The sequence below is a fragment of the Ornithorhynchus anatinus genome, chromosome 15, assembly GCF_004115215.2.
Source record: "Ornithorhynchus anatinus isolate Pmale09 chromosome 15, mOrnAna1.pri.v4, whole genome shotgun sequence".
Lineage (NCBI taxonomy): Eukaryota > Metazoa > Chordata > Mammalia > Monotremata > Ornithorhynchidae > Ornithorhynchus > Ornithorhynchus anatinus.
The window spans coordinates 2,642,206-2,713,721 of NC_041742.1; the positions used below are offsets into that span (position 1 = coordinate 2,642,206).

General features: G+C 47.6%; 2 protein-coding genes and 1 non-coding gene across 3 annotated transcripts in view; 1 reads left to right on the forward strand and 2 right to left on the reverse strand.

The window, feature by feature from the left end:
- Window positions 1-27,898: 27,898 nt before the first annotated feature.
- On the reverse strand, window positions 27,899-28,037 carry LOC114817088. Its single transcript, XR_003764938.1, has one exon. It is a non-coding gene; the product is annotated as a small nucleolar RNA SNORA7 (small nucleolar RNA).
- Window positions 28,038-34,297: 6,260 nt separating this feature from the next.
- On the reverse strand, window positions 34,298-59,190 carry C15H17orf67 (chromosome 15 C17orf67 homolog). Its single transcript, XM_039914256.1, has 5 exons — window positions 59,134-59,190; window positions 55,710-55,767; window positions 47,719-47,819; window positions 36,222-36,346; window positions 34,298-34,726 (listed from the first exon to the last, which is right to left on the reverse strand). Exons 1-4 carry the CDS (start codon window positions 59,188-59,190, stop codon window positions 36,230-36,232), a joined length of 333 nt encoding a protein of 110 aa, XP_039770190.1. The 3' UTR covers window positions 34,298-34,726; window positions 36,222-36,229.
- Window positions 59,191-59,942: 752 nt separating this feature from the next.
- Window positions 59,943-71,516, forward strand: part of DGKE (diacylglycerol kinase epsilon) — a 13,823-nt gene continuing 2,249 nt past the window's right edge. Inside the window, exons 1-8 of the mRNA XM_007663770.2 lie at window positions 59,943-60,398; window positions 65,846-66,005; window positions 67,047-67,166; window positions 67,879-68,022; window positions 69,145-69,302; window positions 69,904-69,955; window positions 70,163-70,276; window positions 71,023-71,094. Of these exons, the coding sequence (XP_007661960.1) occupies window positions 59,956-60,398; window positions 65,846-66,005; window positions 67,047-67,166; window positions 67,879-68,022; window positions 69,145-69,302; window positions 69,904-69,955; window positions 70,163-70,276; window positions 71,023-71,094 (1,263 nt within the window). The 5' untranslated portion in view covers window positions 59,943-59,955. The remainder of the gene's footprint in view (window positions 60,399-65,845; window positions 66,006-67,046; window positions 67,167-67,878; window positions 68,023-69,144; window positions 69,303-69,903; window positions 69,956-70,162; window positions 70,277-71,022; window positions 71,095-71,516) is intronic.

Sequence of the window (71,516 nt, forward strand, 5' to 3'; positions counted from 1 at the left end):
GGCACATAGTGAGCGCTTAACAAATACCAACTTTATATGCCAAGCCCTGTTCTAAACACAGGGGTAGATACAGGCTAATCAGCTTGTCTCATGTGGGGCTCACAATTTTAACCCCGATTTTACAGATAAGGTAACTGAGGCACAGAGAAGTGAAGTGACTTGCCCAAGGTCACACAGCAGACAAGTGGCGGAGCCGAGATTAGAACCCACGTCCTCTGACTCCCAAGCCCGTGCTCTTTCCACCAAGTCACGCTGCTTCACCATCAGTTAGGTCTTCCCAGCAGCAACCCATTCAAAGGCCCTCAGTGATGTCTTCAAAGATGGAAAGCTACTTTAAATGGGTATATATCGCTGCATATATAAACATGTAATTACAGATCGTTCAATTATCTATATCTATATATTCACAAGTAGATTTAGATCTACAGATAGAGATAGTTGAACGATCTGTAATTATTCATTCATTCAATAGTATTTATAGAGCGCTTACTATGTGCAGATCACTGTACTAAGCGCTTGGAATGGACAAATCGGTAAACAGATAGAGACAGTCCCTGCCCGTTGCCGGGCGCACAGTCTAATCGGGGGAGACGGACAGACAAGAACAATGGCAATAAATAGAGTCAAGGGGAAGAACATCTCATTAAAACAATAGCAAATAAATAGAATCAGGGTGATGTATATCTCATTAAACAAAATAAATAGGGTGATGAAGATATATAAATAGAATCAAGGGGATGGACATCTCATTAACAAAATAGAGTAATAAAAATACAGACAGATGAGCAGATGAGCACAGTGCTGAGGGGGAGGAACATTCATATTTATTAAGCGCTTACTATGTGCAGAGCATTCAATAGTATTTATTCATTTAATAGTATTTATTAAGCGCTTACTATGTGCAGAGCACTGTACTAAGCGCTTGGAATGGACAGTTCGGCAACAGATAGAGACACCTCCAGAGACCACCTAGTTTCCTGGCAGACACCGAGAGGATTTTCCTCTAGAAGCCAGAATCACGCAATCCATCCGGCACGGGGCAAGAGGCATCTTTGCAACACCCGTGCCCTGCGGAATTCGCCGCGTGGTTCATCTACCTGGCACCGAGACCTAAAGGACATTTCTTTGCGTTGTTAAAGAACGGCCTCTCAGGCAGATGGGAGATTCACGCCCCGCTTCCCTAGAAAGCGATGAAGTGAGCTGCTCAGGCAGACCTGGGGAGTGAAGCATAGAGTTCAAGAAACGGCAGGATATTAAATCTGACTGGATCATCCCAGCTCATACCAATTCACTCGCGGGGCCACCGGCTCGACAGCACCGTGTTCTCGCTGCATAATAACTTCTGATGCCGTGGATTACATGGATTAGGCTATTTAGGGAAAAGAGGAGAATATTAATAGACAAAATTGTTAAATGTCAAATGCAATCCCTTAATAACGTGTATGTTTAAGATGATCAGGCAGGCACTTTGAAAACAACTCAAGCACCCTCCAACATTTAAAAAATCCATTTTGCAAGTCCCAACAAATAGCCCCACACCAATTAGACGGTCCCTGGGCTATTCTGGAGGGTAATTTTCTGAAGAGTTTGTCGGGAATTAAACCACGGCTCACATTGTTGTCAGCGGCATTGGCAAGCCTAATTCGTCATACGCCCGCCTGTCTCTGAAACCCCACAGATCAGCTCATGGCTAGGAATGAAGAGTGAGCTCGGAATGAAGAGTGAGTGATTTCGCATTTTCACGCGGGCTCTCGTAGTTTCTCTCTCCCATCACCCTAGACGGAAGGCTCCATCATCGTCTTCACCGCTCATCCTAGAACGAGACAAATTTGACGACATGCCGAGGGACAGCAAGATCCCACTGTCAATCCGCTGATCCAAGCGAGGCAACCGCAGAGACCCGTCGCGTTAAATCCCCCCAGGCAAGTGTGGAGTACGGGTCTCAGCCTAAACCATCCTAAATGCCGGGGGTGAACCAGAAAAAGGGAACTTGATTGGAATGCCCACTCGGATGCCCGTTGGTTGGTTGCTTCTTTCAAGCTCAAACATGCCCCTGTCAATAAGGTCAGGACCTCTAGAATATTTTGTATGGTCTGATCTGTGGCATTTACCCAGGGCTTGCTTTCTGCCAAGCACTATGCCGAGCCCTGGGGTAGATACAGGATAATCAGATCAGACGCAGTCCCCGTCCCACCTGCGACTCACGACCGAAATGGGACGGAAAGACAGGTATTATTACCCCTATTTTCCAGATGAGGAAACTGAGGCCCAGAAGCTAGGTGATTTGACCAAGGTCACACAGTAAACCAGGCTCAGACTTAGAAGCTAGAATCCAGGTCCTCTGACTCCCAGCCCCTTGCTCTCTCCACTAGATCACACTGTCTCCTAGGGGAGCCCCAGTGAAGTCCTCTGACAGTCAACTTTAAGGAATCCATTATCTAACGTAGAGAATCCGCACGGCCCAGTAGAAAGAATACAGGACTGGATGTCAGGGGACCTGGGTTCTAATTCCAGTTCTGCCACTTGCCTGCTGTGGGGCCTTGGGCAAATCACTTCACTTCTCGGGGCCTCCATCTCTCATCTGTAAAAGGGGGATTCAAAGCCTATTCTCCCTCCAACTCAGATTGCGAACGCCATGAAGGATAGGGACTGTCTGACCTGATCGATTGTCTTGTATCTGCTCTGTGCTTAGAACGCTACTTGACCAACCCTTAACAAATACCATTATTATTATTATTATCCCTCTTTCCCTCTAATGATCCACTATCATGCTCACACCAATACACCTATTCAACTTTCTCAACCTCCTCCATCTTTCCATCTACAATCCTATCTTTCCTGCCAATAAACCATTTTGGCCTTCTCTCATTTTCAGCGGTGTTGATTAGGCACTCAATGATGTACCTTTTGGGGACAAGGAGAGGTTTTCAAGATTCAGTTCTTTTGTCCTATTGAACAGGGTTTGGGTCGGCAGGCTTAATTTCTTACCTCACGTTCGAATCCCATCCCCGTTCTAAAAGCTCTGGCTAGATCGGTTCGCTGATTCCTCTCTGGTGCATTTGACCGCCCGTGGGGACAGCGGAACCAAATAAAGAAAGGCTTTCTGACATCTGTGATTCACCTAGGAAGAGTTTCATCATCAAATGTTTCAAAAGGGAAGGAATTCATACAATTCAACCACACTGCGCTGATTTCAGAGCGGCGGCACGGTCTAGGGCCGGAACAAGGTTCTGGATGCCCGAGGACCTGGGTTCTAATCCCAGCTCTGCCACTTGCCTGGAGCGTGACCTCGGGCAAGTCACTTAACTGCCCCGTGCCTCAGTTTCCTCCACTGTAAATTGGGGATTCAATACCTGTTCCCCCTCCTCCTTGGACGGTGAGCCCCATGCGGGGACAGGGACTGTGCCCAGCTTCGTGATCTTGTATCTGCCCCAGTGCTTGATACAATGTTTGGCACATAGTAACCGAAACCACAATTACTATGACAAATATTGCTGCTATTATTAATTATAATTATCATTACATAAGCGGTGCCAGACACCCTCCCCCGACGGAGCCAGTAGCCCCCGGTCTACCCCATCACTTTCCCACAACGCTCCCCCCACTCCGCCCCAGGCCAGGAGTCCTGGTTTGCCAAATTCCCAGGAAATATTCCTTATCTGACCACGCACGATGTTAGAGCCAACGTGCCCCCTAGTGGATTTTACTTTAAGCAATAATCAATTTTCCAAATCGCCCAGGTCCCTTAACGCGCTCCCAGGCCCAAATCGCCCCATCTCTCTGCCCTCAGGTCCATGACAGAAAATGAGAGTCCCGAAATCCTAGATGGGCTGGTTCTGGAGAGATATTCTGTTCCAGGTCCGCTGCCTCCAGGCAGTGAACGTCTAATACATCCAGGTGGGGGGCTATGGTTTCTCTTTAGGTAAAAGTTTCTATGGCTGGATGGGCTACGCCTACGCCGAGTGGCCTGCTTCAGTGTTCACCTCCCTACAGGGCAGGAAAGCATACCTAGAGGCTACTCGATTTCTTTAGCCTCAACACACACCCAAGAGCAACCTAAATCTTCTTCCTCCTCATCATCAATGGTATTTATTGGATGCTGAGCATTGTACTAAGCGCTTGGGAAAGTACAATATAACAGCATTCAAAGACATGTTCCCTGCCCACAGTGAGGGTGACAGACATTAATATAAATCATGTATGGTATATATAATTTATAAATCTTCCCTGTATACGGGAGCCCCGTGGCCTAATGGAAAGAGCATAAGTTGCAAATTCAGGAGAGCCGGGTTCTAGTCTCAGCCCTGCCCCAGCCTGCCGTGTGACCTTAGACAAGTCACTTCACCCCTCTGGGCTTCAGCTTTTTCATCTGTCAAATGAAGAGAAGATAATCTGCTCCCGCTCCCTCTGAAACTATGAGCCCCATGTCGGGGCAGAGATTGGGTCCGACCTGATTATCCTGTATCCACCCCAGTGCTTAGCACAGTCCTTGGCACATAGCACACACTTAATCAATACTATAATTATTATTAGTGGGGAAGGGGGGGAAGACTGATGCTCAGTGTCCACAGAGGCAGCACACCCACACGCACGTACCCACATGTGCAAACACCCATGACCTGGCACCCAGGTACACCCAGGGTCACACCCCCACGCTGCCTCTTGCAGGGAATTATTGTGGACCTTCCCTCCCTAGCAGCAGAGGCAGAGAGCAGGGTGTTGTGCTAACGGGACCATCACTGCAGGAAGACCTTCTCAAAGCAACATAGGCGGGAGCATGATCTCCGGCAACCCAAAATAGACTCAGCCTGGAAGCCCCCCCCCACCCGCGCTCTCCTGAATCCCTTCAATCAATCTACACACCAATCAGTAGTATTCACTGCGCGTCTACTGTTTCCATCCTCTCCCTGCCTTCGAGGAGTTTACGATCTAATGGGAAAGAAAGACAGACACATATAATTTGCAAAGGCTTACAGCTGGAGGAAGAACCAAGATAAAAGATCTTACGGAAGAAATATTCCAGGATGAAATATCTGAGTGAACAAGAGCAACACAACTAGAGACAACTGTTGTGTGTCCAGTGTGGCCAGGACTGTGGATCCTGCATTGGCCTTTTCAGCCATAAACGCAACCACCGAAGAAATTCACCATCGGCGGTGCCTTCTTTGACTACAGAGGACAACTAGATATTTAATCTGAATCACTCAGATAAATTCTGAAAACTATCGTTGACAAAATACAATCAGACCATATACAATCCCCTGTCCCAGCTGGAGCTCACGGTCTAAGAGAGAGGGAGGATAGGTATTGAATCCACATTTTACAAGGGGGGGAAACTGAGATCCAGAGGAACTAAGTGACTTACCCAAGGTCACACGGAAAGCAAGTGACAGAGCCGGAATTAAAATGGAGGTCTCCTGACTCCCAGCCCCTGTTCTCTTTAATAATAATAATAATAATAATGTTGGTATTTGTTAAGCGCTTACTATGTGCAGAGCACTGTTCTAAGCGCTGGGGTAGACAGAGGGTAATCAGGTTGTCCCACGTGAGGCTCACAGTCTTAGTCCCCATTTTACAGTTGAAGTAACTGAGGCACAGAGAAGTGAAGTGACTTGCCCTCAGTCACACAGCTGACAAGTGGCAGAGCCGGAATTCGAACCCATGACTTCTGACTCCCAAGCCCGGGCTCTTTCCAGTGAGTTCACTAAGCTATTTCCCAGAGGAGATGGAAAGATCTCTGCCCCGGGGATTCTACAGCTGCACACGACAACATAAACGACGGGACAGATCAAGGCCGAAGACCATCAAGCCTACGTCTTCTAGCGGAAAGAGAGCGAGGATAGGGGTCAGGAGACCCGGGTTCTTGTCCCAGCTCTGCCACCGGCCTGCTGTGTGTCCTTGGGCAGGTTACTTAACTTGTCCAGGTCTCCATTTCTTCATCTGTAAAATGGGAATAAAGCACCTGTTCTCCCTCCTTCTTAGATCGCTGGGGCTAGCGGGCACCAGAGGGAGGGAGTGAGCCTCGTTTTGAAGGCAGGACCTAAAAGAGACATCCAAATTGGTGATGACATGACCGAGACGTGACCGGCCCCGACCTGGGCCCGCCCAGCCTTGGGCCCTCCGGGTCCCTCCAGTCGACCCCAGAGGCCAGCCCTCCGTGTCCCCCCCTCCACACTAGGCCCCGGAGTGGGCCGAGGCAGGCGGGTGACTTTTGGGAGCCGTTCAGATATCCCCAGGGAGCTCTGATCTACGAATTGTTTTGATTTCCTTCTTTGAACTCCCTCTCCACCCCGCTCCGGCCCAGGCAGAGATACTGAGCTCCGCGACAGACAAGCTGGAGACAGGGAGGACTCCCCCCTTCACCCCCTACCCGTCTCCCCCCCGCCCAAGCAGATTTTCAGACATCGGCTAACTGGGGCCCAGCTATGTGGTAATGAAGAAGTGCTGGCGTTTGTGAGATGAACCGTCCTCTGGAGTCAGAAACGACTGAAATTAACCTCCGTTCCACCGCCCCTCGCTCCCTTTACAACTGGGGCCCTTTGTTTGACCACAATCCAGAGGTGCCTTCCCCTGGCTAAAGATTTAACTAAATTATAATGAATGATCCTCACCAGCCCCGCGCCCCTAATTAGAACAAGTCACACAGACATATTGTCTCCTTGATTTCCTCTGTTACATTTCTCTCACTCTCCTTCCCTTCCCCAGACACATGGGTCCCATTAACCATTCTCCCATTTAATGTGGTTCCCTTAAATTACTTCTCAAGTTTTCAAGTTCCATTTAGAATTGGATTTTACTTTTTCGACTGTGTTTTTGATTTGGTGTTTGATTCGTTTCATAACTGCCCTTTCTCCCCACCTAGTGGAAATTGGACCATCCCCATAGATAGCGTGCACGCGCACACACACACACACCACGCTGAGTTCACAGACGAGAGAGTAGATTTGGGAAAGATTCTGGGGGGTGAACTGCCCTCCAGGAGAAGCCTCCAGGTCAAGTGAGTCTGCACCTACAGGCGAGCAAGTAAAAAGTGGATCTGACATGGAAAAAGAAGCCAACTTTGCCGATACAGTGGAATCAGTAGCCGCGTCACTGGGATTTTCTAAGCAGTCGCTGCGTGCAAAAGCGGTGAACTGGGAGCCTTCTGCCTATAGAGCACTATCTTGGGTACCTACTGGGCTCAGAGCACCGTCCTCGGAGCCTACTATGTCCGGACTACTGTCGTGGGTCCACAATGTGTTCAGAGTACAGTGTCCAACTTGATTAGCCTGTATCTACCCAGTGATTAGTATAGTGCCTAGCAGATAGTAAACCCATATCAAATACCAATGAAAAAATCATCCTTCCCCGATCCCAACCGGTTGGTTCAAGTCATTCCAGAAGACCTCCCGATTGCTCTAAAGGTTAATAGGAGGATGAAGAGGAGTAATAGAAATAGCGGGGATGGTGGAGGTAAAACTAGATGTGGGGTTACTTGTTTTTATTTAATCGTCTTTACTGAGCGCTTACTGTGTGCAGAGCACTGTACTAAGTGCTTGGAATGTACAGCTCGGCAACAGAGAGAGGCCATCCCCGCCCAACGAGGGGTTGACAGTCTAACGGGGGAGACAGAAGCAGAACTTGCAGGGGTGGGTTGAAGTTGTGGTATAATACTGGTGGGAGTAGTCAAGAGATAGTAGAGGTAACAGCCATAATAGTCCCACTACTGCTGGTAGTAATTTATTAATTAACAATGGCATTTGTGAAGCACTTACTAGGGGTAGATACAAGGAAATCAGGTTGCCCCACATGGGGCTCACAATCTTAATCCCCATTTTCCAGATGAGGTCACTGCCTGCCCCAAGTCACCCAGTTGATGAGCGGCGGGGCGGGGAATAGAACCCACGACCTCTGACTTCCAAGCCCCGGGCTCTTCCCACTGAGCCACGCTGCTTCCCGCTTCGTAGTGTTGGTAATGGTAGTGGTAGTGATAAGCCAAGGTGAACTTCCCACCAAACTAAGAGGGGGCCTAAATAACGCTGGCATTAGAATTCAGAAGTGCCGTAAGAGACAGTGGGATGACCGATCCCTCAATTTGTTCAGCTCTGTCATCTTCCAAACTACTTTCACATTCCGCAGTTCATTTTGTCCTCTCAACATCCCTGTGAGGTAGGGAGAAGCAGTTCTTATTATCCACCATTTTACAGATGGGGATACTGAAGCCAGAGGTTGCGCGGCACAAATACCAACATTATTATTATTATTATTATTATTAAAGAGCACAGGGGCTGGGAGTCAGGAGACCGCCATTTTAATTCCGGCTCTGCCACTTGCTTTCCGTGTGACCTTGGGTAAGTCACTTAGTTCCTCTGGATCTCAGTTTCCCCCCTTGTAAAATGTGGATTCAATGCCTATCCTCCCTCTCTCTTAGACCGTGAGCTCTAATAGTGGTCGTAATGGTAATTGAGGAGCAGCATGGCTTAGTGGAAAGAGCCCGGGCTTGGGAGTCAGAGGTGGTGGATTCTAATCCCGGCTCTGCCGCTTGCCAGCTGTGTGACTTTGGGCAAATCGCTTCACTTCTCTCCCCAGATTAGATTATGAGCCCATCGTTGGGCAGGGATGGTCTCTATCTGTTGCCGAATTTTGCATTCCAAGTGCTTAGTACAGTGATCTGCACATAGTGAGCGCTCAATGAATAGTACTGAATGAGTGAATGGTGTTACTGCTGGTGGTGAGGGGAAGGTCGTCACTCATTAGCACGTATCTCTGCAAGCAGGCCATCCCCCTGCCCTCAGAAGGGGGACACGGGGAGCCAAGAGGACCGGGCCCATGATGAGAACTCACTCCACCGAATAAACCAGTCTTCATCAAGAACAGCGGCTCTTTTCTGCCAAAAAACTGTAATCTGAAAACCCGAGCCCGAACCTCTGAACAGATTTTAATTGGAGATAGAGCCTTACGAATGTGTAAATAGTCTCTTGGTTTCTCTCCCAAAAGGAGAAACAGATGCCAGGACTGAGCTGAGATTGCACTGGAAAAACACCAAGGCCTCTGAGATGTCATTTAAAATGTATATAATTCATTCTTCTCTCCTGGAGGCGGGAAGGGATAAATGATCTCATGATAGCAAGATCTAATCCCCGTCAGGACAGGTGTCTGCTCTCAGAGATGGGGCCAGAAGGGCAAACCTGGGAGAGTCTAGTAGTTAGTAGACACAATCCCCGCCCTCAAGGAACTGACAGCCTTCTGGGTGCAGAGCACTAGACTAAGCACTACGGAGAGCGCAAAAGAGTTGGTGAACACGATCCCCACCCTCAAGGAGTTTACAATCAGTGAGAGAGACGGACACTAAAATGAATTACAGGTAGGGGCATGTTTAAAGATCTGAACGTACGCGCTGCGGAGAGGGTATGAGGGCCCAAGTGTTTAGGCGAATGAAGTTCTGAGAAGTGGCAACTGGGGACTCCAGCGATCAATCAGGGAAGGCCTCCTGGAGGAGATGTGATTTCAGAAGGGCCAGATAGTCCCCTGGGAGGAGGAATGCACGGGGCTCCCCCACCATCATCGTCATCATCACCATTAACACCACTGTCATCACGCTCCTCAGCGACAGGTCTGGTATGATCGCCCTAGGAAAGCCACTGGTGGGGGCCTCTGTCAGAGGCCCAGAGTCAAAGGTCCTGAGTTCTAGCCCCATCTCTGCCGTGCAACCTCTGGCCTCAGTATCCCCATCTGTAAAATGGCGGATAATAAGAACTGCTTCTCCCTACCTCACAGGGATGTTGAGAGGACAAAATGAACTGCGGAATGTGAAAGTGGTTTGGAAGATGACAGAGCTGAACAAATTGAGGGGTCGGTCATCCCACTGTCTCTTACGGCACTTCTGAATTCTAATGCCAGCGTTATTTAGGTCCCCTCTTAGTTTGGTGGGAAGTTCACTTTGGCTTAAACACCTCCATTCCTCTCTTCTTAAGCCTTTAAAGTATTTTGATAGACTTGAATAGAGCGACTAGAGTCCATTTAAGTTTAGCACAGATAATGGCAGATAGGTTTAGTATATTTAGCCTGGGTTTTGAGCAGGGACTAATGACTAAACACAGTGTCCTATTTCTCTTGTTGTACATATTTTCCTAACATTGTTTTTGTGCTTTATTGTTTCAGTCAATCAGTGGTATTTATTGAGTGCTAACTGTGTGCAGGTCACCGAACTAAGTGCTTGGGAACACAATAAAACTGAGGTTCCTGGCCCAAAAAGGGCTTACAGTCTAGAGGGGGAGGACAGACATTAATATAAATAAATATGTTATGGATATGTACATAAGTACTGTGGGACTGAGGGTGGGATGAATACCAATTATCCAAAGGGTAGAGATCCAGATTATTTCATGCTTCCTCCTACGTCTTCGGCCCATCTCCCTTCCCTTCTTGGGTTGTGTGAGTCAAAGTCTAATTTTCCTGTCTGTATTTATCGCCATTGCTAAGTACAGTGCTCTGCACAAAGTAAGCACTTAATACCACTATTACTCCTCCTACCGGGTTAGTGGAAAGAGCACAGGCCTGGAAGTCAGAGGACCTGGGTTTTATTCCCAGCTTCACCACTTCTCTGCTGTGTGATCTTGGGCAAATCACCTAACTTCTCTGTGCCTCAATTTCCTCATCTGTAAAATGGAGATTTCAATTCTACTCCCTCCTACCTAGAGTATGATCCCCGTTCAGCGCTTAGAAAAGTGCTTGGCACATAGCAAGTGCTTAATAAATACTATTATTATTATTATCATGAAGGGACAGGGACTGTGTCCAACCTGATTACCTTCTATCTACCCCCGTACTTAAATCAGTGCTTGGTACATTGTAAGTGCTTAACAAACATAATAATAATAGTAATGATACAGTGAGGAGTACGAAGAAAATGACTCTTTCCAAGAACCAATAATAATAATAATAACTGTGGTATTTAAGTACTTAATATGTGCCTACTACTCTTCTAAGAACTGTGGTAGACACAGATTGGACACAGGGGACTCATAACCTAAATCGACTTTGTTTTTCCTTGTTATCTTGCGTTGTTGATTTTGTAATGTATTGTCATTGCGTTTTCCATTATTATTATTATTATTATTATTCTACGTGTTTGTTTCTCCCCATTTGTTTATTCATTCATTCAATAGTATTTATTGAGCGCTTACTATGTGCAGAGCACTGTACTAAGCGCTCGGAATGTACACTTCGGCAACAATATTCATGTCTGTCTCGCCCACCTAGAATGAAAACTCAATGTGGGCAGGGATTGTGTCTGTTTACTGTTGTACCGTAATGACAATAATAATAATAATGATAATTATGGTACTTGTTAAGCTCTTCCTATGGGCCAAACACTATTCTAAGCGCTGGGGTAGATACAAGTTAGGCTGTACTCTCCCAACCGATCAGAACAGCGCTCTGCACAGAGTAAGGGCTCAATAAAAACGATCGAACGAATGTAAATCGGAAGCTCTAAATATCTACTGACTCTACCGTACCCTCCCAAGCACTTAGTAGAGTACTCTGCCCACAACGGACAGTAAGCTCCTTGAGGGCCTACGTCTATTTTACTCCATTTTACTTTCCCGAGTGCTTAGTACGGTGCCCGGCCCAGAGGGAACGCCCAACAGTCGCTGCCTGTCGATCGGCAGGGACCGCGTCTTCTAGCTCCACTGCGGACTCTCAAGAGCTGAGGACGCCGTCGTGCGCAGAGTAGGCGCCCAGTAGGTAACACCGGTTGAGCGATGGCCCTGGATTCTGAACTCTGGACTCAAGATGCTAGGTCCTTGGAGGTAGTTGAGAGGAGGCCGGAGAAGGGGAGAAAAGAGGAAACAGCCAGCCACCGGCTCAGACTTGGGTTTACTGGGGGCTTTTGCCCAGGAGGTGGTTTTTGCCCCTCTTTAAAGGGATGGGGAAGGCCGGGCCGAAGCCGGGCCTGCCCCTTTGCTCTCAAAAAGTTAAAAAGAGGGGCTAAAAAATTGGGGCCGGAGCGACACCTGGTGGCATCCCACCAGGCCACCCTTGGCCTTGCTATTTCTCAAATCAGGTGAGTCGAAGCAAAGGGGGACAAAGTCTCGGGCCCCCCGATGGATCACCGAAGCCGAACCCGTGGGCCGAAGGCCGGGAGGACCAACCGCTCACTCTCCCTGGGCTCCGTTTGCCATCCCGACCGTTCCCACCTCTGGATCTCCCAACCGCCGGGGACCGCGTCTGCAGTCTCTCAGGTGGAATCTGAGAACTGGAGGGATGTTCGAAAGGGGTGGGGTTCCTCCCTCCTGTTTCCTGGCAGGGCTGACTGGAAGACGTGAAGCTCCTGACCATCACCTTTTCTGTTCTGAAAGACGAGGGTCCATCCCCACCCCAGCCAGGCAGGGAGCGTCTCCTCGGCCCAGCCGGCTGCAGTCGGAGGGTAAGGAGAGAGGCATCCTGTGTGGCAAGATCAATCAACCCATCGATCGCTTAAATCCATCGGGGAAATTGACTACCAAATGTTATGCACTGCGCTCGGTGCTTGGGAGGGTACGACAGCCTAAGGACACAAACTTACCCACGCCCTACTCTTCCAACTGCTCCGCACGAAGCGCTCAGTAAGTAACGGTGATCGCCAGTTGGGTTGGACGCACGAGTGTGCACAGACACACAAACACGCAGAGACCCTTTCCTCATCGGGTAGACAGGGCGACGCTTCCCTTCAAGCTGTATCAGCGATGATTAGTTATGTCTAACCATACTCTCTTGCTTCCACTCTGGGGCTCCAAGTCCTGGAAGTGAGAGGAGAATGTCTCACTCCCGCCCGTATCATTGGTCTAAAACATCGTTCCGTGCATTTCTCCCCACTCCTCAAAATCCTCCAGTCTTCTGCTTATCCACTCTCTTCTCCCGCTACATCCCACCTTGTGCTCTTTGCGCCTCTCCAAGCCAATCTACTCACCGGGCCCCGCTTTTGTCTCTCTCTCATCACCGACCTCTGGGTCACGCCCTCCCTCCTGCCCGGAACTACGTCCCCCTTCACATCTGGCAGAAATCACATCGCGGCCCAGAGGTTTCCCCGATTCATTCCATATCTCCCTACTTCATAGCCCTCAACTTCGTCCTCAACAACTTTGTGTCACCTGCAACTGTATGCTCCACGTGTCTACCAACTCTGTTACACTGAACTCTACCTAACGCGTAATACAATGCTCTCCACACGGTAAGCGCTCAATATATGTGATTGATTGATAAATGGGCCCCATAAGGACCAGGGACTGCGTCTGATCTGATTGTTTTGTGTCTACCCCAGAGCTTAGCACAGTGCTTGGTACTTGGCCGGCACATAACAAATACCGCAATTAGTAGTGGTGTTAGTAATAATAGCCGCCGGAGCAGTTGTGGTCCACCAAACTCAAGTCTGGGGAAGCTCAGAATAACAAAGGAACACGTTCCCTGTCCACAAGGAACTCACACTCTAATGGGGAAGACAAACGCAAAAATATTTACAGCTAGAAAGGTCAAAACAAATAACCGAGGCAGACATACGGGACTTGCCCACCGCCTCTGGCGAGACTCAGTGTTGCTAGTTGGAGCGGAGTAGAGCCGAGCCACCACCAGGCTGGACTAGCTGAAGACGGTCCCCGCTCTGGGGTCAAAGCCAGGTTGAAAAATGACCTGCGGAAGTCAGCGGACCACGGGGAGCCCAGCACCTCCAGGAAGCCGGCCCAAAGCCGGCCCGCCCCAGTCTCCCCGATCCGCAAACCCGCCGCTCCGCTCCCCACCTCGACTACAAAAATACTGCTGAAACGGGGAGGGACTGCATATTTTCGACCTGGTTCTAGGAACGCGTAAAAGTTTACGAACGTCCACGACGACAGCCGGGGTACACTGAGGCACATTTATCCAGAATCTCTCCGGCATTCCTCACCCTCCCCCGCTCCTCTGGTCTGGAATCGTGTCTACGGCGCGCTGACTGGCTCTGAGACGAGATGAGGAATTTAAATTGTAAATGAATGTTCGGGCTTCTTAACTCAACGCTGGGCAGCCGTGTCTCGGGGATGATAGGAAAATCAAACATTCTTGTGCATGTGTGAAAAAAATTAATGAATTGGCCGACATTATGATGTCAGAGGGACCTGGAGCCGTAGGTTTTTGGCTGAAGGGACCTCTACAGCAAAGCTCTCCAGACTGTACAACAGTCAAGAAGCTTCTATTGCATTCAACTGTTAGTGCTGTTTACACATTGCAGGCTACCCTGACTGCCTCTTTGTGGAAAGTTGTTTACATGAATTTATTTTGGGAAAATTCCATTAGACAGGACCAAGATTTCTTCATAAATCATTGAATCTCGCTTGTGCGCTGATAAAATCTTGGTAGCAATTTGTTCTCCTGAGCACTGTTTGGGGATACGTGCCCATGTCATGCCGGGTACAAAGGCCCAGAAGAGGATGCCATCGCCTGCCATCCTCTTGGGGAGGAGGGTCTGTGGAGCTGGGCTGGAGGGGAGAGGGGAGTCCCGGCCCAAACTCGCCCCACTACGCTGAATCCTGGTTCTGGGGGAGATCAGTTCTACTCAAGATGGAGGCTCTTTCCAACTAGCTCCATGGGAAAGCCAGGTGGACAGAGAGAGAGTAGAGTAGAGCACACGGTACACGCTCAATAAATACGACTGAATGAATGGAGGAAGAGGCCCAGTGAGAGAATCCCACCCCATCCTCTCTCCCCCAGCTTCACTGGCCTGGGCAGGTATCTCTGGGCCTCGTCCCTTTGTGTTCAGGATTTGCAGATGAGCCTGGATTTTCACCCAGGAAAATCCGCTCTTCCAGCCCCGTGAACACGGATCCTCCTACTTGCTTGAGGCAGGGAGGCAGGAGCGTTTGGAGTACTGTGCCTGGACCAAGGCGTGGGGACTGGACTTTGCCCACTCTGCTGAAGCAAGTAATCAATCGATCAGTGCTGTTTACTGAACACTTACTCTGTACAGATAGCCCTGTATTAAGCGCTTAGGGAAGTACAGTACAACGGGGTAATGCTGGGAAAGCAGCATGGCCTAGAGGATAGAGGACGGGCCTGGAAGTCGAAAGGACCTGGGTTGTAATTCCCGCTCCGCCTCTTGTCTGCTGAGTGACCTTTGGAAAGTCACTTCACTTCTCTGTGCCTCAGTTCCCTCATCTGCCAAACGGGGATAAAGACTGTGACTCCCATGTGGGACATGGACTGTGTCCAACCTGATTTACCTTGTGCATAAAACAATGCCTGGTACATAGTAAGTGCTTAACAAATACCATTACAAAAAAAGAAAAACAGAGTTGGTAGGTATGTTCCCTGTCCACAGTGAGCGTGCAGTCTATAGGAGGATACAGATAGTAATATCAATATAAATAACAATTTCGGAGGGATGTGCTCCTCCTCTACACCGTAAGCACCTGGTGGGCAGGGAATGTATCTCCAAGGCACTTACTACAGAGCTCTGCACAAAGTAAGCACTCATTCATTGATTGATTGATTCATTTTCTTCCTTGGGAAGCAGTGTGGCTTAATGGATAGACCATAGGCCTGGGAGTCAGAGGACCTGGGTTCTAATCCCAGCTCTGCCCTTTGTCTGCTCTTTGGCCTTGGGCAAGAGTCAGTTAGCTTGCCTCAGTTTCCTCAACTGTATAATGGGGATTCAATACCTGTTTTCCCTCCTACATAGTCCGTAAACCCCATGTGGAACAGGGACTGTATCCGACCCGATTAATTGCATCTATTCCATCTAGTAAATGCTTCACAAATATTATTTTTATTTAAAAAAAAAGCAATTGGCTTAGTGGGGAGAGACTGTGGGCCTGGGACTCAGAGGACCAGGGTTCTGATATGCTGCTTGCCTAAGGAATCTCCCTGAGCAAGTCACTTAACTTCTCTGTACCTCAAGTTCCTCATCTGTAAAATGGGGCTACGACACCCATTCTCTCTCTCCTCCTTAGGCTGGGAGCTCCTTGTGGGAAAGAGACCGTGTCTGATCTGCTTCTGTAGTACTGACCCTAGTGTTTGGCACATAGTAAATGCTTAACAAATACCACAGTTATTATTATTATGACTTCTTTAAATGTCAAGCTTTCCAACGGAAATAGGTGTGGTCAAGTGGGTGGGGTGGGCTGTTCCTCATTATCGATCATTACTATTTTGACTAAAGACCTGCTTGTTTATTGTTCATCCTTGGAGTTCGTACCGGCTGAGCACTTAGAAAATAGCATATTTATTGTAACGACAGCACCGGTACAATAAGTGGGAGCCTGACTGCCTGTTTTAGCCATTCATTCATTCAATCGTACTTATTGAGCGCTTGCTGTGTGCAGCACACTGTACTAAGCGCTTGGGAAGTACAATTCAGCAACAAATAGAGACAATACCTGACCACAACGGGTTCACAGGTCAGGTAGGTAAAATAGGGGGGTGCTTCAGGTGGGAAAATAGCCTGCGTGTGACTGTCCAGAATGGCCAACAGTGGAATGTGAACCCCAGGTCAGTCCTTCTGGATCCTTGGGGTCGGGTTTAGGGAATCTTGGACACGGCTCCACGCTTTCATCTGTGAGAAAGGAAGCACTGCAGCCAAAAAAGAAATCGGCGTATTCATGCTTAGTAGGGTTAAGATAGAGTGTGAGCCCCACCTGTGTACAATCTGTGTATCCTACATCTGCCCCATCCCTTTGCACACGGTGTGTGCTTAATAATCAATCAGTGATGTTTATTGAGGGCTTACTGTGTGCAGAGCCCTGTACTAAGGGCTTAGAACTGTTGTCAATACTTAAGTGCCACTCCCTTTTCCCTGCCTTTCAGTCTTATATTTGAGTTCCTTGAGGCCCAGGGGCCATGTCTAATTTCCACCTAGGTGTTCATTTCCAGTACTTAGTACAGAGCCCTGCACACAGTTAAGACTTAATTCAATTACTACTATTATAACTATTACCTCTATTGAGGTGGCTCAAAGCTGCCGACTGGAAAGCTAGCGGGTGGAGAAAATCTAAGGGTTTGGAGTTATAATTGCTTTTATTTTTCCCAAATGCTGAGCTCATTCAGACCTCCCAACATCCCCGTGAAATCAAGAGGTCAGTTGCCTTACCCCCATTTATCAGGTGAGGAAACTGAGGCTGAGACCAGCCCGAGGTAACACGACAGGCCATTCGTTGGCAGAACTGGGCCTAGAACTAGTGTCTCCCAACTCCCAGGCCCCGGGCTTAGTCCGTTTGACCAGACTCCCTGGGATGTAGTAATCAACCAATAGTCCTTCTTGAGCAGAGACTTTGGATACCTCAGAAGTCAAGGTGACAGAGTCCCAAATGACCTGGTGCTTCAAAAGGTGACTGCAGTTACAAAGTGTAGTGTTTTCCCACGGACTAAACGTAGAAGGAAAAGCCGGCGTCTAGCGATGCACTTCGATGTCTACCTAAAATTCACCCCACCCTCAACCCCCCAGTCCTGACATCCACATCCGTAATTCATTGAAATGTTCATCTCCCCCTCTAGACTGTAAGATCCTTGTGGGCAGGGAATGATTTTACCAACTCTGTAGTAGTGGATTCTCCCAAGCTCTTAGTACAGTGCTCTGCATACAGTAAGTGCTCAATAGATACCAGCGATTGATTGATTCTCAAAATAGCTGGACCTAGCGGAAGGAGCACAGGAATGAGAGTCAAAAGACCTAGGTTCTAGTCCTGGCTCCACCCTGGCCTGCTCTATGACCTGGGGCACCTCGTTTAACCCCTCTGGGCCTCAGTTTCTTCCTCTGTAAAATGGAGAGAAGATCCCTTGCTTTCTGTCTGTTCACTGTTGTACTGTACTCTCCCAAGCGCGGGCTCAATAAATATAATTGAATGAATGAATGAATCTTAGACTGTGAACACCCCCATGTGGAACGGAGACTTTGGTCCAATCTGATCATCTTGCCTCACCCGGGACTTGACACCAAGTGAGCTCCTAATAAATACAGCAATAATAATCCCCCCTTCTATCTGTCTCCCTCCCCGACTGGGCAGAGACCACTGGGGAATAAGAGAGCAGGGTGATGAGGATTAAGGTTTAGGAGATAGGGGCCTGGCCTTGGATCCCCAAACTTCCCCCAGCCAGGCTGCAGGCTGACTGGTTGTCAGTCGGGGGACGGAGGAACACAGATTGTCCGAGCGGCCACTCCGTGAGCCGGCCAGCTGATGTCTCACCACTGACAGCTCGCCTGGCGCAGACAGGAGGAGCGGCAGACGTGGCCGTGTCCATCCCGGGCTCGGCCCCGAGACGTCCTCTCTGCCCTCACGCAGGCAGGACGCGCCTCTCCCTCCCTCTCTGTGGGATCACTGCCTCCTCCCGGGTTGTTTATGTAAGGAATCATAAAAATATTTGGTGGCCAAAAAGAGGATGGGAAATGCTTTGATGGTCTGATGTGACAGAAATGCTTTTATGGGCTGGATGCTCCCTTTTCATCACATAAAATGTTCAAGCCCTTTATTGCTGGAAACTGGCCACATTTCTCAAGAAATCTCCCCCCAGCCTCCTCCCCTTCCTGTAACCTTCTGCTACAGCACCCTCATTTGCCCCCAACCTCTCCTCAAGCCCCTAGGAATCCCAGTCTGAATCCCAATCTTCCCCTCCTACCACGGAGAAGGAGGTCATGCCAATCTCACAACTGCTGGACTGTAAACTCCTGAAGGACAGGGAACGTGTCAACTTTTTCCATTACCGTGAGCTCTGAATAAAATACCACTGCTTGACTGATTGATCTGGCCTTTAACTCACCCCGTGCTAACAACAGTGCTCTGCACAAAGTAAGTTCTCAATAAATACCATCGATCAATTGTTCCCTCTCTCACCTCTCTGCACACCCTGTCCACTGACCCATCCGTACCATTCGTCACTGTGCCTCGTCACGGACGACGAATTGGATGAGGTGGATGACGGCAATGAGGCTGAAGAGGATGACGGTGATGAGGAAGGAGAGGATGATACTCACGAGGAGGAGGATGGAGCTGATAATGGTGACTGACAACTAAAGACTGGTCACATGCATAAAATCCAAGCCGACCCCTGTGGGATATAGGTGTGTCTTATTGCTGAATTAGGGTGCTCTTCTATAGGGAATTGTCAGGACATTTAATTTTTCTGGAAGCCCCAGACCAAGGCACTTAGTGGAGAACATCAGTCTTTGGGTATTGGGGAACAGTTCAAAGCAGGCAGCTTCTGGGTGATGGCTCCCCTTTCCTCTGGGGCTTGGGGCAGAAACTGGTTCTTTTTCCATAGGTCCCCTGTTACCATGGATACTCTGGACCATGAGGCAGGCCGAACCCCCGGTGTGTGATGAGAATCGGTGAGCATCATCTTGCTGAGCAGCCATCACAGGTGCCCGCTCCATGGGGGTAATGCTGTGGGAACATTAGGAATCTTGCTCACCCCAGGTCCCTGACAAAAACGGAGAGTTTCTGAGGGCCAAAATGGTGGCTTTGGGGCTTGTTTGCTACTTGAAACCTGCTTCCTCCCCATTCCCAACCCCCAAAAACGTGGCCTAGTTTTCGCTCCTACACCAACAGTACAGAGTCACAAGACTGGAGAGTTTCCAAGATCCAAAATGGCACCTTTTGGGCCTGTTCACTCTTCGAAGCCTGCCCCCTCCCAGTCCTCATCTTCTCTAAAATCCCTCACTCCTTTCCACTCCTGCCCCCACAGTGCAATTTTGGCATCCCTGTGCCCCAGCACAAGGGGTCCTTATCTCTCCCACCCACCTTCCTCTTCGGGAGAGGATGGAAGGAGGAGGGGAACAGTACCACTTGGGAGGTGGAAGGGGTACAGATTTCAAAGCAGCAAAGCCTCAGTTTTTCTTGGAAAAAACAATCCCAATTTGTTGCCTTACCCTCTTTTCCCCTGAGTCCACAGACTCTCCCGACCACAAATGCGATGTTTAAAAAATAAAATAAAATGATATTTACTAGAAGATACAGTTCTCCTAAAATTAGTGTGGGGCTCACTAGAGACATTCCCTTCACGCTGTGCATGTTGAGTTACATTCTGTGTTAAAAAAAAAAAAAATTATTGTTTACCTAACTGTTCTTCTGTGAGAAATGGACGTCTGTTCCTTTAAATGGAGAGCAGTCAAGTAGACTGAGCGGCTCCACGTTTGTTTGCAGCTTGGAGGAGGGGGGGAATGGGAAGAATCCTGTTGTTGAGTAGAAAAAAAGAGAGCGAAGGAGAGAGACAGAGAGGGAAAGGGGTCAGGCCAGAGCAGAGAGGGAGGAGAAGAGGAATCATTTTTTCCCTATGGAGTTTTGTTTTTTTTTTTAAGAAATTCCACTTTTTTTTTCTTTTCTGAACTCTTCCAGCGCAGTCCAAGATAAAACAGGTTTATTGAAGACAAGGGAGCTTTCTTCAGTCTCACCCCGCTGAGAGCTGTATTTTTGCAGACTGGAAGGGTCCCTGTAGGCTCAAGATTTGGAGAGGATTGATCCGTTTTGATGATTCCGGGGTGACTCATAGCCTGGGTGGAAATGAGGGTCTAGATTTGCTGATAGAGGCTCTGCCTTAGGATGGTGAGATTCCAAAGGAAGGGAGGGCGGGAAGGGGGGGGTGACCCTCGGCACCCACCTTATGGAAGTAAATGGAGATTTGGCCCCTGTTTGTGGTCCCTTCAGATCCCAAGTCCTCGGTTCCCCAAACTGTGGAGCTAGACTATCGCTCAAGACTGACCCACGAGCAAAATCTAGATTTGGCCTCTGACACAAAAGATTCTCATCTTCCAGTTCCCACAGAAACAAAAAGATTTCTCAGTGGGAAAAAGACAATAAAAGAAGCTGAGTTGGCCTAGTCAACTGTAAGCTCCTTTGGGGCAGAGATCATGCCTATCGACTGCACTGTGCTCTCCCCAGAGCTGAATACAGTGCTTGGCAAATGGTGAACGCTGAACCAATATATTTTTACACAGGGTAGTCAGATCGTACGGACAGTCCCTATCCCCCGGCAAAGCTCACAATCTAAAAGGGTGAAAGAACGGGGGATCCTCTCCTCGTTTTACAGATACGGGAACTGAGGCCCAAATAGCTTAAGTGACTTGCCCAAGATCACTGAACAGGCTACGGGCCAACCTCAATCTAGAACTGAGAATCCTGACAACCAGCCCTGCACTCTTTCCTCTAAGCCTCATTGCCTTAAGCGAATAAGCTGCATGCTGACACCAGTCCGTCCTTGCCTGAGGTATCCACTGCCCCGTCTCTGTAGCCTCACCATAGGTAACCCAAACGTGGGTTTCCCCAGAGGGAGTCAATCCGTCAATCATATTTTTATTGAGCACTTACTGTGTGAGGAGCACTGTACTAAACTCTTGGGAGAGTACTATATAACTACGTAACGGACACATTCCTCGCCCACAACGAGTTTACAGTCTAGAGGGGATCTCCCAACCTCTCAGGCCTGAGAACTCTGGGGGTCCTGGATCTACTTCTGTTTTGAGGGGCGGTGGTCCTCTGGATGGGGAGTTTGGAGGGAATGTGCCAGAAGTGAGGTGGGTGGGGTCCGGGAGGTGGGAAATGGGTGGAGCTGTCATTTAAAGAGCCCTGGCTCAGATGGCCCAATTCTGCACGTCACAGATCCCCTTCTGCTGGCCCCCAGGAACTACAGCAGCTCCAGCACTGGGACTAGAGAAATCCAGCATTTTCTCCTTCCCCTTCATCTCCCTGAGTCCCCCTTCCCCCACACTATCCCCTCGTGGGGGGTGGACAGTCACCTGCAGCCCTCTAAGCCCCCGGAGGGCCCTTCCCCCTGCATGAGGCCCGCCCCTCCCCCCCAATCCTTCCAAGCTGAGCGGAGGAGCCGGAGGGGAGAAAGCAGACTCGAGTATAATGCTCAGTCCGGGATCCCGTCCAAGATTGGGCGGCCTCTGGGATCCAACCCTCCCATCTGCCCCGGTGCTGTGCACTGCCAGGTCAGGAGACACCTGCCAAGACTACCAGGCTCGCCCCAGGTGGCAACCTGCTCTACTCCCATTCATGGCCTCCCATTCTCCGGGGGCAGAGCCACCCTCCTCCTGACAAATCCGGAGCAGTGCCCGCAGAGGGCAAAGGAGAAGAGCAAAGCATACGGTTCTTCCATCCGGGGACCACTCCTGCTCAAAAAGGCGGGAAAAGAGAGAGGTGAAGCATCAGTGAGATCCAAAACCCCCCATACACCCACCCACCCTCCACGGAGGAGTAGCCAAACACTGAAGAAGAGCAGTCTTGGGTCCAAAGAAGAATAATAGTAATAAAAATCATAATCGTCGAATTTGTTAAATGCTTACTATATGTCAAGCACCGTATTAAGGACTAGGGCAAATAGAAGATAACCGGATTGGACACAGTCCCTGACCCTCATGGGAAGCAGCCTAGTGGAAAGAGCACATCCTTGTGGGTCAAAGGACCTGGGTTTTAATCCCAGCTCCTCCACTCGCTTGCAGTGTGATCTCGTGCAAGTCACTTAACTTCGCTGTGTTTTAGTCACCTCAACTGTAAAATGGGGATTCAGTGACGGTTCTCCCACCTACTCAGACTGTGAGGTCCAGGTGGGATAGGGACTGTGTCCAACCTGGTGAACCTGAATCTACTCCAGTGCTTAGACCAGTGCTTGACACATAGTATGCTTTAAACAGATACCATAATTATTCATTACTGTGGGACTCACAGTCCAGATAGGAGAGAATAAGTAATGAATCCCCTTTTTACAGATGAGAAACCGAGGCACAGAAAAGTTAAGTGACTTATCCAAGGTCACACAGCAGGCAAATGGCAGAACAGAGATTAGGACCCAGATCCTCAGATTCCCAGACCTGCTCTCTTTCTATGGGACACGGTGCTTCTCAATATCTCCGTTGCCCAGGACATAGCTCTGAGCACTTGGGAGTGGAGTCAACTGATTGATTGATCTATCAGTTAATCAGTGATATTTATTGAGCCCCTACTGAGAGCACTGTATTAAGTGCTTGGTAGAGTGCAAAAGAGCTAGCTTTTCAGAGACAATCCCTTCCCTCGAAGATCTAGCAGTATATGCCGAATGCCTCCTCTGTGCAGAGCACCGTGCTGAGCACGAGGCGGGTAATCGGAACCGACTCAATCCCTGAAATACACATGGCACACCATCTAAGAGGTAGGGAGAGCGGACATCTTGTTTCCATTTTAGGGCTGAGGAAATCGAGGCCCAGAGCAGTTAGGAGACTTGCTCCAGGTCACACGGCGGGTCATTGCTGGATTCCGTCTCCCGACTCTTGGTCCTGTCCTCTTTCCATTTGGCCACACTGCCTCCCAGGCTACCTAGATCCACTGGGATCTGCCTGGAGGGACCAAGGCGAGACTCCTGCAGGCAAGACTTGGGCTGCAGCCTCACTCAAGGAAGACCGTAAGGTCAATAGCCAGTGGGCCCATATCCGGGGCCGGGATTGTCTGGTGGTACCCGGGGTTCAGCCGAGTGGCCGGAACCATTTTCTAAATCCCTTGAATTCAGCGACTCCTAAAACGCCCTTCGGCCCAACCTCCCTCTTCCCTTCTTTTGAAAACCGTGCGGATTTCGAGGAAAACTGAATCCCCGAGGTACTGACTCGCTCACATCAACCCCTGCAAAGGCTGCTGGGTGAGAGGGAGCGAGTGTCCAAGCTGGCCCAGAGCTGCCTGACACAGGGCCTTGTTTTGAATCAGGAAGTTACCTCCTGCCAGGACTTTATGTTCAAGTTCAGTATTAATGTCAGAACCCGCGAAATGTGAGTGGGTTCTAAATTTGGAAAAACATGCTCTCCCGTCCCTCCCAGAAGCATTCCTTCGGCTATTGACTTTGGATCCCGAGCCTCTATAACATTAGACCGTTTGATGTTTGGTCTTGGTGACACCCTGATACCTCACCCATGCACGGGGTCCTTAACAGATCAATAAATCACCATCTCCACCGTCTCTCCGGGAATAATTCTGCAGCCAGAGTCCAGCTTGGACCTGGGAATCTTTCTCCTCATTGGCGCAGAGCGATGTACGGAGTCTGGCTATGTATAGATCTGCCCTTACTTAAACTTTTACCAGCTGCCCATGTGCTTTCCTGGATGGTTGGCCTGGAGAACATAGAGCTTAAAAAGATTTTCCTTTTTTTTTCTCTAAGTTAGCAGCGTTTCATTTTTAGAAGAGCGAGAGAGAGACAGGCGGCATATCCTCCCCTCTCAGTAGCCTTCTTTGATGGCTTATGATACTGCATGAATGGTAAATATGCCCTCAGACGCAGAGTAAATAGTCAGCGGCATGTAACGTAGGTATAAAAGTGGAAATTTTACACAAGTTGCCCACAGACGCCTTATTTCCCAGTAAATTAGAGGGTCTTCAACGGACCCTGTAAATTTATCACACCAGTAATCTTCCATGGCTAGAGAAACAGATGGACCCTGTTTTGATAGTGTTTTTCAGACTCCTCGATAACAAGAACTCCATGCTCTTTTGGGGGTGGGGGGTGGGGTGTATGTGTGTGTGTGTGAGTGATCACCCCTATAAATTGAGAGCCTCCCCTTCCTGTCTCACTCCCCGACTGCCCGTTTAGCAATAAGATGCTTTGCTGACAGTGCGTCTTTCAGAAGCAGAAGAGAAGGAAGGTGATGAAAACAACAATGCTTGGGCAGAAGGGAATGCCACACTCCAAGTCTGTGGTCTGAGGACCGGAAAGGACCTTGAGAGGTCAACTGGTGCATCTCCCTGCCTCCGGGACAGATCATCCATCAACCAGTCCAGAGAGCTCTTGAAATGTGGGAAGGAACTTCCACGCCTGCCCACGGCAACCTTCGGAGTCTGGACGTTGCGGCTGCTATCTCAGCTCGGTTTCCCCCGCCTCGGCTTGCCCCGGAGAGATGGAGAGCCCCTTCCCTAACATCTTGCACGCGTTAACCGATCGAAACCATTATGGTACTGGCTGAGCGCCTCGTCTGTGTGACTAACCCTCTTTTGAACACCTGGGAGAGTATGACAGAGTTAGTAGATCCAATCCATGCCCTCAAGGAGCTTACCGTCTGGGGAGAGACAGAGACTAAAATAATTGACAGTGAGGAGGAAGGAAGAGAGGATGTGTACACGAGTTATTGCTTAAGTAAGAATTTTCACCTTGGGACTTCCTGACTTTCCTTGTGGCTTTTTAAGCCATCTCAAGTACTTCATCTTCATATACTCGAAAGCAGTTGACAAATTCTCACCTCCCTCCTCCCCTGACCATCTACGTCCCTCAGGCTAGTTTACTCCAAGCTGAATCATTTTAGCCTGCGTCCCTTCCCTTCGAATCGATAGTATTGACTGATCGCTTACTTCAATGGTAAAAATAGTAATGATGATAATCGTGGTATTTGTTGAGCGCTTACGAAGTGCCAAGCACAGGGCCATATAGCAACCTTTCCTGGGAGGTTTTAGAGATGAGGAAGCCAAAGTTCAGGGAGCTGAAGTGACCTATCCAAGGTCACACATCAGGCCAGGGGCAGAGTTGAGATTAGAACCCAAGTCTCCTAGCTCCCCGTCCCCACGCTCTCTACCCCAGTTCATGTCTTTGAAATCTATTTCATTTCTGATTGAAACCCTTAGGTTTTCCCTTATTCCTTACACTGAGATGCAGCGTGGCTTAGTGGAAAGAGCCCAGGCCTGGAAGTCAGAGGATCCAAGTTCTAATCCCAGCTCCACCGCTTGCCTGCTGTATGACCTTGGGCAGCTCCCTTAATTTCTCTGTGCCTCAGTTTCCTTATCTGTAAAGTAGGGATTTGATGCCTGTTCTCTCTTCGTTAGACTGTCACCCCAATATGGGACAGAGATTGTGTCCAACTTGATTAACTATATTCTCCCCAGTGCTTAGTTGCTAAGCACATATCAAGCATTTAGCAAATAATAATAATAAAATTCCTAGATAATTTAGTCCTTGAAAAGGAATGGGGTAAATCAAGAAGGCCTAAACTCTTTGTAGGATGAATAGAGGTGACTGCGTGATCTTTGTGGGCGTTATCTTTAGGTACAGAAGGCCTTGCTATCGCGGGGTTTTCCTTTGGTCTCTTTTCTATATTTATTGATATCCAACCAGAGAACCATTAATTGTGCGTGTATGCCCATGCATAGGGCAGATAAATGGAATTGCTATCATTATTATTGTTATTATAATTATTGTATTTAAGCGCTATGTTCATTCATTCAATCGTATTTTTTGAGCGCTTACTGTGTGCAGAGCACTGTACTAAGCGCTTGGAAAGTACAATTCAGCAATAGAGTGACAATCCCTGCCCACATTGGGTTTACAGTCTAGAAGGAGGGGGACAGATATCAAAACAAGTAAACAGGCATCAGTATAAACAAATAGAATTATAGATGTGTCAAGCACTGTTTTACGCACTGGGGTACATATAAGTTAATCAGGTCAGGCTATGTCCTGTCACAAATGGGGGTCACAGTCTAAGAGGGAGGGACAAGAAGCACTGAATCCTAAATAACACAACAGCCAACTGGCAGAGCCAGGATTAGAACCCAGATCCTCCGACTCCCAGGCCCGTGCTCTTTCCACTAAGCCAAGCCGCTCCGGGAATGTATCAAATACCTACCCTTATATGGGGATGCACTCTTGATTTATATGTTGTTAATCACTTACATAGAGTGGGGGATTGTTGTGGTATTCTAAATGTTTATCTTCCCCTGTCATTTCACAGGCTCTTGCATTTTAAATGAGGCAAATATTAAAGAATAGAAAGCGGAAGAGACTTGGGGTCGCAGGGATCCTGGGTGGCCTCAGCTGGGATAATGACATCTCTATTTTATATTGTTTTAGGTTTTTATGGTTTCTGATGTGTCCATCACCAGTTCCCCTCCTCTTCCACTTCATTCTTAAACTGTGAACCTCTTTGGTGGCCAGGAGCCAAGTCTAAATTTCACCCAAGTATTTTTTCCCAGCTCTTAGTACAGTCCTCTGCCCATAGTCAGTGCTTAAGGGATTCTATTATTACTAGAATGCTAGTATTCTATTAGATCTCTCCTAGAATCCTTAAAAACCAACTAGAACTCTACTAGAATTCTACTACTCAGCTCTGAGTCTGCTAAAACTCTACTACTCTAGTAGAACTCCCCTAGAACTCTTAGAAGACTACGATAAGTCTTCTAGACAACGACTCTTACTACAAGCCTTCTAAAACTCTCCTTCTGCTGGAACCCTCAGTCTCTTAGGACTCAATCAGTGGTATTTCCTGAGCACTTATTACGCGCAGAGCAGAGAGTACAACAGATTTAGTAGACACACTCCTTGCTCGTATTGGAATTTACTGTCTAGAGTGGGAGACAGACATTAATACAAATAAAACGACTAGAAGATTGGAATCATTTTAATTAAATTGAGACTTTAGAGTAGCAGTCCCTTTAAATCTCTACTAGAATTTCACTAGAACCCGTATAAGTCCACTAAAACTCTGCTAGAAATCTACAAGAGGTCTCCTAGTCTACTTGAAATTTACTAGAACTCTTAAAACTGTACTAGAACTTGATTCGGACTCTACCAGTGCATTCCACCACTATAAATCTACTATAATTCTCTACTGGACCTCTACTAGAACTCTTCGACATCTTCTAGAACGCTACTAGAATTCTACTACTTAGAGGAGAACTGCAGGAAGTCCCCGTGGCCCCAAGGGTGTACTTGGAAGGAGTCTCTGAAAGAAATCAGGCGACTAGCAAGTGAGTCTTCTTGTCTTATGTTGTCAAGTCACCTCTGACCCGTAGCGACTCCATGGACACTTCTCTCACAGGACACCCTGCCTCCATCTGCAATCCTTCTGGTAGTGTATCCCTAGAGTTTTCCTGCTAAAAATATGGAAGCGGTTCACCACTGCCTTCTTCTGTGCAGTAAACTCGAGTCTCGGCCCTCGACTCTCTCCCATTCCTCTGCTGCCCAGCACAGGGGAGCTTTGACTTGTAGCAGATTTGCCTTCCACTCACTTGCCGCTGCCCAAGCTAGGAATGGAATGTGTAAGTCTCCGCTTGACTCTCCCTCTCATATCCAAGACTGGTAGAGTACTGGAAACTCTCCAGGTGTGATCCTGAGAGGAGAAAGTGAGTCTTCAGAAAAATTACAAGATCCCAATCCCTGATCTCCTTCTGATTCAGGTTATCAGTTCTCAAAGCCATCAGATAGATCAACTCAGCCCCGTTCATCAGAGAAGAACTGGGGACAATCAATCATATTTATTAAGCACTTACTTTGTGCAGAGCACCGTACTAAGCGCTTGGGAGAAAACAAGATCATAAAGGCCATAGTGAAATTCCATGGCTCGTCACTTTCACCACCTTCTTCACTTAGACCTTCTTCTCTCACAAATTAAAGGCAATTTGAATGTTTCCATACTCTATAACCTCCTCCTTCCTGCTATTTATTTTAATACCTGTCTTCCCCTCTAGATGATCATTCATGTATTTATTAATAATGATGATGGTATTTGTTAAGCGCTTACTACGTCAGGCATTGTGTTAAGTGCCCAGCGCTTAGTACGGTGCCTAGCACATAGTAAGCACTTCATAAATACCATTATTATTATACAAGCCAATTGAGTTGGACACAGTCCTTGTCCCACATAGGGCTCACAGTCTCAATCCCCGTTTTACAGGTGAGGTAACTGAGGCACAGAGAAGTGAGTGCTTATTTTGTGCAGAGTATATACTAAGCACTCAGAAGAGTAGAGTACAACAGAGTTGGTAGATTTGTTTCCCGGCTGCAAGGAGTTTAAAGTCTAGATTATAAATTCCTTGAGAGTAGGGAGCATGTCTACTAATTCTACTGTCTTCTCCCAATTACTTAGTACAGTGCTCTGCACACAGTAGATGCTTGGTACTTATTATCGAGTGATTTAGTACTATAAATTTTGCCAACACACTGTTCTGAGGTGGAGAGGTTTTCGATTCATATCACTGATTAATTTTCCCTCTAGACCGTAAGCAGGGAATGTGCCTACGAACTCTGTTATATATTGTACTCTCCCACGCTCTTAGTCCAGGGGCTCTGAATTAATCCATCAATCAATGGTATTTATTGAGTGGTTACTATATAGAGAGCACTGTACTAAGTGCTTGGGAGAGTATAATACAACAGAATCAGCAGACCTGCTCCCTGGACTTAACAAGCTTTCAGTCTAGAGGGGGAGACGGATATTAATAAGAATAAATAAGTAATTTGTAATATATACTTTAAAGATAGGATATAAGTGCTGTGGGGTTGCGGGGGGTGAATATCAAATGTACAAAAGTCACAGATCCAAGTGCATAGACAATAGAGAAGGGAGAGCGGGCCAGGGAAAAGAGGTTTTAAAGGGGATAGGCCTCTTGGAGAAGATGTGACCTCAGTGGTGCTTTGAAGGTGGAGAGAGTGATGGTTTGGAATAGATAGAAGGGGAGTTCCAGGCTAGTGGGAGGGTAGAGGAAAAGGGTCGGTGGCAAGCTAGATGAGATCAGGGCACAGTGATCTGGGGCAAGAGGAGCAGAGTGTGCGGGCCGGGCTTAATAAGAGATCAGTGAGGTGAAATAGGATGGGGCACTTTAGTAGACACTATCGCTTCCCTCAAAGCGCTTACAGTCTATAAGTGTTGAAGAGTAGCAAGGCGTAGCAGAAAAAACTTAATCCTGATAGTCAAGAAACTGCATTCGAGTCTAGTCACACTGTTCTGTGACTGGTTTGTTGTGTGACCTAGGGCAACTCACCCTTTCCCTCTATGCTTCAATTTTCTCATCTGTCAAATGGGGATAAGATCCCTGAATTCTCCATTCTCAGATTGTGAACCGGGGACTATGCCAGGCTGATCACAAAACATCTTCTCCATCACTTAGCACATGTATCAAGCATTGAATTCCACTCGGATGCCCTGACCCGCTGCCCTACCTCCCAAGGCAGAAAATAAAAAATAATTCCAGAGACTGGTGTGTTTTTTTTTCAGGGCACCCTTGGTGACACCACGATAACCAGAGGAGAAACCACAACGGAATCCTTATTCCCTCAGTCCAGGAATGCAGAGGATGGGAGAAGCCTAGCCGCCCTTTTTTGCACAGAAAGTCCGCTTGTTATTGATTCAGTTGTCTGGGCTCCCTTCTCTGGAAAAGGGAGATACATTCATTATTTTTTTCTTTTTTACGAAATAAGCCGGGGGTTTCAGCAAATGCCGAAATGTCAGGGTCGCTGCAGCGTGCGCAAACAGCGCCATCTAGTGGTTGCCCCCTCCCCCCACCCCCCACCCCCCCCCCAGGAAGGGACACTGAGGAATTAGGTCGGGCCGTGGTTTTCCCAGGACTGAATATCTGGACTGGTGGGTTGTTGTTTTTTGAAACCCCCAAAATTCTGCCCCCCAATCGATTTTAAAAAATGCGTCAAAGCCAAATCCTGACCTCAACAACGACGCTCAGACTCCTCCACACTCCCGCAACACAGGTCGTCCCTAAGGTGAAAGCGGGAAGCAGCATGGCCTAGTGGATGGAGCCTGGGACTCAGAAGGCCCTGGGGTCTAATTCGGACCTGCAGTGTGACCTTGGGCAAGTCGCTGCACTTCCCTGTGGCTCAGTTACCTCATCCTGTAAAAATGATTAAGACCGTGAGCCCCGTACGGGACGGGTACTGTGTCCAACCGGATTAACTTGTATCTACCCAAACGTTCAGTACAGCGCCTGGCTCCTAGTAAGCACTTAACGTATGAAACATTGAAAAAAAAAGCGGTTCGGATTGTAGAGTCATTCTTTGGTTCAAGGTTGGGGCTGAAGGAGATGATGGGGCTTCAGCCCCGACTGTCACTTGTCTTGAAGCAAAAATTCAAGCACTGAGGGGAAGGCGCAGAGGCTCAGATCCACCAAAATTCCCCTCCCACACCTCATTACCAACCTTAGAGTGTGGCTTGGGAGGGGAACGGGCGTCAGGCACGTGTTGGCCATAAAGCTGCCAGTTTGGAAATTCTCTAGTCTTGTCAGAAAGCTGGGCTCCCACAGCTGCTGGAGGAGCCCCACCTCGTCCTCCATTAATGGATCCCCTGGGCTGGATCCCCCTTTCATTTCACATCACCTGGGCTCAGAGTCACAATGATCCACAATATTCAGTGTTATTTGAGCGCTTGCTCCGTGCAGCACACTGTACTAAGCGGTGCTCTCGTGTCCCGACACGGGCCCCGACCCATCCTCCCGGCATTCTTGGGGGCCCAAACCATTGCCTGCCTCTGACAGATTAGCAGCGGTTTCCAATCTCGGCCTAGGAGTCAAGCCGTCCAGGGTCCGGCCAGCTGCCTTCATCACCCTCCCTGTCCCCACTACTTCTGGACACTGGTCTTGACCTTCCAGAACAGTGATGGAATGGACCGGTCCCACAGACACGGTCACATCCATCAGTCAATCAATCAGAGGTATTTATTGAGCGCTTACAATGTGCAGAGCACTACAATAAGCACTTGGGAAAGTGCAATACAACAAAATTAGCAGGCGCTTTACCTGTCCATAATGAGTTTACAGTCTAGAGAGGGACCCTCTGTAGCTCACGAGTTAGAGTAATGTTAACTGAGAAGAGAGTCTGGGAGTCCACACAGTGAACCTGGGCCACAGAAACAGCAGCAGAAATAGTTGGGCTTAACCTTTCGCTTTTGTAGTAGAGAGGGGACAGGGCCCAGGAAAGGTTTTGCAGGAGGAAGAGAATTAAGAAAAGGGAGAAGAAAAAGAGGAGGAGACCAGTAAATAATCACTACTCCTGAAACACGAGGGCCGCATTCTTGCAATAGCCAGGTATAAGGAACACCCTTATGGTAATACTGATTGTTTTTACTAAGCTCTTGCTGAATGTTCTAAAGACTGTTCTAAATAATAATAATGATGATAATGGCATTTGTTAAGCACTTACTATGTGCCAAGCACTGTTCTAAGCCCTGGGGTAGATACAAGATAATGAGGTTATCCCACGCAGGGCTCACAGTCTTAATCCCCACTTTACAGATGAGGTAACTGAGGCCCAGAGAAGTTAAGTGACGTACCCAAAGTCACACAGCTGACAAGTGGCGGAGCCGGGATTAGGACCCACGACCTCTGACTCCCAAGCCCATGTTGTTCTGAGGACTGTAAACAATGAAGTAGAAACAAGATTCTAAAATTTGGATACAGCCCCTGGCGTACCTGGGACTGACAGTCATATTGAGGGAGAATAGGATTTTTATCCCCATATCCCAGATGAGGGAAACTAAAGCCCAGAACTGTTAAGTGACTTGCCTAAGGTCACACAGCAGGCCAGCGGCAGAGCCAGGATTAGAAACCAGGACTTCTGGCTCCCAATTCTGTGTCCTATCCACTGGGCCGTCTGGTCTCCACGTGTTCCAACACACTAACCACCCAGTATCTCACAAGCTCATAGGGCTTCCCGGGAAAGAACGTCTTTCACTCACACTGGTGATAGTAGTAGTGATAGTATTTACTGAGTGCCCTCTGGGTGCCATGTATTATACTATTTCAGTCTCCTTGGGTGGTTGGAGTCTGGTCCCAATCCTACAATTTTATAGGAGGTTGCTAATCTGGTCTGTGGTCCTTCTCAGAAGAGGAAATGTGTTGAGGCTTTGTGCTCATTTTCCTGAATATTTTCCTATGGTCTGAGGTTGGCAGTCACGGCCAGGGGATGTAGTTGGGAAACCACTTGGGGATAGAACAGACCGTTCCTCTGTCAGGCCCACTAATTAGGATCACATCCTGGGAAACCCTGCCTTCAGGAAGCCCTCCCCACCCAACACATCCCTAAATGCCTAATCCCATCAGCCTCCGTTCCAAATCTGCTCAGTGGTCATTCCAGATCACCAAAGCCAAGAGCTCTAAGCACTAAGGACAGATCCATGCCCAGATCATTCCTACAATTGCCCATCAAAATGGCTGCATAGACTAGGTTAAACTAAACTGGGCCTATTAATCAACTCTGCTCATTGGCTTGACAACGGGGAGAGAGCCAGCCGAGGTTTCTTCAACTCCGACTTGACTGGCCAAACCATCACAGTTATCAATCAACTCAACAGTCACTGCGCGTGGAACGCTATACAAAGTCTTTGGGAGAGCCCGATAGAGGTAAAAGACACCCTGCCCTCAGGACGCGGTGTGGCCTAGTGGAAAGAGCTCGGGCCTGGGAGACAGAGAACCTGGGTTCTAATCTAAGCTCCACCACTTGTCTGCCGTGGGACTTCTCCGTGACTCAGTTACCTCATCTGTAAAATAAGGATTAAGACTGGGAGGCTTATGTGAGACGGGGACTGAGTCCACTATTATCTCAAACAGTGCCTGGCACGTAGTAAATGCTTAACGAATACCAATAAAAAGAGAATGTTTAGAACAGTGTTCTGCGCACAGGTAACACTGAATAATTACCATTCACTGAAAGAACTTACAATTTAATGGGACAAACAGACACTAAATAATTTACCGGGAGGAGGAAAAAGAAAATGGAAAGATGAATGGGTGGCAAAAATAATAAAATAGTAGAGTATGTGAAATGATCTGTTTAAGTGTGATCTGTATTAGTGGCCTTGGGATCCTGGAGGACCTAAGACTTGGGGTCCAACGCCTTTGTAAGATCTACAGATATGATAGAGCTTAATATTTGTCCCAAACACAGCAACTCGGAATGACAATCTCTAGCATTTTCCACAATGAGCGTAACCTGCTAAAAGGGGAGAGAGTGGGGAATGTATTTAAACACCAGCGACCAATTTTGGACACACAATCAGGAGGATTGTTTCTCCGGAGAAGACACTGATGCTAGGAAAAGTCAAGGAAAAACGCGAAAGAGGCAGACCAGCAGCTAGATGGATAGAAACCCTAACGACAAAGATGAAAGTGCCTTTAGAAAGGTCGCGGATTATGGCAGAGGACAGGACGTTCTGGAGAAAGTATATCCATGGAGTCTCTATGAATCGGAAATGACTCGAGGGTATTTAATAATAGTAATAATAACCAAGTCCCCAATAGATCTTTCAGCTTCACTGAAGTACAGAGCACCGTAATAAGTGCTTGAAAGCGTGCAATACAATTCATAGACCTGGGTCAGCAGCGGTATCCCGACACGACAGCCGACTGTCTCCAAAGTGGGTCGCTCCTCAGCAAAGCATCATCCTATCCTATACCTTCAGCAACTCTTCCCGTGATCCTCTTGAGGTGGTCCCGTGAGACCGACCGCAGCTCCCGCTCACACTATCAGCACTAAGTTCCATTCGACCACCCCGTCTATGAACCTGAGCGACCGTCAAATCCGCGTTTTTCTCCTCTTCTCCTTTTTTTTTCCAAGGAAAACAAAGGTCGCTGCAGACAGATTTTGCTAACGTGTTTATTATGACGGGCACAGAAAAAAGGATTCGGACCATTAAGATAAAAAGATACAGCAAAGTAGTGTTAGAAGCTTCGCTCCTACTCCAGACTTTCACCAACATCCCAAAGGCCGACGCCGTAATCTGTTTTTGTTAGTCACCCTTCTCCGATTTCTTTCCTGGCAGTCTCTGCCTCGGCGCTCGCTAAAATATGTGGCCTTGGTACCCTCTCAAATCTAGTGGGAAACCCAGAGGAGCTTGTGTTTACCAGTCATTAGCTTGCCAGGTCTCTGCAGGTCAGCAAAGAGAAACATCATGCAGATTTGTCATGCTCCAAACCGCATTCGATACGAGTGAGATTAACCAACTACAGAAGATATGGATTTCTGGCTTCTACAGAGGCATCTCCAGAACAACACTGAAATTCCTTTCCACCAAAGCACTTGTTGGGATCTGGAAGAGAATAAGAAAATGTTCTTTCTGTGGCCTCAAAGCACTCAATTAGATCTCTTCCTCCTTCTTATCCACTCTCTTCTCTCACCGCCCCACAGCATGCATTTTTGGTTCTTTTAAGCCAACCCACACTGTGTCTCGTCCCTATCACTGCTAACCTCCTGCTCGCATCCTATCCCCTGGCTGGAACTTCCTCTCCATTCATATCAGACAGGTCAAAGCTTTGCCCATCTTCAAAGCCCTTTCAAAATCATGTCTCCTCCAGAAGGCCTTCCTGGATTTCTCTTCTCCCCACTCTAAGTCCCTCCACTGCCATTCTAGCATCTCCACACTTCCTGACCATCTCAGTACTCACAATCCTTCAAAATGCAACCGCTCACGTTTTATGCTCCATGAGACGTTTAGTAAAGTAATTCAATCAATCGTAATTATTGAACGCTTACTGGGTGCAGAGTGCTGCACAAGTGCTTGAGAGAGTAAAATATAATGGTATAACAGAGTTAATAGACATATTCCCTGCCCACAACAAGCTATAAGATACAATAAGTAGATGTTATAAATTCACTGCTCAATACACAGTGGGTGCCCAATTCAGTGCTCTGCGCTGTCTCTCCCCACTCCAGTCTTTACTTCATTCTGCTGCCCAGTTCATTTTTCTACAGACCGTTCAGTCCATGTTTACCCACTCCTCAGAAACCTCCACTTCCACATCAAACAGAAACTCCTTTTCAATGGCTTTAAAGAACTTAGTCACCTTGCCCCCTCCTACCTTACCTCCCTGATTTCCTACTTCGACCTACCCTGCACACTTCGTTTCTCTGATGCTCACTGAGCCTCGATCTCATCTATCTCACCCGTGACCTCTCGCTCCCCACTGCCTCTGGCCTGGAATGCCCTCGCTCTTCATATCTGACAGACGAGCACTCTCTCCACCTTCAAAGGCTTAATGAAAGCACACCTCCTCCTCCAAAAGGCCTTCCCCGACTAAGCCCTCATTTCCTCTTCCCCCATTCCCTACTGTGTCCTCTGGATTTACACCCTTTATTCACCCCCCCCCCCCAGCCCTACAGCACTTATGTACGTATCTGTAATTCATTCCTATTGACGTCTGTCTCCCCCTCTGGACTGTAAGCTCGTTGTGGTCAGGGAATTCTAAATTATATTGTACTCTCCCAAACTCTTAGTAGAGTGTTCTGCGCACAGTAAGCCCTCAGTAAATACAACCGATCGATTGACTGCATACAATAGATGCTTGGTTCAGCGCTCCATGCAAGATGGATGCCCAATATATCACTCCTCATGTGGTGGGCGTCCAGTAAGTACTTTGGCTTGCTTGGTTTTAAGACACTGGCAAGGCATATTTATTCTCTAGATCTAGCTGAGATAGGGAGGGGAGGGAGGGAAGGCCAGGGGGAGGGAGAGAAATCAAAAGAGAATACGAAACGAACCTTCGGGATGAGGAAAGCAGAGAGAAGACTCACCACTGGGAACTCACCACGGACTTTACACTGGATGGACCCAATCCCTGTTGCAGTGCGGTTTGCAGTATGGATTCAGCCAGTGTTCCAGAAACTGCTCCTCTGCTCTCTGCTCCAGGCGGAGAAGGTAATGCAAGTACTCCTATTAAAACAGCGTATCACTGGCTGAGAACTCTTCCAGCGTCAGTCGATCGATCGTATCTGTTGAGAGCTTCTTGTGTGCAGAGCACTGTACTAAGCACTTGGGACAGTACGACATGACAGAGTTGGTAGATAAGTTCCCTACCCACCAGGAACTTACCGTCTAGAGGAGCTTACGGTCTTGATGATACAAAATGTTCTTCTTAGGGGTGTGATTCAAAAAGTGGGATTTTACCGCTCTGAGCGGACACGACTCATCTGACTGCTTCATCCATTTCAGTGAAATTTGGGATGGAAGCTCCTTTGGGGCAGGAAACATTTCTTATGCTTCTGTTAAACTTCCCAAGGGTTTAGTACAGTGCACGGCATTCAGTCAATCCCAAGGATTGATTGAGACCAATTTTCTCAATCTTCATTGAGAAGTTTTCTCAATAAAAATGGAAATTTATTGAAAATTTTCTCAATTTTAATTTTCCAACTCACTTAGTAGAGTCCTTGCCACCCGTTAGGTGCTCAGTAAACATATCTCCTCACCGTCCCCCGGTCTCGCCTATCCCGCCGTCGACCCCCGGGCCACGTCCTCCCGCGGTCCTGGAACGCCCTCCCTCCTCACCTCCGCCAAACTGATTCTCTTTCCCTCTTCAAAACCCTACTTAAAACTCACCTCCTCCAAGAGGCGTTCCCAGACTGAGCTCCTCTTCTCCCTCTACTCCCTCTGCCACCCCCGCTTTACCTCTCCGCAGCTAAACCCTCTTTTTCCTCTTTTCCCTCTGCTCCTCCACCTCTCCCTTCCCTTCCCCACAGCACTGTACTCGTCCGCTCAGCTGTATATATTTCCATTGCCCTATTTATTTTGTTAATGAATTGTACATTGCCTTGATTCTATTTAGTTGCCATTGTTTTTACGAGATGTTCTTCCCCTCGACTCTATTTATTGCCATTGTTCTCGTCTGTCCATCTCCCCCGATTAGACTGTAAGCCCGTCAAACGGCAGGGACTGTCTCTGTCTGTTGCCAACTTGTTCACCCCAAGCGCTTAGTACAATGCTCTGCACATAGTAAGCGCTCAATAAATACTATTGAATGAATGAATGAATCTCCCTACCTATTTTCCTCTCTCAACCGTGTCCACCCATGTGCTTGAGGGTGTACTCCTAAGTGTCCGTTTCCCCAGATAGACGGTAAGGTCCTTGAGGGCAGAGATGGTTCATTCAATAGTATTTATTGAGCACTTACTGTGTGCAGAGCACTGTACTAAGCGCTTGGAATGTACAAATCGGTAACAGATAGAGACAGTCGCTGCCCTTTGACGGGCTTACAATCTAATCGGGGGAGACGGACAGACAAGAACAATAGCAATAAATAGAATCTCACTCTATTGTACTCCCCTAGGTTCTCAATACAGTGCTCTTCACCGAGTAAACATTCAATAAATACTGATTATGTGCTGCAATACATAGTCTATTCTGGTTCTGAACACTGTTTTTTTTTTCTTCAGACAGTTACTCTGTGCTGTGAAGCTCCAGCCAAGGAAAAAAGGAGCAAGAAGAATCTGAGCCTTTCCTTCAGTTCTCAAGTACGACATTCAAATAGAGTGGCAACTTGAGACTTTTTTCTGGAGAGGTGCGGGGACTGTTAAATGCATTATTCTCGGCCTTGAGTTTGTTGGTAGGCACTTTTAACAGAAACCAGACCACGTTCTGCAAGGAAACTCGAGGAGAACAAAACATCAGCTGGTCACAGCTAATCTTGGACCAAAAAACAATCTTAAGGAGGCTTAATCATCATTAGCCCCATCATCGAGACTGACCCAGGGAACCCGGTATCCTGTGGGGACCGGTGAAAAATCCAGTTGGATGGTTGGGCTGCTCTCCCCCACCCTCTCAGATCTGTGTAATCTGCAAAAACAGCAGAGGGACAAAGAGATACCGAGAGACCTACTCAAGAAAGATCAGTCAGTCCAAGCAACACAACAGCCATTTCTATCATCCTCACCACTGGCCTGTATATGTTTATATGTGTGCCTGTTCAATAATCTATTCTGAATCCTCTATTTGTAAATATTTTTAAGTCCATCTCTCTAACACATACACCATTCAGTGGTTGATTGTCAGCTTGAAATATTGGCTATTATTATCATTATTATTATGCACTTACTATATGCTATGTACTCAGCGCTGGGGCAGATACAAGATAATCAGGTCAGACACCTTCTCTCCCCATATAGTTTAAGTGGGAGGGAGAACGGGCATGAAATCCACATTTTATAGATGAGGAAACTGAAGCATAGAGAAAGTGACTTGCCCAAAGTCACATGGCAGGAAAGAGGCAGAGCCTGGATTAGAACCCAGGTCCTTTGGCTTCCAGGACCATGGTCTTTCCAGTAGGTCATATGGCTTCCCCTAAAAAGCTCTTTAAGGGGCTTCTATTATACTTTACCAAGTGTTTAGAAGAGTGTGTCTCACCCCGTGGGCACAATAAATTTCAATGTTCTTCCAGCTTAGAACACCCTCCCTCCCGACATCGGACAGACCACAGCGCTCCCCACATTCAAATCCTTCCTAAAATCCCACCTCTTCCAACAAGTCTTTCCAGCTTTCCCCAGTTAATTTCCCAGCAACCTGAGCGAGGTCATCCCTTCAGCCAACTCTAGCACTGATGAACCTCTGTACACCTTCCTTAGCACTCGGGTATAAAGACCTACTTAATACATTTCTTTTGACTGCTCTAGTTGTAAATTTGTCCCTCCAGCTAGAGTCCAAGCACTACATAGGTAAGGAACTAATCACTTCACAAGTACCAGAATTATCATCATTCTGTACTTCTCTAGCATCTGGTACAGTAGACTACACCAAGAAGACACTTAAAATGGTTCATTATTTCTGGTGAGAGAGACGCTTATTAAGCCCTAATCTTCATCAACAGACTTTTAGTTGAGCCCACTGAACACAAAATGTTGTACTAGGCACTTTACAAAGTTAGATTTAAAAGAACTCTGCCCGTGCCTCTAGGAACTTACAGTTTAATGGTAGGCAACACAGACTAAAAAAGGGTGGATGACAAAATATTTCAATTCACGCTTCCGTTCTATGATTTCACCTTACTTTGATGGATCTTTCTGATTTTTACCATCTACTTAGCCACTCACTCAATAAATAAACAATATAATTGTAAATTTGTCCTCTAAACTGTAAGATCCTCTTGGGCAGGGAATGTGTCTGTTATGTATACTCTCCCAAGCACTGAGTAAAGTGCTGTGAACACAATAAGCTCTAAATAAATATGATTGATTGATAATTGTCTGTCATGCTTGAAGACATCACTGACAGTGAAATTCAGTAATGGGTGCAGATGCGGCTGACAAGGTTAATAATAATATCGATAGAATTTATTAAGCACTTACTATGCATCTAGTACTGCCGTCAGCCGTAGATACAAGCTAATTACGTTGGACCCAGTCCCCATCCCAAATGGGGATCACAGTCCTAGCCCCATTTTACAGATGAGGCACAGAGAAATGAAGTGATTTGCCTAAGATCGCAGAGCAGATAAGTGGCAGAGCCGGGATCAGAACCCGGATCCTGTGACTCCCAGGCTTTATAATAATAATAATAATGTTGGTATTTGTTAAGTGCATACTATGTGCAGAGCACCCTTCTAAGCGCTGGGGTAGATACAGGGTAATCAGGTTGTCCCACGTGAGGCTCACAGTTAATCCCCATTTTACAGATGAGGTAACTGAGGCACAGAGAGGTTTAGTGACTTGCCCGAGGTCACACAGCTGACAAGTGGTGGCTTATTCACTAGACCTGAACCACAGTCCTGACCACACTGTGCATGCACGCGCGCACACACAAACACGCAGACACAGTGTCGAGTGTCCTTAACGTTGCAGGACCTGGTTCTGTTTTCACTTTTGCCTCCTCCTCTTAATCCTTACTAAATTTCTGCTTAAAAAGAGCCCCTCCTATCCCGATAGCAGTCTGTCTATCTACAGTACAGTCTATCTACCATTATGGGACTCCCAAGTTTCAGCGGGGATGCGGCTTCATCCAAGACTCTGTGTCCTCCTTGCTTTCATTTTTCCAATTTCAGGTCGCCACACGAACGTTCTTTGGGTATCGTGCTGTCGTCCGTTCTCCAGACAGTATAGCTTTGGTGAGCGCAGGGTTTCCAATGCCAGGCGACTTCATTCTAGGACTTTGTTGTTTGTGATCAGTACTAATTTAGGCCAGGTGGGTAGAAAAGAATGCTAATTTTATTAACTTTGGGAACCACCCTATCCTCATTTACAGGCTTAAGCCCTGCATTCCTAGATCAACAAGGGAGGATAGTTGAGGGGGAAGAGAATTCTACTCTAGCCTGGAGCTGTTTCTCAACCAGGCAGCTAGGGTGGGCACACAAAGAGCTCTCTCATCACCCTGAAAGTCGAGGATCACCCGTCAAGAGGACTCCCTGCCGCTCACTGGCAAAGCGAGTAGGACATCAGCTGCATTTTGAGGAGTTAAAGTAAAACAACCATGATATAAAAAATAAATAAAAACTGCACGGGTCCGAGTGGAAAAGTGAGGAAATTCAGTCAAGTTGGACTCTTCATAATTCACTCCTTTGAGTGTTTTCGGTTTGTTTGTGTTCTTACTGAGAATATTCAGTAAATACTCTCTTCCTGAAGATTCTTCCAGAAAACTTGGATACCTCCAACTAATCACAGGGCTTTTAATAAATGAAGGTTAATGATTCCCCAGAAGGGAAAGAGGGTGTTTTCATGGATAATGCCTCTCACACCACTCATACATGCTGGAACAATTTAAATTCGTTTAGAAATCATTATGCTACCCGGCTCATTCTCAGCTCATAATCCACTACTACCTCAGACAAAGGATCCTCATGGATGATCAGGAACACACCTCTAGCTCTTGAGTATTTATTTATTTATACCCCTCCTGTGGACCCGGGTATATCCATTTGAATGTGCAGTTTATTTATTCTAATTCCACAGCCTGTAAAAATGTTTATGTCTGTCTCCTCTACTAGAGTGCAAGTTCCTTCTGGGCAGGAAACCTGTCTTGAGCTTCTGTTGTGTTTTGCCAATGGCTGAGTAGAGTACTTTAGACTGCAAAGGTGTCCAGTAAATGACATTTCTAGTACTAATACGACCTGATCTCTTTTGGCCTTCTCTATACCTGTTACCATCCCTTTCATTCATACTGTTTGATTTTCGTCTTCCCAGTGACCATCCAGCTTTGGTCTATGCTAATAACCGTGGTATTCATTAAGCACTTTCTGTGTACTAAGCGCTGGAGTAGATACGAGAAGCCCATGACACACCACCTCCCATTTCTTATTGATTGTTCTACAGCTTGCATGGGCCAATTTGAGTTCCCATTCTAGTCTTTCACTCAGGGTCACATGCTTCATTCTGTCACTCAAAATCAGGACGGTAGTTCCGAACTTAGAACAGTTGTCCAGAAAGACTCCTTCAGTCAACAGGGACCACTGATAACCTCACCTTCGAAGATCATCTTCTCACTGGTTTTGAAACGCACGTTATTAATAGGATCAAAATCCACTTGCTTATTAATAAACTGCCTTAACGAAGACCAGGTACTAAGTATATACCCTCCCCTACCTTTAGGTCTGCCCCTCTGACATTTGTACTCTACCTAGTTATAAAATCACTTCATTTAAATACACCTGTGCAATGACTATAACATTCTTTCTGCAGAATCCTAACGTTTGCAAAGTTTTGTAATCCATGTCAACTAGCTTGTTGAGATGGCAGGTCAGGTTGAATATGTTTTGAGGGCAGAATAACATATGTTTCACATGTCCAGTTGAAATCAGTGGTGAAAAAACCAACCCAACAAGCAGAAACCAACAAGGAGTTTCCATGGTATTTCACTATTTATTTAAAATATTATGAAAATGAATACTCCACAAGGTCTTAAAATGATCATTATTCAAAGATGAAATGCCAGGCTTCAAATCTGCTGAAAAGCCACACATTTCAACAATTTAGTGGAATGTGTTAAAAATGCTGCCCAGCTCTGATGATAAACTCAAATGTTCCTGGCCTGGGAGAGAGGGGGGGTGGCATATGGAAAACAATTTGGCCTACGTTAGGTTACTTTCTGTAGAAAAATAAGTTTCTGAGTAGTTACAGGTTAAAGGACGGGACTGGGAGTCAGATTTGGGTTCTAATCCCCGCCCCACCCTTTGCCTGCTGGGCAAGCCAGTTCATTTCTCTGTGCTTTCAGTTTCCTCGTCTGTAAAATGAGGTTTCGATGCCTGTTCTCCTTCCCTCTGTCACTGTGGGGCCTTTGCGACACTGGGACTGTTTGGGATCTGAATATCTTCTATCTACCTGAGCACCTAATGGAGTGCTCCGCCCCTAGTAAGCGTTTAGCAAACACCACAGTATCAATTCAAGCTAATACCACTTACCCCAAGGTTACAATAGAATGACAAAGACACATTATGGCGCACAGAATAAATGCCATGTAGTGAGCCGCCTAACGGGAACTGAATTAAACTGAGAATCACAGGCTAAGCAACAGTTAACATCATGGCAGAAACCTGTTCCAAGAAGTTGAAATCTTTCCTATTTAATTTTCACTGCGTTCGAGGATGACAAACATTCGAAAGAAATGTTTTGCTCATTAGTACAACAAGGGTAAGGCTAGAAGCAGGAGGGTTTGCTTGACAGGTGATCATTTATTCTTCAAAGTTTACTCTAACCCCAAAAGTTCTCAAATGAATATTTCTGATCATTCAAACCTCAGTAATCTTGGTCTTAAAGGATATGAGGAAAAAAAATGCACATTTTTTCAATGAGTTAATGCACATGGTGGCACAGTCCACTGAGGGCTATTTAAGCTGATTTACATTCCAGCCTCCAAAATGTTCCTCCACTGAGACAGGCCAAAATGGAGGAGATTTGCTTAGCAAAGAGGTATTCCCAGGGCACTTGACCACCAGGAGATGCATGCACAAAAGAATGAATTTATCCTTGGATGTCATTCTTTTAAAGCTTTCCACTAGTCATTCTGGTCCCGGACAAACATGTTTTCCTCCTTTAAGTTTTCTCTTCCTATTCCCAAATTTTAACTCGGTGAATCACTGAAATTAAAACCATCTCTGAGCCTCACTCCAAGGCAGGACTGTTCCATATAGAATTGCTTCCAGAGCTCCCTCGGTGCCTTCTAGGTCTGCCAGCAAGACTTAATTGCGCACCTTCGGGGTGTGTACCGTTGCCTGAGGTATTAGTAATAATATTATATTTATTGAGCAACTCCTAAGGGTGAGGTGCTGTACAAGTAGTGGTCGAAACAGTGATCCAAGATAATAGTAATAATGATCAAGGATGACCAAGGTGGAGAAGGGAATCAATCAGTGATATTTATTGAGTGCATACTCTGTGTCACCTCTCAGGAAGGCACCTGGAGAGTTTCCAGTCCTCTACCAGTCTCGGCTAAGGAAGGGAGAGTCAAGCAGAGGCCCTTCCCTTCCATTCCTAGCTTGGGAAGCGGCTAGAGAGTGGAAGGCAATCTGCCGCAAGTCAAAACTCACCCGTGCTGGGGCAGCGGCGGCACGGGAGAGAGTCGAGGGCCGAGACTCAAGTTTACTGCACGGAAGAAGGCATTGGTAAACCACCTCCGTATTTTTACGGAGAAAACTTTACGGATACTTGACCAGAATGATTGCAGTGGAGGTGAGGCATTCTGGAAGAAATGTGTCTACGGAGTCACTATTGGCTGGAAATGACTCGACAGCATAAGACAATACCTCGAGCAGAGGACTGAACTAAGTGCTTGGGGGAGTTCAATACCCTTTTTAGAAACAATCCCTGCCCTCAAGAAGTTCAAAGCCTGGGTTGACAGAGCTTAAAATCATTTGCAGGTAAGGGAAGCAACTGAGGATAAGGATAAAAATATAAGTGCTGAGGGAAATAGGATGAGTGCATGGGGATGGGATGAGGAACTGGAGTGGGGAAAATAGGCTTGGGAAATGAAATCTTTAAGGGAAGTAGAGGAACAGTTTTTTTGACTTCCTCTCTCGACTCTCCTTCCACTGCTGATGAATAATACTGTTGGTCTTCCTGAAGGCAATTCATATTTTGTCACCATCCATTAACCAATCAGTCAAAAATATTTAGAGAGCTCCTACTTTGTGCAGAGCCCAGTGCTGAGCACTTGGAGAGTACAGTAGACCTTACGGACATGATCCCTGCCCTTAAGGGCCTTAGACTCTAACACAGAAGACAGACACAAAGTTATTTAGAGCCAAGAGATTAAAAAAAAGAAGGGGAAGATGGACATGTGAATAAATGAAAATGCTTGACTAGTGATGCACACTCCAATCAGCTACTATGCATTTTGGCTAGAAAGCAGTGATGGAGTTAGGGAGTGTTCTTTTAACAATGCACGACCATGTGGATACATTGCCTCATAGCCGGAAGAAAAAGTTGTGTGCGCATGTGTGGGATGGGATTGGGTGTGAACGCTACAATGTCACACTGCAGGTTTTTCTAAACATGGAGTTCTATGAGAGCCCAATTGTCCCATTTTAGGAAATCTTGGGTGGGCATAAATCATTAGGTCTAGAAGTCCTATTGATTTGATATCTTCTGTCCAAAACATTACTAAGGGCCTAGATTTTTCCTCCTTTTTGTTATCATTTTGTGTCTGTCTCCCTGGCTAGAATGCCAAGGATGGGTCTAGGAGTCCCAAGGTCACGGTTCTTATCCTGGCTCTGCCACTTGCCTGCTGTGTGACCTTGGGCACCTCACTTAACGTCTCTGTGCCTCAATTCCTTCATCGGTAAAATGGGGATTGAGACTGTGAGCCAATGTAGGACAGGGACTGTGCCCAAACTGATTAAGATGTATTTACACCAGTCCTTAGAACAGTGCCTGGCACACAGTAAGCAATTAATAAGTACCACTGTAAAGTAATAAGTACCTGAGGACAGGGATCACGTCTACTTTCGTACCACTAACCTACAACCCTGGATCACCCCCAAAGTCCACCTCTTTCACTCCCGTGCATGAGCCGTAGAGTGCTGCTGGCAGAAATCTAGGTATCAAGCTGACTTTGTCTATTTCAAGTTCATCCTTGTGTGCTTTAACTTTCCCCGGCAAAATTATTTCTCCATCTTTAGTGACACCCGTGCCCATTGCCTTCCACAGTTGTTTCAGGTATCTAACTCCTTCCTCAAACCCCCGGCCCCCCATTTCCCCCATCCCTTGTCCCTAAAGACCAGACCACCTACTTTATTGAGAAAATTGACACTATCAGGCATGAGCTCCCTAAAATCTCCCCTGCCCCTGCCCAGTCCCTCCCCTCTTTTCAACTCTCCTATCTTTCCCAGCAGTATTTATACAAGGGATTTCCTGCCTTCTCTCAAAATCCACCCTTTCCATCTGTGCAACCAACCCCAATCCTTCACGCCTCCTCAAAATGCTTGTCCCCTGCCTTCTTCCCTCCCTGCCATCTTCAACTGTTCATTCTCCAATGGCTTCTTCTCCACTGCTTTCAAACATGCCCATGTTTCCTCTAGCCTAAAAAACCCCTCCCTTGACCTCACTGCTCCCTCCAATTATCTCCCCATCTCCCTCCTATGATTTCTCTCAAAACTCATTGACTGAGTTGTCTGCACCTGCTTTCTCAAATTCCTCTCCTCCAATTCTCTCCTCAACCTCCTCCAATCTGGCTTCCAGTCTTTTTGCTCCACAGAAACTGGCCTCTCAAAGGTCACCAATGATCTCCTTATCAAATCCAAATCCTCCTCGACTTCTCAGCTGCCTTCAACACTGACCATTCCCTTCTCCTGGACACATTATACAACCCCGGTTTCACTGACACTAGCTTCCCCTGGTTCTCTTCCTATCTCTCTGGCCACTCATTCTCAGTCTCTTTAGCAGGCTCCTTCTCTGACTTCCACCCCCTAACTGTGGGAGTCCCTCAAGGTTCAGTTCTGGGTCCCCTTCTATTTTCCATCTACACCCACTCCCTTGGCAACTCATTTAGGTCACATGGATTTAACTACTACATCTCCACAGATGATAACCAAACCTCCTTCTCCAACCCTGATCTCTTTACCTCTCTGCAGCCCCGCATTTCCTCTTGCCTTCAAGGCATCTCTACTTGAATGTCCTCCTGTCACCTCAAACTTAACATGTCTAAAACAGAACTTATCTTCCCACCCAAACCCGGTCCTTCCCCTCGGCCGTCACGGGGCACCACCATCCTTCCTGTCTCACGAGGCCATCATCTTGGCATCATCCCTGACTCCTCTCTCTCATTCAACCCACAATATCTATGCATCACTAAATCTTGTTGGTTCCACCTTCACAACTTTGCTAAAATCCACCCTTTCCTCTCAATCCAAACTGCTAGTAGGTTAACCCAGGCACTTATCCAACCCCTCCTTCATTACTCTATCAGCCTCCTTGCTGACCTTCCAGCCTCCTGGCTCTCCCATCTCCAGTCCATACTTCCTCTGCTGCCCAGATTATTATTCTACAGAAATGTTCAAGTCGTGTTTTTCCACTCCTCAAGAACCTCCAGTGATTGCTCATCCACTCTACAACAAACAGAAACTCTTCACCATTGGCTTTATAGCACTCGATCACCTTGCCCCATCCTAATTCACTACTTTCCTACTACAACCCAGCCACACACTTCACTTCTCTAATGCTAATTTTCTCACTGTTCCTCAATTTCATCTATCTCACTGCCAACCTCTCTCCCACATGCTCCCTCCGGCCTAGAGCGTCCTCCCTCCTCGAATCTGACAATTCCTCTCTCCCCCTTCAAAGCCTTACTGAAGACACATCTCTTCCAGAGGCCTTCCCTGACTAAGCCCTCCTTTCCTCTTCTCCCACTCCCTTCTACAGCACCCTGACTTGCTCCTTTTATTCATTCTCCCTCCCAGCCCCACAGCACTTTTGTACATATATGTAATTTATCATATTGTCTGTTTCCCAGTCTAGTCTGTAAGCTCACAGTGGGCAGGGAATTTTGCCATTACACTGTATTCTCCCAAGCTTTACTACAGTACTCTGTGCGCATTAAGCGCTCAATAAATGCGGTTGACTAACTTTATTGTACCCTCCCAAGCACTTAGTGCACTGTATATGTAGACTGTAAAATCCAAGATGGAAAAAGAACAGATCTACTAGCTCTGTTGTGGTCTCCCAAGTGCTTAGTGTAGTGCTTTGCAATCAATAAATACTCAAAGTGCTCAGTAGAACTATAGATTAAGTTTGCTCAAGGCACAGCCGTATCTTGACAAGGGTGCATTTTAGAGGATTGAATTGCAATTATTTTTTTCCTAAAAAAAGAGAGAGACCGAGACAGCAACAATCATTTACCCTCCTCGGCTCATCAGGAAAACCAGCTTTTCGTGGTCTGTCTTCTCGCCTGGTTCTCAAGAGCTGCTTAGCTTGTTTTTCTGTCAAAATCGGGGACGCATCTAGAAAGAACGGGGAGGACTTAAGTATTGAGTTAACAGGAAGTTAATAGTTTATCTCCCAAGTCCACAGCAAAATATTTGCAAGTATGATTTTGGTTAATACACAAAAGTGTTCTTTCACAGAAGCCGTGTCCCAGGGAACGTTCCATCCTGAGTGTTCTGAGTGGAATTTTAAACATTTTTAATAGACATTTGGTTTTGGTTCACTGGGTTGGCTAGCGTAGAGCACAAGTGGCATAAAGGGTCTTCTTTACATAGTACCCACGATTCTAAGAAAATAATAATAATAATTATGGTATTTGTTAAGCGCTTACTATGTGCCAAGCCCTGGTTCTGTCTGTCATCCTAATAAATCTACTGTTGTTTTTCTTCCATTTTTCTCTTTGATGTCTCCAACTTGGGAATTCTGCACCAGACCAGAAATTATTAAGCCTCTTTTGGATGAGGGCAACACTCCCTTCAGCGTTCATAGATCTGCACAAACTTTAGCCTTCCAATGACACCTTTTAAATTCATCAATATACGTCAGTTGATCAAAGATAAAAGCAACATAGCATGTCCCTAACACTTAGCAATAGCAACAAACCCTGGAAATCTCCTCTACACCACAACATGCCTAGAAATATGCATGTCCTATTATTAAGTGAGATTTTAACACAAAGCTATAAACATGCCAATATCAAAGTAAATTCCAGAGTTTTGGAAAAAGTACTCTTTATTTTCAAACTCCTACCTGCACAGAGAATCAGTAAGACCAGAAAAAGGACCCAAGCAAGCAGCTTCTTCATTTTGTCCCCCATTTCTCTCCGAGTGATTCCTACGAAGCGGCAATCTACTCTAGAGAGAACAGCAATGGCTGAGGTGTTGGCTTATGTTTTGACTAAATAAACCCTACGTCACCACTATGTTTTTGACGACAACTGATCAAGTTTTCACTCTGGTTATTATTTTATCAGCTTGAATATTTCTCTACAAATCTCTCTGAGACGCCACCACAGGAAAGCAATGAGAATCAGCCTTGGGTTGGCTGATTTGACCTGCTGGACACACCAAGTGTCGCATTAGATGAAACAGCTTCCATCATCTGCTATTTATTTGTGCATGCGACAATTCAGCCTTTGTTCCTAACATTTTAGTGGGGAGAACTGTCTTTGGAGAGTGGGAGTAAAAAAAGCACTGGGCAGTCTTAGAGACTGGAATTAACACCTCTCACCCTCCCTAGATTAGATATGGAGGAAGAAGGAATAATGAGTTTTATTAAATGCCTACTGAATGAAATCCACTTTATTAGGTGCTTGCGAGAAGTGACCATTACCTAGGCATTTTACACTAAAACCAGCATGTCGCTACTTAATATATTTCACTCAGTGGTATTTGCTGAACATATACTATATGCATAGCACTCTAAGGACCTGGCAGAGTACAAGAGAGTTGGTAAATATCATCCTTCAGGATGATTTCTTTTTAATGATATTTTTAAGCACAATGTGCCAAGCACTGTTCTAAGTTCTGCAGTAGATACCAAGTAATCAGATTGGACATAATCCCTGTCCCACATGGGTCTTACAGTCTTAATCCTCATTTTATAGATGAGGGAACTAAGGCACAGACAAATCAAGTGATTTGCCCAAGGTCTCACAGATGACAAGTGGCACATCAGGGATTAGAACTCAGGTCCTTCTGATTCCTAGACCTGTTCAGCCACACTGCCTCAACTGTATTCATCACGTGCTTATTAAGTGCAGAGTGATGTATTAAACACATAGCAAAGTAGAGTAGAGTTGAGACTCTGCTCTCAGGAAGTATATGGTCAATCTAGAGTCAAATTGCATTGTATAGAGATAAAGGGCCCCAGAGTAAGAAGGACATGCTTGTAATCCTGACTTGTCTGTCTGCTGTGTGACTTTAGGTAAGTCATTTAACTTCCCTGTGGCTTAGTTTCCTCCTCTGTAAAATGGGGATTAAGGCTGTGAGCCCCTTGTTGGAAAGGGTCTGTGTCCAATATGATTAACTTGGGTCTATCCCAGTGGATACATAGTAAAGTGCCTGACAGTTAATACCTTAAAAAAACCTCATATTCTATAACTTTGCACATCTGTCATTTGGAAAGATTAAAGCTAGGGGCAAAAGTAGCAGAATCGTTGGTCCTAAATGGCCCAAAAGGAGGATCAAAAGTCACTACAGTTTCTAAGTGGTGAATTCAAAACAGGGTCTCTACTCCCCAAAGGCTCTAGGACAGAAGAACACAGATATAGACTTGCCCCAACCACATTTTAATGTCTGTTCCTGTCAGTCAGTGGTATTTGAATACTTGGGGATAGAAAATACTGTATGAAGTGCTTGAGAAACTAGAAGTTGTAGACACATTCTTCTGCACAGAGTGATTACAGTCTAAAGGGAGAAAACAGGCAAACGCTTTAACAGTCAGAGGTGCAGAACCATCTGTAGATTGTTAGCTCCTTGAGGGTCAAGATCACATCTGTCAACTGTTTTGTTCTTAACCAAGCATGTAGTGCAGTTCTCACAATATACCACACATTAGTCTAACTCAAATCCAAGGGTGGGAGCCGAGAGTGAGAGTCGAGGAAAAGGCACAGGTAGAACAGAAAAAAAAACAAAGCAGCTTGGCCTTACTGGATAGCACACAGGCCTAGCCCTTATAAAGGACCTGGTTTCTAATCCTGGCTCCATCACGCATCAGCTATGTGTCTTTGGGTAAATTACTTATCATCTGCCTCAGTTATCTTATCTTCAAAGTGGGGATTAGGACTGAACACCAGCCGTGACATGGACTGTGTCTAATCTGATTAGTTTACTTACCCTGGTACTTAGTATGGTACCTGGCATAGAGTAAATATTTAATAGTACACACAAAAAAAATTAAAGAAATCTAGTAAACAAGCAATGATTACAGGGTAACTACCTTAGGTAACATTAGCAAAATGGGGTTGAGTGTCAAGAGTTCTCCAGCTAGCCAGAAAGGTAGAGTGTTATTGCATCAAGTGCTTAGTAAAGTACTGTGATATGCTTAGTCAATATCAATGATCTCATTGTTACAGTATATACACTGAAATCTCACCAGAATTATTACTGTCTGAGCAGTTCTGATTTGAGTCAATAGCTTAATGTGTTGGAGAGGATTCTGGTCATTGCTAACTGAGCTCCCATACAAAGACCTGTTGGTACAGGAATTTTTTCCAACAGACTAGAAGCAAGCATTGAGGCAACCCAGCAACAGTGATCATGGCCTCTTACTGTGTGTATGTCTACATCCCTGCCAAGTGAATCATCTTGTTTGGAAGAGCCATTCAAGAACAAAACAACAAGATGGGCAGCACAGGGGGACTCCAGTAGCATGGAGAGGTGCAGGTAGGCCATACGACACACAAAATGAGGATGCTCTCACCTGCAGGTCAGGGACACACAGCAAGTAACAGCATTTATGGATTTAGTAGCTGTATTAAACACCAATTCAGTACAAGGCCCTGAACAGATGTTTGAGAAATACAGTAGCACAACAGTCAACTGTCCCATAATGTATGTAGGAGTCACTATTCCTGCCTTCCAACGGCTTACAGGCTAATACGGGGAGGTATTAAGTTTTTCATTCATTTAATCATAGTTGAGCATTTGTGTGCACAGCACTGTACTAAGCACTTGGAAGAATACTATAGAAAGACACATTCCTCCCCCTCATAATCTAACTTAAGAGGAAGACAGACAATGTTAACATTCCATCATATTTATTTATCATTTATTGTGTGCAGAGTACTAAGCACTTGGGAGAATACAAGCCAGCAATAAAAAAAAGTCACATTCTCTGCCTACAATGGGCATAGCGTCTTGAGTAAGGGAGGCAGACATCAACACCAATAAACAGATATGTACCTAAGGGCTGTGAGGCTGCTTTGTGGCTAGCCAGTCTCAAAGTAGAGCCCTCGGCCTACAGGGAATTGAACCCAGGTTATTATGGTGGGATGAGGAACTAGAAGGACAATGCCGTTACCTTGGTCTGGAGGCAAAGCTCCACCCCAGTTTCCTGCTGGGGCTTTGGTAACCTGTTCGAGGCACCACACACTGTTCCTCCAGGGGGAAGCTCATCTCACACAGACACACCTGTCCCTTGAACACTACCCCTGGCTCTGAAACCCCACTCCCCACCTATCCCACTCCATCAGGCAGGAAGGGGCCTAGAAGTTCTAGGGCCACAGATGGGCAGGCATCTCTGCAGACCAGAGTGAAGAAGGTCAGCCTGTCTATAGAATTAAGGGCCCCAGGCTTCACCTTGGCTCCACAGTTGGTCAGCAAGAGGCAGAGAGCCCACCTCTTTCTCTGGCCCCATTTACCAGGACCAGCCTCCTTGCTGAGAGAGGGGAACTGTTCAAATGCTTCCTTATCCCTGCAGTCCTGCCCCATCACAGATGCGTGCGCACACACACACACACACACACATTCCCTCACCTGGAGGAGTCAGCTGGGCCCCCCATGCCTAGAGTGCCTGTTAAGGCAGTAATTAGAACCCAAGGCAACAGCATTGTCAGGAAGGGGATGATAAAGGAGCAGGGGCAAGTAGACAGCAAGCTATGTTGGGGAATCAGATAGGGGGTACTATACACCCCATCCCAAGTCCTCATCTTGAAGCAGCTGGTGAGTAGTGAGCTGTCCCTCCATGTCCAATCCTGAGCTGCCTGGTTGTTTTCTCTTCTTCCCTGAGGAGAAAAAGTTACAGTGGTCAAAAGCATATCAGGGTCCCTGAAGCTTGGAAAGAGACCAGTAGGGACACCTAATGTAGTAGCAAGACAATACAGAACTGAGATTTCTACTGGTCAGCCCCAAGTATATGTGGGATAGTTTGGGGAGGCCTCAAACTGCCCCCACACAAGCCCAGACCAAACAGGACTCACTGTTGCTCCCACGATGTTCTTCGGACATAGAGTGTCCCTTGGCAGAGTAGAGGGATGGTGCGCCAGCCTGGTCTTGAGTAACATCTCTGGGGCTGGGGTCTTGGCCTGGCCAGGAGACAAGTCTCAATGAGTGGCCTATATTGAACTTTCCTCAATCCTCCTCCAACTCCACACCCTGGCTAAGGACTCTGGACTCCATTAGCCCTCATGAGCCTTGTCCAGTTTACTATCCAACTTAATTGAGCTCCCCCTTGCCCCCACGCCTGCCTAGAGCCCACCTCCTGCAAGGACACTCATACCAGGTGGAAGAAACAGAAACAATAGAACAGAATACGGCCGTCACTCACACACCCTGCAGGAGGATAGGGCCTGGGTCAAGGCTTACCGAAAGAGCAATGTTTCCTGGCAGCTCCCACCCCCTTCACCAGCCCCCACCAGATACCCATCTCACCTGTAAGCAGGAGCTCTGTACCAAGCTGTCTCTGGGAAACCCTCCCCAGATGACACAGAGGTGGCTGGCTTCTGCCAACTCTGCCCAGCCTTTCATCTCTTCCTGGTGCTGCTTTCCAATCCCCTAACCCAGTAAACAGACTCACCTTCAATTAGCCAATGCATCACCCCTTGTTGATCCATTTCATTCACAGGCCAGGAGATCTGGGAATTAAGAGCACTGGAGTTAGGATGGTAAATCAGACAATGGTAAACAGCCATCAGCATTGTCATTGATATTTCAGTACTTAGCTGTGTGCACATCAAGGGATTAAGTACTTACCAGGTCAGGATCACCAGCTTCTGTGTGCTAATTTTATGCTGGATACTATACAAGTGTGAACTGGAGCTCCTGTTGATGATGAGCTTATCTAAAAGGAGGCAAGTTTACACCAGAAAGAATAATTTCCTAACCGTTAACAATAAGCTGATATACAGGACAACAGAGAATGATGGCAGCATGATATTCAGAGTTAGAAAAATAATAAAGCACAGTACCTACCCTGAAGGAGTTTCAAGACTGCTAGCCCTTAGGCCATGTCTATTACCAAACATCCCGTTTTAATAGTCACTATACCAGTTGACATTACTTAATCCCAGTGAGAGTTACCTCTTCTCAAGTGACTCAGAGCAGTAGCACCCTTTATTTTATTAGCTATACCAAGCCCTGGGGTCAATCAAGGATTATCAGACCAATCTAGTCCTTGCCCCACCTGGGGCTCACCCCATCATATAGAGGATTAAAAACGTGTGCCATTGCAGTTGAAAAAGCTGAAATACCCAGCAGTTGTTTTACTTCACAAGAACAGATAGACAGTATTCCTGATGTTGCCTTTGGGGGCTTACAATCTGTTACATGGACACTATGGCCCTGCACTCAAGAGGTTCACATTCTCAAGCCCATGGACATTATGTCCTTGGTGCTGCCCTCAGGAGGCTCACAGTCTTGAATACATGTACCTGGTTGCCGAGCACTGTTTTCACAAGGATTCAGTCTCTCATATAACCATTCAGACTCCAAGAACCCAGTCTAGCATTTCCAAAACAAACCACAGTCCTGAGTTGTTTCAGCCAGTAGCATTAACTGCACATCTGTAGTTGATCTATTAGGCAATTAAATTGTTAGGACAGTATAGGTGGATAACAATTCTGCTCCAAAACCTTACAGCCTACTTAGGCTTTGTAGACTCTTGCTGTGGCTTGTGAGCCTGAGTAACCAATATGCCAAGGTGTTCAGATGTAGCATAAACATCAAGGACACTTAGTAAGGTAGTACTTGGTTGTAAAAGACACCCTAAAAGAAATGGTAAAATGGGCAGGAAGACCACTCACTTCCAAGAAATTTGCTTGAGAGAGAAAATGAGACCATGAGAAATCATTACCTTCAAAAGAATAAAGAGTATCTGCAGGTGAATTGGGAGAACAGAGTCTCCTCTAAGGAACGAGGAGGTCAGCTGTGATCAGGAGCTTGGATCAAGGAAACCATTAGTCCTAGTGGACCATGCCGTGCCAACACACTCACCTCTTCCTATTTTGCAGTCATCAAGTAGGAAGTCAGGAACACACCACCCTGAAGGGCAATTGCCAAGCTTCGTAGATTTTCAATTTCGGACAACACTGGGCCTCCAAGTGTACTTACCTTGAGTGCTTTTTGACCAGCAGATCCTAGGATTACCCAGCTTTCATTTTGGGGAGCTGTCACCCCTAAAAGCAGGTGGTGAAAGGAAGGGAGGTATGCTGTCTTGTATGGGGCTCTGGGGGACACAAGTGGTGTCCCTGCCCTCATTGAATTTAGTCTTTAAGTGACATGGACAAGACATACAAAGACACAAACAGTAAACATACACATCACCCAGCATGCTTCATGTGCTCATGGTGCCTGCTCACTGTGAGCTTTTTTCAGGCCCTAAACCCAGCAACAAATTTAACATTATCCGAACCATCAGCAGTATCAGCTCAGTCGCATCGACTCAACAAGCCCTAACCCAACTTCATCAAACCAACTCATTAATTCACTAGCCACAACACCTACCCTCCCTGGCCACATGTCATACCCTTGTCGCAATTAACACATTACATCCTGAACCCACACATAAACCCTCCTCCCAGCCCCACAGCTTTTAAATACACAGTTGTCATTTACTCATATTCATGTCCACCTCCCCCACTTTAAACTTTAAGCTCATTATGGGCAAGGAATGTCACTTTTTTGTTGCATTGTACACTCTCATCCCCCTACACATAGTAAAAGTTAAATACAATAGAATGAAGGAATAAATCCACATTTCAGAAACCCCAGAATCAGTACCCCCTCCAGCCACTCCATAGTTACTCTCCATAACCCAGTAGCCCACACCTTACCATATCCTTTCAAAAGCAGTAACATCACAAATACAATTAGCATCACCATCCTTATCACCAGATAATCAACACAACAGGCATCAGCTGCCTCAGCCCCCTCAGAAAAAATAATAGGAGCCAAAAATCACCTACTCACCAATGATCCTACTCCATCTCCTTCTTGCCCACACTAAGAGAATAGTCAACTCAGGAGCCTAATATAGGGCAGGGAAAAACCCAGAAGCCTTTGAGGTTTAAAGGGACAGAACCCCTGTGTGATTAGGGAAGGGCCTCCTCTGAAACTGAAGACATCTGAGGGCAAGGCCCATGTCTTTTCTTTAACTTTAGGACCAGTGAAAACTATTATTATTATTCTGTGGGCCTCAGTGACCTCATCTGTCAAATGGGGATGAAGACTGGGAGCCCCATGGGAGACAAACTGACGGCCTTGTATCGTCCGCAGGGCTGAGAACGGTGTTTGGCACATAGTAAGGGCTTCACAAATACCATTATTATTATTTTTATTATTATTCTGTGGGCCTCAGCTCCCTCATCTGACCACTGGAGTTGAAGACTGGGAGCCCCACGGGGGACAAACTGATGACCTTGTATCGTCCCCAGGGCTGAGAATGGTGCTTGGCACATAGTAAGGGCTTCACAAATACCATTATTATTATTATTATTTTTATTATGATTATGATTGTGTGGGACTCAGTGACCTCATCTGTCAAATGGGGATGAAGACTGGGAGCCCCCGGGGGACAAACCAATGACCTTGTATCGTCCCCAGGCCTGAGAACGGTGCTTGGCACATAGTAAGGCCTTCATAAATACCATTATTATTATTATTATTATGATTGTGTGGGCCTCAGTGACCTCATCTGTCAAATGGGGATGAAGACTGGGAGCTCCCCGGGGGACAAACCGGTGACCTTGTATCATCCCCAGGGCTGAGAATGATGCTTGGCACATAGAAAGGCCATCATAAATACCATTATTATTATTATTATTATTGTGTGGGCCTCAGTGACCTCATCTGTCAAATGGGGATGAAGACTGGGAGCCCCAACGGGGGACAAACCGATGACCTTGTATCATCCCAGGGCTGAGAACGGTGCTTGGCACAGAGTAAGGCCTTCATAAATACCATTATTATGATGATGATGATTATGATTGTGTGGGCCTCAGTTCCCTCATCTGTCAAATGGGGATGAAGACTGGGAGCACCATGGGGGGGGACAAACTGAGGACCTTGTATCATCCCTAGGGCTGAGAACGGTGCTTGGCACATAGTCAGGGCTTCACAAATGCCATCATTATTTTGATCACGATTATAATTATTATGATTGTGCGGGCCTCGGTCAAAGGACGGTCCCTAAGGGCTCGTTACCCAGCAGGCCCCGCGGCGGGCCCTGAGGCGACGCCCCTCCCCCGCCCTCCCCCGCGCGCGCCGAGGCTCGCGCCCGCGGGCGGGGCAACGGCCACTTCCGGTCCCCCGTCCTGTTTCCGGCCCCGCCCCCGGGCGCGCGCCCGCGGCTCGGGGCGCCCAGTGCGCCTGCGCGGCCGGCGGGGGCCAGGACCGGCCCCGGCGCAGGAGGGAGGAGGGAGGTAGGTCGGGGTCGGGAACGAGGGAGGGAGGGAGGACACGGGAGGAAAACAACGAGAAAATCACCATCACCAGGGCTTTTCGGAAACGCTTACTATGTGCCAAGCACTGGTCTAAGCGCTGGGGAGGGAGACAAGGTGATCAGTTTGTCCCCCGGGGGGCTCCCAGCCTCCATCCCCATTTGACAGATGAGGTCATTGAGGCCCACAGAAGAATCCTCATCATCATCATCATCATGGTGTTTGTTAAGCGCTTACTATGTGCCAAGCACTGGTCTAAGCGCTGGAGAGGGAGACAAGGTGATCAGTTTGTCCCCCGTGGGGCTCCCAGCCTCCATCCCCATTTGACAGATGAGGTCACTGAGGCCCACAGAAGAAGAATGATGATGATGATGGTGTTTGTTAAGCACTTACTATGTGCCAAGCACTGGTCTAAGCGCTGGGGAGGGAGACAAGGTGATCAGTTTGTCCCCCGGGGGGCTCCCAGCTTCCATCCCCATTTGACAGATGAGGTCATTGAGGCCCACAGAAGAATCCTCATCATCATCATCATCATGGTGTTTGTTAAGCGCTTACTATGTGCCAAGCACTGGTCTAAGCGCTGGAGAGGGAGACAAGGTGATCAGTTTGTCCCCCGTGGGGCTCCCAGCCTCCATCCCCATTTGACAGATGAGGTCACTGAGGCCCACAGAAGAAGAATGATGATGATGATGGTGTTTGTTAAGCGCTTACTATGTGCAAAGCACTGGTCTAAGCGCTGGGGAGGGAGACAAGGTGATCAGTTTGTCCCCCGGGGGGCTCCCAGCCTCCATCCCCATTTGACAGATGAGGTCATTGAGGCCCACAGAAGAATCCTCATCATCATCATCATCATGGTGTTTGTTAAGCGCTTACTATGTGCCAAGCACTGGTCTAAGCGCTGGAGAGGGAGACAAGGTGATCAGTTTGTCCCCCGTGGGGCTCCCAGCCTCCATCCCCATTTGACAGATGAGGTCAGTGAGGCCCACAGAAGAAGAATGATGATGATGGTGTTTGTTAAGCGCTTACTATGTGCAAAGCACTGGTCTAAGCGCCGGGGAGGGAGACAAGGTGATGAGGTTGTCCCCGTGGGGCTCCCAGCCTCCATCCCCATTTGACAGATGAGGTCCCTGAGGCCCCGAGAATAATAAGAATAATAATAATGGCATTTCTTAAGTGCTTACTATGGAGAACTTTTCTAAGCGCTGGAGGGGAGACAAGCTGATCAGGTTGTCCCATGTGGGCTCACAGTCTCCATCCCCATTTGACAGATGAGGTCACTGAGGCCCAGAGAATAATAATAATGATGATGGTATTTGTTAAGCACTTACTATGTGCAAAGCACTGGTCTAAGCGCTGCCAGGGGGAGACAAGGTGATCAGGTTGCCCCCCGTGGGGCTCCCAGTCTCCATCCCCATTTGACAGATGAGGTCACTGAGGCCCAGAGAATAATAATAACGATGATGGCATTTGTTAAGCGCTTACTATGTGCAAAACACTGTTCTAAGCGCAGGGGGGAGACAAGGTGATCAGGGTATCCCACGTGGGGCTCCCAGTCTTCATCACCATTTGACAGATGAGGTCACTGCAGCCCAGAGAATAATAATAATAATGATGATGGTATTTGTTAAGCGCTTACTATGGGACAAGCACTGGTCTAAGCGCTGGGGTGAGGGGGGAGACAAGGTGATCAAGTTGTCCCACGTGGGGCTCCCCGTCTCCATCCTCATTTGACAGATGAGGTCACTGAGGTCCAGAGAAGTGAAATGACTCGCCCAAGGTCACCCAGCTGACAAGCAGCGGAGCAGGGATTAGAACCCATGACCTCTGACTCCCAATCCCGGGCTCTTTCCACCGAGCCACGCTGCTTCTCCTACATCATTGTCTCCACGTCATTCATTTGTTGTAACGTTCGCCCGAGCGGGCCATCAGCCCGTCCTCTCCCAAACGCTCAGTACAGTGCTCCGCGAGCAGTAAAGAGCCTCAGCAACGATGCTGATGATGGAGGGCGGCATCCCTTCCTGCAGGGGCCAGTGGGACAGGGACTAGGTCCGACCCAGCGCTCAGTAACCATAGTAATCATGGTGGTGTCTATTATTCCCCCCCCAGCGCTTAGAACAGTGCTTGGCACATAGTAAGTGCTGAACAAATGCCATCACCATTATTATGATTAATAATCCTCATTTTCCAGATGAGGTCACTGAGGCCCAGAGAAGTGCAGTGCTTATTATTAAGCGCTTGCTATGTGCCCAGCACCGTTCTAAGCGCCGGGGTAGACACGGGGTAATCGAGGTGTCCCACGTGGGGCTCACGGTTTTAATCCCCGTTTTACAGAGGAGGTAACTGAGGCCCAGAGAAGTGAAGTGGTTCGCCCAATAACAATGACGGTATCTGTTAAGCGCTTATTACCGATTTGTCCATTCCAAGCGCTTAGTACAGTGCTCTGCACATAGTAAGCGCTCTATAAATACTATTGAATGAATGAATGAATGTGCCGAGCACTGTTCTAAGCGCTGGGGCAGATACAAGGTGATGGGGTCGGAGCCGGTCGCTCACCCCCCTGGGGCTCCCAGTCTCAATCCCCATTCTCCAGACGAGGTACCGGAGGCGCAGAGGAGTGAAGTGGGCTGCCCGAGGTCACACAGCCGTGGGCCGTGTGACCCCCGACTCCCAGGCCCCTTCCCCTGAGCCCCGCTGCCCCGCCGCACTCAGTACAGAGTCCGGCCCGTAGTAAGCGCCTAACCCGGGTCCCGACGGTTGCAGGCGGCGGCGGCGGCGGGATGGAGAGGGGCGAGCCGGCGGGGGTGTTGGCGGAGCAGAGCCTGGTGCTGTGGACGCTGTGCTCCGTGCTGCTGCCCGTGCTCCTCACCCTGTGGTGCAGCGTCCGCAGGTCCAGGAGGCAGCTGCTCCGCAAGGACATCTTCCGCCAGAGCCAGCACGCCTGGCACGACGCCGACCTGTTCGGCCAGCCCACCTACTGCTGCCTGTGCGCCCAGCACATCCTCCGCGGGGCCTTCTGCCACTGCTGCGGCCTGTGCGCCCACGAAGGCTGCCTGGACCCAGCCGACCGCCGCTTCCCCTGCAAGGAGATCATGCTCAAGGCCCACCCCGGCGGCGTCCCCGACGCGGCCCACCGGTGGATCCGCGGCAACGTCCCCCTCTGCAGCCACTGCCTCGTTTGCAAGCAGCAGTGCGGCAACCAGCCCAAGCTCTGCGACTACAGGTACCCCTTGGGGGGCGGGGGCCGGAGGGGGGTGGTCTCCGGGTGCGTACGCGGGTTTGTCTGTGTGCCCGTGTCCTGCCGGCCTGCTTTGATGGTCGCTCTGCGACCGCGGGTACCCGGGAGGGGCGAGGAGGGATGCGTGTCTGTCTCTCTGTCTCTCTCTCCCTCTCCAACGACAGGTACCTGGAAGGGGCAGGGAGGGGTCCGTCTCTCTCGCTCTCGGTAGGATGGCGGTAGGCGGCTAGAAGCCGCCCCTGAAAGCCAGAGGGTCATGGGTTCTAATCCCCGCTCCGCCACTCGTCCGCTGCGTGACCTCGGACAAGTCACTTGATTTCTCTGGGCCTCGGTGACCTCATCTGGAAAATAATAATGTTGGTATTTGTTAAGCGCTTACTACGTGCAGAGCACTGTTCTAAGCGCTGGGGTAGATACAGGGTAATCCAGCGCTTAGAACGGTGCTTGGCACATAAGCGCTTAACAAATACCAACCTCGATCAGGTTGTCCCGCGTGAGGCTCACAGTTAATCCTCATTTTACAGACGAGGTAACTGAGGCACAGAGAAGTTAAGTGACTTGCCCACAGTCACACATGGGGATCGAGACTGTGAACCCCACGTGGGACAGGGACTGCGTCCGACCCGATTTGCTTGTATCCACCCCAGCGCTTGGTACGGTGCCCGGCACACAGTAGGCACCTAACAAACGCCACAGTTACTGTTAGTATTATTATTGTTGCTCGGGGACTTGGAGGTAATAATAATAATCATAATAATTATGGTATTTGTTAAGCACCTACTATGTGCCGAGCACTGTTCTAAGAGCTGGGGTAGAGACAAGGAAATCAGGATATCCCACGTGGGGCTCCCAGTCTTCATCCCCATTTTTCGGATGAGGTAACAGGCACAGAGAAGTGAAGTGACTTGCCCAAAGTCACACAGCTGACAAGTGGCGGAGCCGGGATTAGAACCCACGACCTACCCGGGCTCTTTCCACTAAGCCACGCTGCTTCTCCAGGAGGGAGGGGAGGGGTCTATATGTCCGTGTCTGTATCCTGCCAGCCTGCTTAGATTGTTAATAATGATAACAGTAATAATAATTGGGGTATTTGTTCAGCGCTTACTGTGTGACAGGCACTGTTCTAAGCGCTGGGAGAGATGCAAAGTAATCGGGTTGGACACAGTCCCTGCCCCTCATGGGGCTCACCATCTTAATCCCCACGTTACAGAGGAGGTGACCAAGGAACGGAGAAGTTAAGTGACAGGGTCACACGGCAGACAAGGGGTGGAGCCGGCATTAGAACCCACGTCCTCTGACTCCCAAACCCGGGTTCTTTCCACTAGTCCACGCTGCTTCCCTAGACCCCTCACTGCTGTGATAATGACCACGGTAATAGTGGTTTGTGGTAATAATGATGATACGGTCTTTGTTTAGCGCTTACTAAGTGTCAAACACTGTTCTAAGCGCTGGGCAGAGACAAGCTAATCAGGTTGGACACAGTCCCTGACCCACACGGGGCTCACAGTTCTAATGTCAGTTTGAATTGAGGGGTGAGCGAACTGAGGCCCAGAGAAGTGAAGTGACTTCCCAAGGACAGACAGCAGACAAGTGGAGGATCCGGGATCAGAACCCAGGTCCTCCCGACTCCCACGCCCGTGCTCTATCCACTAGGCCGTGCTGCTTCTGACAGCGTGCCCGAGCAGCGCGCTAAATGCCGTGGAAATTACGACACCATCCCGTTGGACCCGAGTCTAAACGTTAGCCGCACAGTCCAAACCCGGGAGAGAACAGGTTTTTAATCCCCACTGTAGAGATGAGGACCAGAAGCCCAGAAGAGTCGTGACTTTCCCTCAGGTCACACAGCAGAAAAGCGGAGGAGCTGGAATTAGAAACGCGGTCTCCCGGCTCCCGGGCCCGTGCTGCTTAACTGGCGTGACTCATCTTCTAAGCGCTGAGGCCGGGCTGGAGCCTGACGCGGAGGAAAATATTGAGACAAAGGGCAGTAGGCAATCTGTCCTTCCCCTTCCCACCCCCGGGGAACTTTTCAACCTTCCGTTCTTAGTAAACGAACCTCGTTTCCTTCCTGCCTTGTTCTCGGAGACCATCCCTCAAGCGTGCTCTGCTGTGGTCATTAGAGACGGAAGGAATTTTCCCAGCGGGGTCGGATAGAAGTGAGACCTAGCTTCAGCGGGCCAGGCACCGTTAGTGTTTGGTACAGTGTTGTGCACACACAATAAGAGCTCGAGAAACACCACTGATTGATCAGCTAGCTGTCGCTAAGGATAGAGAACGCTGCCGGCTGTCCAGCCTGCCGCACGGAAGAGGGCCCGGTTGATCTGCGATCACTCGGACAGGATTTCCAAGGCTAGGGATGAACTCTCTCCCCTTAGGGACGATGGATGAGCCCCCTGGCCCAAGATCCGACATGGAAGACCCGATCACCGTGCCGGAAGCTTGTCCAGCATCGCTTACACTCTCTGGCCCCGCCCCGGCCTGTTACCGCCCGGGCCCGCCGTGCAACGAGCAGGCAGGAGCGCAGCGTGCTCCGCAACACGTAGATAGCCCTCTCCTACATCACTCAGCTCCAGAAAGAACTTCTGCTAGAACCCGGGTTTCCTGATTCCCAGAGCCATGCTCTCCCTCCTGCCATAAAGGCAGGGCTCTGTGTACGGGGCGAGTACAGAGCCTTTCGGTGGCTGCAGTTTTGCTCTTGGGCTAAAATTGGACCAATGGATTTTTTCCCACGTGCCAGCTGCTTGTTCCGAAGGGACGGCGTGATGCCTGCTCAGACAGAGTGGGGACACCTCACCCTTTTACCGTTTCTTCTCTTCGTATCAGATTGGCAGAACTGTTTAAGTTGGTCGTATGGCAGAGACCCCTCACAGATCTCGGCTATCTGAAATAAAAAATAGGCTCCCGAAGTCAGATTTCCGCAGAGATTTGGGATTTGATCGTGAGTCCCTGGCAAGGCAGGGACTGTGTCTAATTATCTCACTTGTGGGGGGGAAAAAAAACACCCACAGTGCTTGGGTTGTATTTTTCCTTTCACGTAGAGTGTGACCTTTCTTGCCCTAAAGAGAGCCGGATCACTAGGGAGGTCCCAAAATAGCATTCGCGGCCCTCTTAAAAGGCAAGCTTTGGCCCTGGCAAATTGGAATTAGGCTGGAGAAGAGGAAGGTGGTGGCACGTATTAAGATAGTTAAAATGAAAAAATGATTTCCCCAGGAACTGACAGTTTAGTAGATTCAGAGGGTGGTGACTCATTTTAGATTTCCTAAAACGATCACTTCCTACAAATAATTGAAGTACTTGTCTAACTTTAGATAGGAGTGGATGCTTCTTTCAGGAAGTGGTTCTTATAAACTGTTGAGCTACTGCCCTGTTTATTTCCATGTAGAGCTTTTGCTCCGATCACTTTGATGTCTCTAGGTCTTGGGGGGAAAAAGCACAAGGGGTTGGAGTTTCTGTCCAGACGCGGAACTTTCAAAGGTGATTAATTTCCACCGATAATTTCACACGCCCTCCACTGGCATCTCCTGCTTGCTGGGGCATCTGTAGAAGAGAGGAGGAATGAAAGACCTGGTTTGAAGGAACTTCTCTGTGTTCTTTGTAGTGGCCGGTTCTGTTGGCTTTGAATTCAAGCTTGCTGGGGGTTTTTAGTGGTATTTGTTAAGCGCTTACTACGTGCCAGGCACTATCCTACACACTGAAGTAGCTCCAAGCTAATCAGGTTGGGCACGGTCCTGGTCCCTCATGGGGCTCACAGTCTCAATCCCCATCTTAGAGATGAGGGAACTGAGGCACAGAGAAGTGAAATGACTTCCCCAGGGCCACACAGCAGACAAGTGGGGGAGACGGCTTCAGAACCCAGGTCCCTCGGACTTCCAGGCCCGTGCTCTAGCCACTAAGCCGTGCTGCTTCTCTTTTCCTCGTAGTGTATGGCTTAAAGAGTCGTCTTATTCATTATCGCCCTGGATAGCCAAGGGAGAAGAAGAATGAAGGACACTTTTCTCATGCTAGTTTTCCCTGGATGACCTTTAATAAGTGAGGATGGTGTTCATCACCATAGCATTATTTTAGCCAAGCGCTATACTAAGCACTGGGGTACAGACAAATCGGCCGAATCAATCGGTGCCCCTGGCCCACGTGGGTCTCGCGACTTACTGTGAGAGGGAGGGTGAGTGGGTGTTCTACCCCATTTTATAGATATGGAAACAGAGGCTCAGAGAGGTTGTGACTTGCCCAAGGTCACACAGCAGGAGAAGGGCGGAGCCATTTCTATTTCATCAATAAATCAGCCATCTCCCCCTGCACCCTGTGGAGCGGATGTTGTCAAAACGAGGAATCGAGTATGAACAGGGGTTGTAGTTAAGGAAACACATAAGGAGCACGGATGCCTGAGAGAACTGTTCGTTTCCTGGCCTTAAATGAGATCTAAGCAAATCAGGTAAATTCTCTGTGCCTCCCTTTGCTCATCTATAAAATGAGCTTAATAATAGCTCCCTTCCCCAATGGGGCATGTTATCAGGATGAAACGCAACAACTGATGCGAAAGGTATCATTATTTACCTCATGTTTTAGGTAACTCGATGTTGAGTGCTGAATTCCATAAACACTGACGCTGAACCCCTTCTGACTGCTTCCCTTCCTTTCCAACCAAACGGCCACGACTCTGGTCCAGGGGCCGCTGCTTCCTCCGAGATGTCCCCGCCTCCCGTCTCCACTTCACTTCAAGTACTCTATTACACCTCACTTCACACTTCAAGTCACTCTACTTCAAGTCCATACTTCACTCTGTTGGTCAAAGACACCATTTTGTCACTGGCCTGCTGTGTGACTCTGGGCAAGTCACTTAACCTCTCTGGCCCTTACTTTGCTCATCTGCAAAGTGGGGTTAAGACTCCCGCTCTCCCTTCCTTCCAGTTTATGAACAATTGTAAGAATAGAGACCGCGTCCTACCATCTTGGCTTTTACCCCGTCGGAAACAATAAATACCATAATAAGTATAAATATTAGTTATGACCCGGGTTAAAAGCACTGAGCGCTTTTAACACGCTGCTAAGAGAAGCAGGAGGGCCTAGTGGGATAGGAGATAGACCTGGAGGTCAGAAGAACCTGGGTTCTAATCTGGCTCCGCCACTTGTCTGCTAGGTGACCTTGGGCAAGTCGCTTAACTTCTCTGTGCCTCGGTTCCTTCATATGTAAAATGGAATTAAGACTGTGAGCCCCTTTTGGTACGGGGACTGTGTCCAACCCAATTTGCTTGTATTCACCCCAGAGCTTAGTTAAAGTGCCTGGCACATAATAAACATTTATTATTTTATCATCATTATTTTAAAGTGCTTAGTACAGTGCTCTGCACATAGTAAGCGCTCAACAAATACCATCGATGGATTGATGTTGCTTTGAACTTTGGACTTTTAAAAAGCGTTTTTTTTCCCTCCCTCAGGTGCATCTGGTGTCAGCAAACAGTTCATGATGATTGTATGCAAAGTTATTTAAGGAATGAAAAATGTGAATTTGGAGAATTTAAAAATCTCATCATTCCACCAAGTTACCTAACCTCCATTCATCACATGCGAAAAGGCAAAATAACTGATTATGGAAAGGTAACTACTCTTTCTCCATGGCTTCTAAATTTAGTCTTGAAAGTGGTACTTGAAAATAAATCAGACATATAAAGCTAGAGTAAAAAAAAAATGCTCTTCCGGCTACCTAACTTCCATTAAGCATATGAGAAAAGGCAAAATAACTGATTATGGAAAGGTAATTATTCTTTTTACATAGTTTCTAAATTTTGTCTTTAAAGTAACTTTTGGACATAATTCAGATGTATAAAGCTAGAGTGGAAAAATAACCTCGTCTCTGCCTCACCATTGTTTTTCCTCTGGTTTTCACTCTCGGTAAATCATTTTTAGTCCGTCAGCCCATTAGATTGTAAACTCCCGACAGGCAGGGGAGGGATGTATTGCTTCTCAACTTCTCTACTGAGCACTTAAAACAATGTCTAGCACTATATTATTAATTTGATAGGCATAAAGGTCAAGATAATGGGGCTCATGGTGCTTCTTCAGGCTGTGTCGATTTAAACAAATACATTGCAGTTCTGTCAGTTAAACCGTGTGTACTTGACTGGAATTATCGTGCTCTCCCTTTCTGTGTTAAATTTGGCGTCACTCTTACACATCAGAAAATTCAATTACAATTCACACTACCCATGTGAAGAAAGTCCGCATTAGTAATCCGCTTTTTTAAATGCAGTAATTCTTACCAAAAAATGGTTGCGAGCTAGAAGAAAGGAATTCCTTTCTAGGGTATCTGTGTGAGCTTGTAGAAAGAGCAAGGGCCAGGAAGTCAAGGGACGAGGGTTCTAATCCAGGCTCCATCATTTGTCTGGTGTGTCACCTTGGACAAGTCACTTGACTTCTCTGGGCTTCAGTTCCCTCTTTTGTAAAACGGAGAATAAAGGCCTGTTCCCCTTCCCCCTTAGACTGCAAGGCCCATGTGGTACAGGGAGTCGGCCTGACCCGATCCTCTGTAGCTACCCCGGTGTTTAGCAGAGTACTTGGCTGTAGACTTGAACTGTGGAACAGATCTGGTTTGCCCATTTTCTGTATATCATACCTTCCCACATTTCTATCTTTCTGTAGTTAGCATCCCCCTTTGGAAAACAGTGGACCCCAATAATAATCCTGGCTAACACTCGGAGTGGAAATAACATGGGGGAGATACTGTTGGGAGAACTGAAGATCCTGCTAAACCCCGTCCAGGTAATTTTGACAGAAATCTCTCATTATTCTTTATCCCAGAAGGTAGCCCGTCCTCGTGTGGAAAGAGCACGGGCCTGACGGTTGGAACCCCCAGTGCCAGTCCCAGCTCTGTCTCCGGCCCGCTAGGTGACCTGGAGCAAGTTACTTAACCTCTCTGACCCTCAGTTTCCTCATCTGTAAAATGAGGAGGACAGACTGCCATCCCCCTTCCTCTTAGGCCTCGAGTCCCTTGTGGAACAAGGTCCTATGCCTGATCTGACGATTCTGGATTCTCCCCCAGCACTTCACCAGAAATGTCAAGTGATCCCTCATCAAGCCGCAAGCAAAATCTACCTTTTAAAAGTGACTCATAATTGAGCTTTCAAACCACTCATTTCTTGGACATATAAAATAGGCAAGAAAGTGAAGTGCCTGTTTTAGATGTTCTTGATTTTATCCTCAGGAAATAATAAAGCTAAAGAATGTTTTCTAATCCCTCTAGACCGTATCTACCGACTCTCACTGTATTGTTCTCTCCCAGCTGCTTAGAACAGTGCTCTGCACCTGGCAAGCGCTCAGTAAATACTTATTATTGATTCATCATTTGAGCAATCTCCTGGATTACTTTTTGCGCTCCTCCCATCTGTAATTTGATAAGTAGAACCAACCTGGAAATCCCACTTATTTTCAGTTCTGAAAAATCTTGTTTGTCTGTTTCTCCGCTTGTCTGTAGATTTTTGACCTGAGCAAGACTCCCCCGATCAAAGCTCTGCAGCTCTGCACTCTGCTCCCGCCCAATTCTGCCCGCGTGCTGGTTTGTGGAGGAGACGGGACGGTAGGCTGGGTCCTGGACGCGGTGGACGAGATGAAGCTCAAGGTATTCTTTCTGGCTATCTCTTAGGACACGAGACGCGTCACGGTAGACATCGGGATAGTTCAAATGAAGGTTTCAGATGCTAGGCAGCGTGACCTAGCAGATAGAGCAAGGGCCTGGGAGACAGGAGGACCTGTGTTCTAATTCCAGCTTTGCCATTGATCCACTGTGTGACCTTGGGCAAGTCACTTCCCTTTGCCGTGCCTCAGTTACCTCATCTGGAAAATGAGGTTTAAGACTGTGAGCTCCAAGAGGGACATGGACCGTGTGCAACCTGATAAACTGCTATCTACCCCAGCACTTAGGTTCAGTGCCTGGCACATAATAAGCCCCTAACAAACACCAGATATTTAAAAAAATTACAAATCAAACAGAATAGATCTATCTTTAGAAATTGGGATTGGGATTGGTTTTTCATCGATCCGGAAAGATACATCCTGGTCAGTTAAATATGTGTTTCTGAAGCAGTTGCCAACTTGTGCAATACAAGCAGCAGACTATGGTGGGGGTGAAATCTGCTTACATTTTTAATCCCTCCTCTTCTCCTTGACCAAGTGCCTCTATCGATCAATCAGTGGTGTTTATTGAGCGCCTACAGCGGAGCACTGTACTAAGCATTTGAGAGAGTACAGTACAATGGCATTGGTAGACAGGTTCCCTGCCCACAAGAAGCTTACAGTTACAGGGGGAGATGGCTACAAATATGGATAAATTATGGATATGTGCTTAAGGGCTGTGAGGGTGAGGGTAGAGTGAATGCCAAGGGCCCAAAGGGTACAGATCCAAAGGGTACAGGCGACGTAGAAGGGAGAGGGAGTCAGGGAAAAGAGGGCTTAATTGGGGAATCAGTCAATGGTATTTATTAAGCGCTTACTTGTACAGAACACGGTACTAAGCACCCTCTCAATCCATCAGTAGTATTTACTCAGCACCTACTCTTGGCAGAGCACCGTATTGGATGGCTGCTGCTGCGTGCAGAGTGTTGCACTCAAGTGCTTGGGAGAGTGGGTTGGTGACATTGGCCTTATTGCTTTGGTGTGTGAATTTTCTTACCTTCAGTGTCTGAATTTTCTTACCTTCAGTGTCTGGTCAGGGAGACTCCGAGACGTGTCCATTCTCTTCCAGGGGCAGGAGAAGTTCATTCCCCACGTGGCAGTCTTGCCGCTGGGCACAGGCAACGACCTGTCCAATACCCTGGGTTGGGGGGCTGGTTATGCTGGCGAAATCCCAGTGGAGCAGGTCTTAAGGAACGTCATGGAAGCGGACGAAATTAAACTGGACCGGTAAGTAGCACTGCTCAGAGCTCAAACCCCCACCTTCTGCAGTCTTATTTTGATTAGAAAATGCAGGAATATAATAAAGGGGAAAGAGCATGCGAGTGCAGAAGTACACCAATTGTGAGCAGGGAATGTGTCTACCGACTCCTACATGTACTCTCCCAAGCACTTAGTACAGTGCTGTGTACACAGTAAGTGTTCCCTAAGTGCAATTGATTGACTGAGGACCAGTAGACGCGGCTTTTAGACCCTGCTCTGAGTGAACTTGGGCAAGCCACGTAACATCTCTGCGCCTCATTTTCCTCCTCTGTAAAATGAAGATAAAATACCTGTCTCCTTCCCTCTTAGACCGTGGGCCCAGAACCAAGCACTTTTTGCACTAGGCCATGCTGCCTCAGTGCCACTGGGATTATTGTTCCTGCCTCCCAAAATATCATCTTAATTCTTATTACCAGCAGCCCCACCCAGCCTTAAGATCAGGCGATGGATGAACTCCTGGGAGTGTCTTGGGGCAGCTCATTGAAGGGCTACTCCTCCCCTGAGACCATCCTCAGATTGGAGTGACTTGTTTCTGGACTTGGTCAAAGACTGTCTCCTCATTTTTCAGGTGGAAGGTTCAGGTGACCAAGAAAGGATACTACAATTTAAGAAAGCCAAAGGTAAGATCATCATCCTCATTGCCCGGGTTTGGACCACCTCGTTGCATTTCGGAATGTCTTCGGTGTCAGCGGCGTCGTTACCGTTGGGATTGTCTGCATGGGCCAGAGCCCCGAGATTCTCTCCCTGCCTTCGGGGAGGAGCAGCGTGGCCCGGTGGAAGAGCACAGACCCGAGAGGCAGGATCTATTTCTGCACTTCTTTTTGCAGGTGTTGACCATGAACAACTATTTTTCCATTGGCCCCGATGCTCTGATGGCTCTCAATTTTCACACTCACCGTGAGAAGACACCATCTCTGTTTTCTAGCAGAATTATTAATAAGGTGCGTTGGATTAACTATCCTGCTTACATATCACATACATATCCTGCTTACATATTAACATATCCTGCTTACCACCGAAAATATAGGCAAATAAACAGCTCCACTGTATTTGACAGCCGTGAACGTGGAGACTCACCGAACTCATATGTCGAAATAGTTGACGGTTGTCCTACTTTTCTGTCACTCAAGGAGGGTGACCAAATCAGAGATTTAACCGAAAAGGAGAAGGTTAATCAAGTTCGATGCCTTGGACGGTAGCATATGATTTCTAGTGATTTAAAAGGAAACTTGAAATGTGCTTCACCCCAAATGCTAAACAAATTCAAGGACAGATTGTGGCTAACAGTCTCCGTAACCAGCTCTGCTTTACCAGCGTGACCGAATAGAAAGGGCGCAGGACTGGGGATTAGGAGACCCGAGTTCTAGTCCCTGATCTGCCTATCGCTTGCTGGGTGATCCTGGGCGAGACACATAACTTCTCTGGGCCTCCATTCCTCATCTGTAAAATGGGGATAAAATGCCTGTTGTCCCTCATAGACCGTGAGCCTCAGGTGGGGAAGGGGACTGTGTCCGACCTGAATGTCTCCTCTCTACCCCAGCACTTAGAGCAGAAAAGAAGCATTTAATAAATGCCATCATTATAACCTGGGGGGTCATGCCTTTGGCTCTGATCTCCTGGCTGTCAAAGCTCCTGTCAGGTTTTTGTCACACCGCCATCTTTCTCCATTTTCTTCCTCCTGCACCAGGCTGTGTATCTCTTTTACGGAACCAAAGATTGCTTAGTTCAAGAGTGTAAAGACCTGAATAAGAAAGTTGAGGTAAGACCTCCGTGCCCTTCCTGCATTGATTTGTTTTCCCCCCGCGCCCCACTCCCTGGAAGGAGGGGACCTTCCGAGCCACCATCAAGGAGAGAGCGCCCTCGGAACTAGAGTTCTAGACTTTTTGCCCGCCAGCATCAGGCAGGCGGGAGGAGGGGATCCCGGGAGCCTACAGGGATGGGATCGAGGAAGGGTCCGGTAGTGTCCCAAGACGGGGAGAAGACGGTGGGGCCTGGATCCAGGGAGGTGGGGGGCGAGGGGCTGCCTGGGTCCCGTCCGCTTCCCACGGTCTAGGACCTCCCTCTTGGGTCCTAAGAGCATCCCCTCGGCGCTCACCGCCTCCCCAGCGCAGTCTGGCGGGAGGAGCCCTACTCACCGGCTGCCCGGCCTCACGGCCCGTGCCCGGTTTAGCCCTTTCCTAC

Bases quoted from the DNA above. Each gene is read 5' to 3' on its own strand.
- C15H17orf67 (XM_039914256.1), bottom strand. From the start codon at position 59,190: ATGCCGCCCTCCATCATCAGCATCGTTGCTGAGGCTCTTTACTGCTCG. The intron at 47,820-55,709 runs GTGAGTAGGTGA...CGTTCTTTCTAG, and splicing joins GAGATGGAGTAGGATCATTG to ATGCGTCCCCGATTTTGACA. The intron at 36,347-47,718 runs GTAAATGATTGT...CTGTTTTAATAG, and splicing joins TTCCTGATGAGCCGAGGAGG to GAGTACTTGCATTACCTTCT.